At 39.4% G+C, this 72,089-nt stretch overlaps 1 protein-coding gene and 1 pseudogene across 2 annotated transcripts; both read left to right on the top strand.

The window, feature by feature from the left end:
- The first annotated feature begins 27,454 nt into the window (after positions 1-27,454).
- On the top strand, positions 27,455-60,820 carry LOC143655740 (dehydrogenase/reductase SDR family member 2, mitochondrial-like). Of its 2 annotated transcripts, XM_077127146.1 has the most exons (9): positions 27,456-27,624; positions 38,598-38,788; positions 39,528-39,705; positions 40,397-40,498; positions 41,187-41,257; positions 58,554-58,605; positions 59,769-59,903; positions 60,185-60,240; positions 60,533-60,820. In XM_077127146.1, exons 2-9 carry the CDS (start codon positions 38,649-38,651, stop codon positions 60,642-60,644), a joined length of 846 nt encoding a protein of 281 aa, XP_076983261.1. In that variant the 5' UTR covers positions 27,456-27,624; positions 38,598-38,648; the 3' UTR covers positions 60,645-60,820. The 2 variants fall into 2 exon arrangements, with proteins under 2 accessions (XP_076983262.1, XP_076983261.1); XM_077127147.1 differs by lacking the exon at positions 60,185-60,240 and having other exon boundaries at positions 27,455-27,624.
- A 10,471-nt stretch (positions 60,821-71,291) lies between these two features.
- LOC143654874 (large ribosomal subunit protein uL5 pseudogene) lies at positions 71,292-71,826 on the top strand (annotated as a pseudogene).
- Positions 71,827-72,089: the final 263 nt, after the last annotated feature.

Genomic DNA, 72,089 nt, shown 5'->3' with positions numbered 1-72,089 from the left:
CCAGCACTTGCCCAACCAGACAAACAGGTACCACCACTTGGCCAAGTTGACACATGAACCTGACCGTGACAAGCCGTTTCAGAATATAGGAGCCTAGAAAGAATAAATATTTTTTTTTTATTATCACAATCGACTTTGTTTTTTCTTTTTTGTGAAAAACAGCATATATACAAAAAAGCTATAAATTTCAAAGCACAGCACAACAATTTGTTGTAGAACAGATTTCAGAGTTTGGTATGGGTTACAATTCCACAATTTTAGGTTTTATGTCTAGCTTAAGCCAACACATTTTATGGTCTTTATTTAACAGCTGAGAAACTAAGACAGCTATAGATAAATAGATTATGATGATAGATAGATAAATGGATAGATTAAATAGATGGATAGATAGAGATATGGATAGATAGATAGATAAAATAGATAATCTCCCTATTTACAGGGCCTTTGTTCAGTCCCTGGGAAAGTGAAGGCTGGAATGAGGACAGGGAGATCTCATGGATGTGTCCTGGGAAGAGGAGAAAGGGAAGGTCTACCTTAAAGAGCAGAGGGGAATCGCAGCTGCCCAGACCACCTGAAGACCTGCATAATTTTTCAAGTTACTCCACTGATGGGATTCCTCTAAGGATCAGACAAAGCAACTGGAGCCCACTAAATACTTCAAAAAACCCTCTCCTGCCTAAGTCAGGCATTGCAACCTTTGGCAAGGGAGTGCTATGAACACAGTTAGTTGCAGATGTGAGTAGACTCTCCACTCCCACATCCTTTTCCATCAAAGAAAAGCAAATAGTGCTGTGGGGTGTTCTAATAGGGGATGTTTAACAAGTTCAGTGGACAGAGCTTCATTCACCATCAAGAGACCTCAAAGTCCTTGCCCTGAGAACAGCTCTAGGATATTTGTTAACTGGAGATAATTACTATCTAAGGATCAGCAATGGGAATCCAAATATTTCAAAGTACAAGATGTAAAGAACATGATCCATGCCATCAACTCCAAGCAACCATGATGAAGAAGACAAATATTATCACCTTTCTGGGCTTAAGACTGGGCAGTGGAAGATGATCCCTTAAGCCCAGGTGTGTGCAAGCTGCAACAAAAGAACAGAGACTCCCTTACATCCTCTACTACTAAGTCTTTGAGTCCTCTTCTGAGGCTATCTTCTAGAAAATCAGCACCTCTTTTCCTTTCCTTTCTCACTACATCAGCCAGACGTGTTTTTGTTGTTGTTGTTCTTTGTATGCTGTATGGTGGGGGTCACATTTCATTCTTTTTCCATGTGAGTATCCCATAATTGCAGCACCATTTGTGGAATTTTTGTTTGGTTGGTTTTTTGTTTGTTTACTTGCTTTTTTGTTTGCTTTGGGAAGTGCCTGGGCTGGGAATTGAACCCGGGTCTCCCTTATGGCAGGTGCAAATTCTCCCATTAAACTACCCTTGCTCCTCCAGCTAGATAGGTTTTATAGACCAGAACTACTGTTTCCAAAATTTGAATTTGTTGTTAGCATTTTAAAATTCAGGTAAATTTATATGAAAAATCTAAATTCCCCACTCATTTTATTCATTTAAATAAGCTGCCTGAATTCTATAAGATATTATAATTTGAAATCTCTGCCCCAGAGTCCATGCTGTGCCAATTTTGCCCCACCCAAGCAACAAAAGCTGCTTTGTTTTTTCCACTGCCAGTCAGTATCATAGACTGTTGGAACCAGAGAAGACCCAAGGATATTTGTCACTACCCTTCACTTCATTTTACAGCTAAGGAAATTGATGGACAGAGGATATAAAACACGATCAAAGTTACCCATTGGTTGGTAGCAAAATGAGGCAGAAGCCTAAACCTTTATTTCTGAGCCCATATTTCTGTCAGTGTACCCACTACAACTTGGAGGTGGGGGATTAAGGAAGCTTTTTCATTTCTTCCTTCCTTCAGTGTATGTGCTGGCTTGAAAGGAAGTATCTCCCTGGTTGATGTGATTTAGTTAAGAATGGTTGTTAAACTGGATTAGGGGATGACATGTCTCCACCCATCTGAGTGGGCCTTGATCAGTTTCTGAAGTCCTATAAAACAGGAAACATTTTGGAGAATGAGAGATTCAGAGAGAGCAATACTACAAAGCAGAGAGTCCACCAGCCAGCGACCTTTGGAGATGAAGAAGGAAGACACCTCCCGGGGAGCTTCATGAAATAGGAAGCCAGGAGAGAAAGCTAGCAGATGATGCCATGTTTGCCATGTGCCCTTCCAGCTGAGAGAGAAGCCCTGACTGTGTTCGCCATGTGCCTTCTCACTTGAGAGAGAAACCCTGAACTTCATCAGCCTTCTTGAACCAAGGTATCTTTCCCTAGATGCCTTTGATTGGACATTTCTTTAGACTTGTTTCAATTGGGACATTTTCTCAGCCTTAGAACTGTAAACTAGCAACTCATTAAATTCCCCTTTTTAAAAGCCATTCTGTTTCTGGTATATTGCATTCCAGCAGCTAGCAAACTAGAACAAGTACATTGACCCAAAGGCACCACTTATGCTAGATTTGGCAATCTATAACCTTTGGGCACGTAACCCACTATTGGGTAATAAGCAATTATTTTGCAATCTAATGCAAATATTCCTAACTCCTCTACATATCAGGGGCCATGCTTTCCTGAATCTGAGTCTACCTGAGACCAATCTTGTTTACTCAGAAAAAAATCCTGTCTTTCACTAAGATTCGTTTGGTAATCAGATATTTCTGATTATCCCTGAGAAATGCTTTCAGGTCCCACAAATCCATCCATTTGTCCCTAGTCCCCTTTGCCTCGGTCTTGACTGCTACTCATTTCCACCATTTATCTATCTATCACCTTGCCTGTTTCTCCACATGGGTAATTCTCCCCTCAAGCCATGTACCTCCAAGTCTGGACACAGAAACATTCCTATAGTCCTCGGCTGTAACATTTCACGAAACTTTGCTCAAGCCTTGTTCATAACAGGATCAAGTTACACTGAAGAAAAGCAAATATATAACTAGATTCTGACCATTCACAGGAGATCACCATGGCCAGTGTTCTCCTTTGAACCCAACTTGCACCAAAGTTGCAGAGGCCAGCAATAAGACTTTGGCTATTTCCCTACCTGGGAATTCAGTTCTCTCAGCTCTTAAGTCCAGTGGAAAAAGGAAAATCTGCTTGAGGCAAATTTCCCCTAAATATAATGTTTACAGAGAAGGCAATTCTACCTGCAACAAAGACAAACTGTTGCATTATTTACAGGGTGGTTTAGTTCTTTGCCATCTTGCACCAGTCCACTCCAGAATAGCATTTTGGCTTGGCTTTGCATACCCAAGAGCCCATTTGAAATGTCTTCCCAATGACAAAAAAGCCAGACTTCTACTCCCCAGAGACAAATTCTAACTAGCACCTTTAGCAAAACAGGAAAATGACGAGCATTTTAAAATATTTTTCTTCATACTTTTAATCTTTGAGTTTTCAAAAATATATAGAGATTCAACTTCAACTGAAAGAATCAATAGAAATGTTTTATGGAGTTTTATAAGGTGAAAGTTATATTTTTAAGATTTCAAGGTTGCCATAGTTGGTAAGGAGTTAGTGAGCAGTGGGGCTACATAGGTGAAAGGCTAAAGAAAAGGAAGGGCTATCTATTTGAGATTGGAAGGAAAGAGGCTCACATGAGGAAAAGTGGACCACCAAGTTCAAAGCTCATCAAACCTACTCTTTGTTTAATAATTTAAGAACTGCAACCCTGAGAAGTAGGTGATTTAAAGGAGACAGGTAATTAGTGGCAGGTACAAATACATAGATCAGACCTCTTGATTCACTAACCATTTTTCTTTCCACCACATCAGGCTGCCTTCAGTAGAGGACAAGTAGGCAAGGCAATAACAGAGATGTTTCTTAAACAGAGGTTTTAAACCCTGCCCTAGAAAGACATGAAATCAGGTTCATATTTTAACCTGAACCCTTTGGTGGGAAGGGAAGGGATGTTAATGAGTGAAGGGGAGGATAGAGGGAGTCAGGACACCTGGCACTTTTACAGATTGACTAAATATGAGCAAAGCCAAATAATATGCTAAGTACTAAAATGGAAAGTTTATTTCTAATTAAATTGTGGTAAATATTTTTTTGTATTATAATATTCAAATACTTTATAAAATGCTTTTTTTAAAAAAAATAAAATTAAAAGCTCTTGGGGTGGGCCACGGTGGCTCAGCAGGCAGAGTAGTTGCCTGCCATGTTGGAGACCCAGGTTCAATTCCCGGTGTCCACCCGTGAAAAAAAAAAAAAAAAAGCACTCAGAAGGGCTGGCTTCCCCAGATACCATGGCAGAAGTGACCTGTCAAAGGAGTTGCAGTGTTGGAAATAGTCAGGCAGCTGAAGGGTCAGGAAGCTGCCGCTACATCCAGCTCCAGAAGTCACCCTGGGCCACCATCCATGCCTCACTACATGCACAAATGTCCATACATGGATATTCATGCATATTTTACAATCAGTAATGACAGACATTACATTTCTATGGCTTAAACCACATTACTATGTTTTAAGAGAGTTGTATAGCAGTTTTTTTGAAAGTAAGAAATTTAATATATGCCGGAAATTATTCTCTTTACAGTAATTTAAATATAGACATTAACTCAAGAATGTATAAGAATGAACTAGCCTTTCAGAATTCTTCCAGAAGATGCATGAGCAAAAGTTTGGTCAAATGCTTTTCAACAAGGGTGCCAAGTATGTTAAAAAAGGGAAAAGACAGTCTATTCAACAATTGGTGCTGGGAAAACTGGATGCCTTCATGCAAAAGAATGAAGTTGGACCTCTATCTCAGATCATATACAAAAATAAACTCAAAATGGGTAAACATAAGAGCTAAACCCACAAAACTCTCAGGCAAAAACACAGGGGAAAATCTTCATAACCTTGGATTTGGCAATGCTTTCTTAGCTCTGACACTCAGAGCATGAGAAAAAAGAAAAGAGGTAAACTGGACTTTGTCAAAATTAAAATTTCTTGTGCATCAAAGGACATTATCAAGAAAGTGAAAAGACAACCCACAGAATGGAGAAAATAATTGCAAATCATATCAGATAAGTGTTTCATATACAGAATATATAAAGAACTCCTACAACTAAAAACAAAAAGACAAACAACCCAATTTAAAAATAAGCAAAGATTCATCTGTATTGTTGGGGGGATTGCAAAATGGTGTAATCCCTTTGGAAGAAAGGAAATATGGTAGAATCTAACAAAGTTACTCTTATTTCTAGCAACTTAACCCATGGACACACTGGCAAAGAATATGAAAAGATATATAAGCAAGCCTATCCACTGCAGTATATTTGTAATAGTAAAATCCTGGAAACCACTCAAATGGGTTAAATTTAAGAATAAGTTTTTCTAGGGTATATATAGCTTCAAACCACCACACACCACCTTCTGGGCCCCCCAAAACATGTTCTTTCTACATGGAAAATATATTCGTTCATCACAATATTCCAAAAAATTTTAAGTCATTTCAGAAACAATGCTTTGTACTAAGTCTCAGCACCATGAGTTATAGGAGTGGTCTGTCATTGGTCCGTCCCCTGTCTATGAATCTGTGAAGTCCAGAGAACAAGCGATCTGTTTCTGATATACAAAGGAAAGAGAGGAATAGGATCAACATTCCTCTGCTCATAGGGAGACATTGGAAGGAAAACAGGGGTCACGGGTCCCAAATAATTCCAAACCCCAGGATAGCACATTCCATTAGATTTAAAGGTCTAAGAGTCATCTATGGAATTCTGTTTTGTCCTCCAACACAAAGGTATTGGCAGCCCAACATCATCCAAGTGCTTACACAGTAACCATGTTCTCCCTGAACACTGGGGTGAAGGCTCTACCCTCTCTAAGCATCAGGAGGCAGCCAATCTCTCCATAACCCCTGGAACACAGGATCCACCCTCTCTGAGGACTGGGATTGCAGCACTCCTCCTGAAAAATGAGGCAGACAGGTACATTCACCCTTTACACACATGAGCAGGCCCACTCTCTTGGCACAAGATGTCTTCGGTCCAGACATCAGCTTCCATGGTTCTGCCCTTGAAGTGGCTTTTCCTCCCATTTGTCCCTTTTCTGTCTCTTTTAGTCCAGGCTGTCAGTGGTTCCATTCATATAAATTATGCAAAAAACCTGTTGGTTTTGCATGTAGTTCACAAGGTTCAAATCATTAGACAACATTAACTTTCCACGTGTTCTTCTTGGATAACTGTATTTCTAATACTGACTTCCAACCCTGAAGTGGCTGACTGTTTGCCATGTTCAACTAAACCCTCACCTGGAGCAATATTCTCTGGGCACTCACTTTCCAGAAACTCATAATTTTCCAAGCCATAAATTTCTGATTTCTTTGTGCCCAGGAGTTCAGTTCTCAGCGCATCCCTTTCTTCTCACATTTTACTATAAGCTGCAAGGAGAAACTAGGGGCTTCACTTTCCACACTCAACTTGGAAATCTGCTCAGCTAAATATTCAAGTTCATCACTGCCAAATTCTGCCTTCCATTTGATAACCAAAAATTCAATTTTGCCAAGTTCTCTGCCACTTTAGTACAAGGATCATCTTTCCTCCAGTTTCCAATAACATTCAGCATTTCCATCCAAGGCCTCATTGGAAGTACATTTAGCATCCATATTTCTGCCAACTGTCTCCTCAAAGTAATTTAGGTCTTTTCTACCAAGTACCTCACAATTCTTCCAGTCTCAATCCATTATCCAATTCTAAAGCCACTTCTTTTGGTATTTGCAATAGCAGTACCCCGTTCCTGGTCCAAAAATCCATCTTAGTCAGGGTTCTCTAAGGAAACAACATATAGATAAATAGTAAATATTTTGAGAATTTTTGGCTCACATGACTGTGGGGCTGGGCAAGTCAAAATTCTGTTGGACAGGTCATAAACTGGGAGCTCCAATGAAGGTTTTTGATGAATTCTCTAGAAGAAGCTGGCTGGAAGAAGTAGATGGAAATTTTCTCTTCTAACCATTGAAATCACCACTTTTCCTTTTAAAGCCTTCAACTGATTAGATGAGACATTGTTATTGTTGAAGGCAGTCTCCTCAATTGATTGTAGATGTAATCAGCCATAAATGCAATCAACTAACTGATGATTTAAGTCCATGGAATATCTTCACTGCAACAATCAGGCCAATGCTTGCTTGACCAAACAACAGGACACCATAACCAGGCCAAGTTGACACATGAACTTAACATCACAGATACTACAATATGAATGAACTTTGGATACATTATGCTGAGTGAAAGAAAAGAATAGATATGGTATGATTCCACTTATATGAAATATCAAGAATAAGCAAATTCACAGAGATGGAAAGCTGATTACAGATTACCAGGGCCCAGAGGGTGAGGGTTATGGGATGTTAATGTTTAATAAGTTTAGAGTTTCTATTTGGGGTGATGAAATGGTTTTGGTAGTGAATGTTGGAGATGGTAGCACAATATTGTGAATGTAATTAATACCACTGAAGTGTGCACTTAAAATGGTTAAAATGGGAAATTTCATGTTATATATGTTTCCACAATAAAAATTATATTTTTAAAAGTTTGAGGACCATTGCTCTCTCTGACATTATATTATTTTGTACTTGTGACAGCAGACTAGAAAAGAGATCACTCAACTTCACACCAACCAGGGCTTGAGATTCCAGTGCTCCCAAGGCTTTCTCCTCCTTTTATATCATTCAGTTCTCTGCTCAGAAGTCATTTCAAAAAGCCTTCTCTGACCCCCTTTGTAAATCAGCATGCTCTTATCTTCTCTCCCCCTAATCTGCCTTACTTTTCTTCCCAGAACTTATCTCTGTCTGTCAATATACAGTGTTTTTCTTTGTTCATTGTCTACCTCCCCATTAGATGATGAACTCCTTGAGGTAGGGCCTGGGTCTCTCTTGTTGGCAGCAGCATCTCTCAAATGCACCTGGCAGTGAGTAGGTTGGGTCACCCAGCAGCATTCCAGCCCAGGATGTCGCTCTAACTCTTGTAGCATGGGTTCCATGGGAGACTACACTTTGGCTGAATAAACACACTCAGGTAAGATGTGGAAGGCAGAAGTCAGGTGCAATCACTGCTACAAATAACCAAGCAACTCCACAGTCAGGCTTAACTACAGAAGAGCAGAAGCAGTACAGCCCCAGCCCCCACCTCACTTCTGCTTTCCTCTTTATTAAAACGTCTTCAGATACCAAGTACAGTTTGGGAACTATTGAGATAAAGTGTTTTGAGAACTATATATTTAAAGCACAAACAATAAGTTTTAAAGAATAGGCATTTTAAAGAACAAAAATAATTTGCAGTTACTTAGAAAACGTTGCCTCTTGTTGGTTGTGCTCCAGGCTCAGAGCTAGGAGCTGGGGCTCAGGGTGGAGTCTGAAAGGGCAGGGTGGAGCACCCTGGCAGAGGCAAGATGTGAAGAGGTCTAGGCAGTTGCAGAAAGATGTAGCTCTACTCAGTCAGCAGAGAGGGTGAACTACCAGAAAACAGTACAAATAAGATAATGTAATTAATATAATGGACCAATGTGACTCTGTGGAATGTCCAGAAAATTAAGTCTTTTTAAGATTATCTTGTGACAGAGAACAGGAGAGTTAACCCAGAACAGACATCAGTATTCTTTCGTGTATTTGCCCCAGTACCTAGTGAATTTGAACTTATGATATTCTTCTTGCTGAGAATTTAAAGGAATGCACTTTCAAGATTAGAGCCACATTTTTAAGTACCAACGTTTGTATTGGTCTATTCTAGTAAAGATACCATACCCACCACAGCAACTGCAATCAATACTAACACTTGGTTAAGTTTTTAGTGTTCCACTGTCAATCACCATGATTCATCTGTTTTGGCAGGGGCCAGTTTGGTGAATTAAATGGTAACCTGTTCCCGTGGTTCATTTAAGTCTTGAAAGTGTCACTAATCTCTGCTTCTTTTCCTAGAAGGCTGCATTGCTTCTGATTTCTATATTGGCTAAGATAGGATGATATTCAGGTGCTTCCACTTGACTTTCCTATAATTATGCCTCTTACTCCAGAGCACAGGGAACCAATGTGAACATCCTGCCAACTACTTAGGACACCCTTTGCAATTATGCACTCCTGGACTGGAAAATGGTCAGAGAGTAGGTCTGCAGATCCACTGAACCCACCATGAGCTGGACTTGAGCCAAGAGTGCATTTGCCACCTGGCCTTGACAGCTCTCATTTCCATAAGGAGGCCAGAATGGTATTTTGGATCTCCCGATATATAGCACCCAAACTATCTATATATTTCCCTTTTCCAGGTAAATAATTATTAGTAGAGAAAAGACTGACTGACTCTTTACTATATATACTCCCTGTGGGTTTTCAGGATCTTTACTTATGAAGACCCTAATTCACCTTCAATGGGCTCTATGTTTAAGAATTGCTCGATTCTGGAAACTGGATAAGGGGTCATTATTTCCTATTGTGGCAAGTGACGTCAGCCTCCAGTTCATTCACTTTGATTATTTTTCCAGTTATATGGGTCAAGTAATAGTTTCCCCCTTGGTTGCGTATGTAGGCACACCATGGTCTATTAGCCATTGCCACAGATACTTCTAGTTAGGTCCCTGGTTATAATTCTAATTTTACTACACATTATGACAATTATATCTACCTCTTACAATTAAATGCTGCCAAATGGACTCTGCTATCCTGGAATCGCATCATGCAGATTAACACTAGGGAGCCAAGTTCCATAGTAGTTTCCTCTACATCAACCCTGGCCTGCAAAAGACACAAAAGACATCTCAATGATGCCAATACCCTTAGCATTAGTATGTTCCTCATTGCTTTTGCATAGCAAGAGCCTGTGTCTTCTAGGCCTTCCAGGGGGATATAATCAGTCAGTAGGTTCTCAATTTTATGTAATAAGCCCATTGTAAAATATCCATTTCTGTGAGTGTTTTGACCACTTAAATACTCTGCTAAGGCATTTTTAGCAATGCCACTTTACTATAGGCCATCATTGTTCCCAAGCTCTGTGGAGCCATCTAAGCAACATATTAGAACTGGTACCAGGGGTCTGTACCTGGATATTAAATCCTGAGTCACCATATCAATAGAGTCTCCCTTATTCAGCCTTATATTCCAAACCCCATCCCATTAGAACCCTCAAACTCCACTCCAAGAATATTCTCTAGTTCCTGTCAGTATTATTTATGATTATCCAAGTACTGCAACTTTTATAGGTTTAATGTTTATTACTCCTGAAGCATGACCAGAACCTCCCCAATTGGATCATGTTGACACACAGCCCCAGTTATCGGCCTAGAAACCACGGAGAGGTACAAGCCTTAAGGAACGCATCATCTTGCAAGGCATACACCTTGTGAAGCCTCTGCATGTTCACTAGTCAGGAGAAACCTGCTGTCCTCTATCAAAGGGCAGGGAGCAGGGCATGGGCTACTTTCTCAGGCCAGAGAATTCAGAGGAAACCTGGGAGTTCAAGAGATGAGAAGCATGCTCCTTCCCGGTCAGGCCGTGATTCTGATGCAGAAGACTTTCTGAGATTGCAAATTCATCCCTCCCATAAGGTCTGCTATTTCTACAATGAAGCCTTGTCTCTGATCTTTAGCATGACCTGCCTTCTTACCACAGGAGATGGGATTCTCTGTAAGTATGCTAAGGAGGTCTTCTGACTTTCTCACCATGGCTTCAGTTGGTAATTGTGGGCCTGAACCTATCATTTTCTCTCTTTAATGCATGAGTGGCAACCAGTGATAATCAAGTAATTCCATAGTCATTTTAATTTGCATTTCCCCTATGACTCTCAAATACCAAAGAGGCATTTCTATTTTCTTCTTCCACGTTTTGTTTTGACTGTTATGGTATTTGTTTACCAATGACATTTATACTTTCCAGTCCTCAAGCACTATGTGGTAACTTGCAGTCTCTTGACAAATATTTGTTAGATTAAATTAATAAGGGTGTTTAAATTAAACGTAAACCCTTAGCTGCTTCCAGATCCTGTTTGAACAGAAGCCGGTCAGGGATTAGCTGAACCAGAGGCAGGAAGAGACCAGCTTAGTCAATACCAGTTCTTGGGTTTATAACCCTGTGTTACCATGAACCCCATTCCCCTGGGGTCCTGTGATGAAGAATCTGGTAACATGAGGATACTGAAATAAGCTAAAGAGTCATGGAGCTCTAGTATTCCCTGTCTCTGTGGCAAAATAGAATTATCTCAGCCCAAACTTCCCCTTTAATTTGGTTGCTATATGTGACCTGTGTGTGCTGTTGTGGGTCTGATTCCCTAGGCATAACTGTGATAGAACATTCTTGCTGGTCCCTAGAGCTGCAGAAAGAGGGCAGGTCATGGGACCCAGAGGTGCAGAACCACTTACCTTCCTGCGAATACAGCCTCTGGAGAACAGCCGTTAGTTATTAAAGCTAAAGATCTGCATACTCTGTGAGCTAGAAATTCCATTCCTAGATATAAACCTAATAGAATTGCAAGCATATGTGCACTAGGAGAAATGCCAAGAATGTTTCATAGCAGCACAATTTAGTAAAAAACTGGAAACAACTCAAATATCCTGCAACAATAGAATGGAATCCATTGTGATATAGACATTCAATGAAATATATGTCAGTTATTTACTGCTACATAACAAACTACCCCAAAACTTAATGACTTAAAACCTCAAGCTATTATTTAGTCCACAATTCTGTGGGTTCAACCTAAAACCTTAAGCCTTTATGTGGCTCACAGTTCTATGGGCCAGCAATTTAGGTTGAACCCAGCAGAGTAATTGTTTTTGGTCTCAGCCAAACTCCTTCACACATCAGTGGTCAATGGTAGGTCAGACGATCTGGAGATCTAAGCTCACTTTCACATTCAGTCAGCCAAAACAAATCACAAGGCCACCCTAGATTGAAAATTATGGAAAATAGATTCCTTCTCTTGATTGGAGGAGCAGTAAAGTCACATAGCAAAAGGCATGAATACAGAGAGGAGTGAAGGATTGTGGGCATTTCTTTAGTAGACCACGAAAAACTATATAGAAATAACAAATAATAACTATTATTACACAATCAACATGGATGACTCTCACAAACATAATGTTGAGTGAATGAGACAGGCATATGGTATGATTCTGTTTATGTAAAATTCAAAAACTAGGTAAACTTAAATATAGGGCTTATAGATACGTATGTAATAAAGTATTTTTTAAGGCAGGGGATTGAATATCATAAATGTTGGTAAGGTGGTTAATTGAAAAGGCATCACTGTTGAGAAGCAACACACAGAGGGCTTCTGGGTTGTTGACTGTTTTTTATTTCTCAACTTAAGTGGTGGTTACCTGGGTGCTCATTTTAAATAAGTAAGTGGTGGATTCATGTTTTATTTATTTTTTCTTGGGTGATATATCATGGTTTAAAAAGTAAATACTATATGATATAGCACAAGAACAAAAAATGGGCCAATGGAACAGAATAAGGAACTGAGAAATAGTCTATTACCATAGATGGTGATTAGAACATTAGTACATGTTGATGTTGCAACACAATTTAATTACATGTTGTTTAGAAGATGGTGTTGGAAAAACTGACTCACCAGAGGAAGAAAAATGAAACTGGGTCCCTATCTACCAGACTATACCAGAAGAACTCCAGAAGGATTAAAGACCTCAAGGCAAAAAAAAAATTATAACTTAATGGTAAATAAATTGGGTCCATAATTTTTTTGACACAGGAGGCAGGGAAAGACTTCTAAAGAACAAAACATAAGGACAAAGCTGATTATATTAATTGCATCAAATTAAGGAAATCTGTTCAACAAATTTCATAGTCAAAGATAACCAACAGATGACAAATTGGGAGGTGTTGTTATATATAAAACTAAGAAACTAATATCCAGCATATACAAGGAACTTTTACAAATCAAGAAAGTGAGTTAAGAACAGTCTTCAGTTTCTGAAACTCACCATCACTGATTTATTTGGGTAGGACCCTTTAATTCCATTCCCTAATTTCAAGATTAAAAAGCAGGAATCCCAAAAGAAAAAAGGACAATCAGCAATTTGCAGGAGAGGAAATCAAATAGGCTGACAAGTATGTGAAGATAAGCCAAAATGTATTAGCTATCAGAGAAATGAAAATTTTTAAAGTAATGAGATATTTCCTTGTATTTATTAAGATGGCAAAAATTATAATGCCTAAGAATGCCAAGTGTTGGCAGGAATGTGGGATAGAAGAACCCTCTTATACTATTGGCAAAAGCGTAGACTGGTACAGTCACCCTGGAGAGCAATCAGATAATTTCTACTTATATATATTATACTCCATGATCAACAAGCTCCACTCCTGGATACATTTTCCAAAAAACTTCTTATTCAAGGTCACAGAAGGACATCTATGAGGATTTTTGTTTAGACTGTGGGTGAGGAACTGAAGGCAATGCAAACAAATGTTATCAAAGTAGAAGGGAAACTGTTGAGTATTCTGCAGTTAGAAGCAATAATTACATGTGTCCAGGACAACTTCCATTATACCGAATGAAAAAAAGTAGAAAAATAATGAGATCTACAGCACATATCACTTATGTAAATTAAAATGACCAACCAACAGTACGCATGTTACAAGAATACATACAACTGAAGGCACATGCATTACTCAGAATGGTTGTCCATAGGAAAAAGGAGGCAAATGAAAGAGAATAGGGTTAAAGGGCCCTGCCCAAACTAGTGATGGTGGGAGTGCAATGAACTGAAGACATTATTTAACTTGACCCTCTATGTTGAAAGTTCCCTCTAAAAAAAGAAATAGAAAACTTAAAGAGAACAGGAAACTTTTAATTGAATCATAAAATTTTTCTTTCATAGTTTGCCTCACCAAGGTAACAGCTATTAACTTGTATGTTGCATATTTTCTAGATAAATGTTATGTGTTTACTAACACAAGTTTGTATGAACATGTAATTTATATCCCTCTCTATGTATATCAGTGATGTTAATTATCTTCACAATGTTGTGCTACCATCACCACCACATATCTGCAAACCTTTATCATCGACCTAAATCAAAGTTCTGTACAAATTAAACACCAACTTCCCATTCTTTACCCCCACTCTATCTCCTGGTAACCTATACTGAGATTCTAATTCTGTGAGTTTGGTTATAATAATTAGTTCGTATCAGTGAGCTCATTCAATATTTGTCCTTTTGTGTTTGAATTATCACACTTAACATTGTCTTCAAGGTTGATCCATATTATAGCATGTGTCAGAACTTCATTCCTTTTTATGGCTGAATAATATTCCATTGTGTGTACATATCACATTTCATATGTCCATCCATCTGTCCATTCATCTATGGACACTTGATGCATTAGAGTTCTCCAGGAAACAGGACCGACAGGATATATATATATATATGTATATATATTGTGTGTATATATATATGCATATAATGTAAATATTATGAGATTTATTACAGGAATTGCCTCATATGACTGTAGGGATTGCAAGTCCAAATTCTGTAGGGTAAACTGTAAGGTAGGAACTCTGATAAAGGCTTCAAGCATTCCCCTGGAGATAATTGACTGGCTGAAGTACAGATAGAAATTCTTCTTTCTGTTACTGAAATCATAATTTCTCCCTTTAAGGCCTCTTACTGATTTGATGAGACTTCTCTCAGAAAACAATCTCCTTTGTTGACTGTAGATGTAATCATCCACAGATGTAATCAGCTGACTGATTATTTAAATCCATGAAATATACCCACAGTAACCACAGGACCACTGCTCACTTGACCAAACAACTGGGTACCATAACCTAGCCAAGTTGACACATAAACTTAACCAACACAATCCACCCCTTGTCAACTTGGCACCCATAAAACTCTCTTTTAACCATCGTTAACTGCTTAAAAAACAAACAAAACAGCGGTAGAATTCAAATTCAGTAGTAGAATGTTTGCCTGCCTGACATAAATCAACTGTCCTGCATACAGCCCCAAACACACTAACTTTTCCCCAGAAGAGGATGCAAGTCCTTGGGTAATTTACTCTTAACTTGATATCCTTTAACTTAAATACTGTAACATAAAGTTATAACAACTTATGTTATATGATAAGGCAATAATATAGGAAAGAAAATAAAGATACTTATTTTGTGTATTTATACAAACATAATCAAACAAGGAAGAAATAGTCATAACCATTACAGTCCTCATTTCTGTAACTGGTCACATTGTTATAGCTCATATTATGACTATCTTCTTTCACTACCCAGTCCATATTCCCTTTACCCTCAGCAAGCACCTCAGCTGGTCATCCTTCTTTGCCTAGTAGTGTGATTCAAGTCATGCACAACGTCCAACCCTACCAACGCCCACTCTGTTCATGAGCCCTGTGGGCAATGGCAGGTGTACCTAAGGAAAGAGGATGTATTTTTGCCCACTCAGAAAGGGCTATCCACAAACCTCATCCCCACACTTCTTTATCACCAAAATTCCAATCATATTCCTTTCACCTGGTCGCTCTCAGATGGCACCTGTATACAGTATAGAACCTTCTATAAACAAGGCATGAGTTTTCCAAAGTAATTGCTCATGGGGAATGCCTTACAAAGCCATAGCGACAGGCTTGGAGAGAGAAAGTAGTTTGGCAGGAGTAGGGGTCATGGATGTATGGGCCATGTCCTCATGAAACTTACTTGTGCTTTCAGGGCCTGCTCAAGCCCAACTTGATGTATACCATTCAACCTCATGATGGAGTACTTCTGTGTATATCCAACTTTATGGCTTAGTTAGTCAGACAAAACCCAGTTCATGGAAGCAACTCAGTTCTCATAGTAACTTGGTAGCCCATGTTAACTGTTCTGTCTCTACCAAAGCCTAGCAGCAGGCCAAAAGCTATTTCTCAATAGGGGGGTCGTTACCTGCAGAGGACGGCAGGGTTTGCTTGAAAATCCTAAGGGTCTGTGCAGTGATTCTCCTATAGGGGCCTGGCAGAGGCTTCATAGAGCACCTCTATTTTCCACTGAAACTTCCAGCACTGAGTGGATCTATTGAGTCATATGGCCCAAGTGGCAAAGCAGCTTGCAAAACAGCCTGGATCTGCTTCAAAGCCTCCTCTTCTTGTTCCAGTCCCCACATAAAACTAGCAAGTTTTCAGGTTATTCAGTAAAAAGACTGTAGTAGTACACCCAAATGAGAAATACGTTGCCTCCAAAATCCAAAGAGGCCAACTAGGCATTTTGCTTCTTTTTTGGTTTTATGACGGGCCAGATGCAACAGCTTATCCTCCACCTTAGAAGAATTATCTCAAAATTTCTACACCATAGTATGCCTAGAAATTTCACTGAGGTGGAAGGACATTGAATTTTTGTTGAATTTATCTCCCACTATCTAATACACAATTGCCTTACCAATAAGTCTAGAGTAGTTACTACTTGAAGGGTTGAGGAATCAAGAGGACAAACTTGACCTGAGGATGACCTGCAAGCAGGTTGCCTCAGGTGAAGGAACTGCAAACAGTTCCTTGAACTGCTTGAGAATAGGGAGTTCTGCATACTTGGCTGTAAATAAAACTGGCTATCACAGGCTGGCTACCTTACTTAAAGAATGTAGCAAAACTAGTCTCAAGGTACACTTGTTTTTGTACATGTATTCAAAGTTGTTGTTTGTGTAAGAAACTAAAATAAAAGGTCATGGAATTAACAGTGAGGCTGCTATTTGCCTGAGCGAGCAGTAGTCCTCTGGTCTCCTTTTATGCATCCATCTCGCTGGTCTCATCCTTGCTATGCGACGAACATTGAAACACAACACTACTTCTTACTCACTGAGTCCAATCAGCATGATGTCATCAATATAATGGATAAGTGTGATGTCTTGTGGGAGGAAAAACAATTAAGTTCCCTGTGGACTAGATTATGACATAGAGAGTTGGTATACTAGGTAGGACAATGAAGGTGTGTTGCTGGCCTTGCCAGCTAAAAGAAAACTATTACTGGTAGTTTTTACTAACAGGAATTTAGTTACTTGACTGCTAAAATAACAAAAATACCATGCAATTGGTTGGCTTAACAACGGGAATTTATTGACTCACAGTTTTGAGATGAGAAGTCCAAAATACAGGCATTATCAAGGTGATGTTTTTTCCCAGAAGACTATGGGGCTGGCTGCTAGTGATCCTTGGTTCTTGGCTCTTCTGTCACATGGCAATGCACATGGCAATCTCTCGTGGATTCTTGGTTCCCTTGATTTCCAGTTTCTGGTTGCTCCTTCAGGCTTCTCTCTCTGCGGCATTTGTATAAAGCCTTCAGTAATAGGATTAGGGCCCATCTTTATTCAGTTAGCCACACTTTAACTAAAGTTAACATCAATATGTCCTATTTGCAATGGGTTCACACCCACAGTAATGGATTAAGTTTAAGAACATGTTTTCCTGAGATACATACCTCCAAGCCACCATAGGTACTGAAAAAAAGCATTTGCCAGATCAATAGTGCTTACCAGGTACAAGGGGATGTGTTAATTTGCTTAAGCATGATATCACATCTGGACGAGCAGCTGCGATTAGAGTCACCACTTCGTTAAGCTTATGATAACCCACCATCATCCTCTAAGATCCTTCTGTTTAATGGACAGGCAAATAGGAGAATTGAATGGGGAGGTAATGGAAATTGCCACCACTGCATCCTTCAAGTCCTTCATGGTGGCACTAATCTCTGAAATCCCTCCAGGAATGTAACATTGCTTTTGATTTCCTATTTTGCTAAGTAGAGACAGTTCTAGTGATTTCCACTTGACCTTTCCTACCATAATAACCCTAACTGCACATGTCAGGGAACCAATATGGGGATTCTGCCAGTTGCTGAATATGTCTATTCCAATTATGCATTCCAGAACTGAGAAAATAACCACAAAATGGGTCTGGAGACCCATTGGACCGCTGTGAGCTAAAATTCCATTACCTGACCTCCATAAGCCCCTACACTGACTGGTGGACTACAGTGACATTTTGGGAATCCTGGAATTAATGACAGTTCAAAGCCACTGTCCAAGAATCTCCCAAATGTCTGATCATTTCCCCAATGCACAGTCACCCTGGTAAAAAGCCACAGGTCCCTTCATGGAAGGCTGGGAGGAAGATTAACAGTATAAATTTTGGGTAGTGTAGATGGATCCTTCCCTAAGGGGACCCAGCCTTCCCTTCATTCAAAGGTTCTGGATCTATAAACTGTCTCAAGTCTGGAAATTGATTGAGGGGCCATGACTTTTTATTTTTGTGATTCAAGTTAGACTTTTGTTCACTTGATCTAGAACTCTACTACTTTACACATAAATTAAGAATTTAGTAGACTGTCCATCTATTTCAGTTCGAGATATTTCATGATCAACTAGCCAATGCCTTAGGTCTCTGCAAGTCAGACTATTCTGATTTCTGCTTTGACTCTGCTGTCCGTTATAGTAGCCACATCCACATCATCTTTGGTAAATAAATGCTGCCACTTGGCTTCAACCAGAGATCCTATCATCCTCCTTATATTTACAGATCCAAGCTCAGTGGCAACAGTTCCCATAGTAATATCTGACTTATTGAGAAGAGCAACCACAGAGCTCTTCAAGAATAATGGAGCTTCTTTCAAAAATGTATTTCTCATAGTGTTGGTGAAAGGCTTGTCCTCTGGACATTTTTGGGGTGGATAAGTAGTTGATACATGATAAATCCAGCTCTAATCCCAATCTCTCTAAACCCTTGGGTGCCTTCATCTACATTATACCAGGGTAGTTTTGGCATTTTGATCTTAAGCAATATAGGCTACCTTCTGGTCCATGCTCCAACCAACCACCTGAATAAGCTGTTAGAGCCTTTTCTAACCCCTCAAGCTACAATACTGAATCCAAGAATTTCTGCTTATTGAGCCCGTATCAATAAATTCAGCCTGATCCAATTTTATGTTCCTTCCACCATTGTCCCATACCCTTAATATCCATTACTCACATACTCCCTTGATTTCTGCCCATGTAAATTGGAAAAATCCTGCCATTCTTTTGGAATTTAATATACTTCCTCATGGGTCACACTTTGTATCTCACCTTTTGGTGCCCTATTGGGACTTCAGTCTAGTTATGGCTCTTGAAGAAAAGGGGTATAGGTCATCAGGGGGATTAGCAATGCCTTGCAAGCCAATTACCTCAGGCATTCTATTGCAGCTTTAGCTGGTGAAACAGGGTTAATCTCTTCAAACAGAAGTGTGAGGGCTCTTTTCTCAGGGAAGGTAGCTACAGATTTATCAGACACAATAGGGTTAAATATTATTTAACCCTATTAAATAATAGGGTTAATCTCTTCAGATGGAGAATGGATGGCTGATTCTTCAGGGCTGACTGGAGATTGGGGAGGCTGGTTTCTCAGGGCAACCTGGCATCTCATTACCTGGCAAGGATGACTCATCAGAATTCAGGGTTTCAGTGTCTCCACCATTGTCATTATCAGCCCATATGTCCCCAATCCAATTTTCGTGATCCCATCTCTTTCCAATCAATGCCCTCACTTTAACAACAGACACCCTGAAAAGTTGGGAATTCAGTATTTATTGTAATTCAGTCACTCACATAATGAGTCTTGGGTCTTGTTTTCAGAAATCTCAAGTCTCTGGCTACAAGAAATGAGTTTCTTTCAGGACACACATAGAATCTTTTACGTACTTTATGCAGCACTTGACCTGGGAATTTGAAGTCTTGGGCTCATCCCTTTCTTTAACAACTGTATAATGCATATTTAGGAAAAACAACCCAACATCCTTGTATTTTTTAACTCCACAAAATTAAGATATCAAATATACTCTCATTCAGAGACTTGCCACTTGTAAGCATTTGAGTAGCAGTATCCAGTGGTGGTTTTTCATATCTTTATCTCCAGTTCACATCGTGGACTATCAATGGTCATTGGAAATAGAGTCATTAGTGGCTTTGAATCTAATCAGATTAGAGAACCAATTTCCAACCCAGAATCAACTCGGGAATCTCATCCTTAAGATTCTGCTTCTCAGGAACAACTCATAGTACCAAATCTGTACTAGTCAGGGTTCACCAGGGAGACAGAACCAACATATTATAAAAATTATGAGATTTCTTATATGAATTACCTCAAATGACTGTAGGGATGGGCAAGTCCAAATTCTGTAGGGTAGGCTGTAAGGTGGGAACTGCAATGAAGGTTTTGATGAATTCACCAGAAGAAGCAGGCTGGCTGAAGTACAAATAGAAATTCTTCTTTTTGACTGCTGAAATAATAATCTTCCCCTTTAAGGCTTTCAATTGATTGGATGAGGAGACTTCTCTCATTGCTGAAGGCAATTCCTTTGTTGATTGTAGATGTGATCAGAGGCAATCAACTGACTGATGATCTAAATCCATCAAATATCCTCATAATATCAATCAGTTCAGTGCTTGCTTAATCAAACAACTGGACACCATAACCACGATAACCTAGCGAAGTTAACACATAAGCTTAACCATGGCACTTGTTTTGCTTCTACCTTTTAGCAATAGTGAATAATGCTGCTATGAACATTGGTGTACTAATATCTATTCAAGTCCGTGTTTTCAATTCTTTTGGATATATACCTGGATGTGGGGTTGCCAGGTCATATGGTAATTCTAGATTTAACCTTCTGAGGATCTGCCAAACTGTTTCCCATAGTGGCTACATTGTTTAACATCCCCACTAACAATTTACTAGGATTCCTCTATCTGCGCATCCCTCCCAACATTTGCTATTTTCTGTTGCTTTCGTAAATAATAGTCATTCAAGGGGTTGTCAAGTCATATGTCATTATGCTTTCCATTTGTGTTGCCCCAATGAGTAATGATGTTGAGCATCTTTTCCTGTGCTTATTGGGCATTTTTATAACTTCTTTGAAGAAATATTCATTCTGGTTCTTTGCTCATTTTTAAATCAGGTTTTGTCTTTTTTGTTGTTGAATTTATACCTCATTTTTAAACAACTGCATATTTGATTTCCTTATCAATAGAAATTTAAGTAGTTTCTAGTTTTTGCTACTAAACAATATCTCTGTAAAAGTCTTGCATATATGTTTTTGAGACATTTTGGCAAGTATATTTACAATTCCAAATAGTGAAATTTCTCAGTCAAAATATACATGAACTTAAATATTTGAAAGATAATGCCAAATTGTCTCTTCAATGGTGGCAACAATGTAAAACCCACCAAAAACATATGAAAGTACATATTTCCTCTATACATTCACCAACTCTGGATATTTTTAAGCTTTTTAATTTTTTTTACAAATCTAAAAGCTGAAAGATTGTATGTTAATGTTTTGATCCCTATGTTTATGAGTGAGATTGAGTTATGAAACTATTTCTATAATTTCACAGACCATTTAAATTTTTCCTGTGAACTGTCTGGTCTTATAATTTGCTCATTTCTTCTGAGTTGTTTTACGGTACTTTATTCATTTGTACGAAGGTTATTTTGCAAATTAAGGCAATTAGCCATTTTACCATATGTTCTGCAATTATATTTTCACAGTCTGCTTTGTCTTTTGCGAACCAGAAGTTTTAAATTTTTACACAGCCAGATTTATCAATCTGTTCCTTTATGGCTTCTGGAGAATAGATATTTTAAATTTTATTTGGGGCTTAGAAGTTTAAGTATCTTCCTGAGAGGATTGATTAGAAAGTGTGAAGGGAAGAGGGTGGAGAGGGGATTCTGAGACAGTTACAACCTAAAAGAAGAACAAAGAATTTAAATAAAAGTTAGTGGCAGATACGGTGGTGGCAGGAGCAGCAGCAACCCAGCCGAGGCCAATTTCAGGGACAGCAGCATCCTAGCAGGACCATCGGATGCTTCCACCTCAAGGAGCCTTCCCTGAGTTCCAGACATACTGGTCAACAAGCAGGACTAGTCCTGAGACACAAGGAGACACCCCAGGGGCTTCCTGGACATAGGAGAAAGGAATTCCCCAGTGTTAGTGGACACTATGGTTATCCAGGCCCTTGGGAACATTTCAAAAGATTGTCAGTTGCCTATTAAGCTTGTGAAAATGGGTATACTTGTAATATAACCCCCTCAGGTTTTGTTTCTCAACCAGGTTCCAGAGGATCGTACAGTTCCAAGAGAAGTTATAATTGAAAAAAGGTAATAGCAAGCTTTGAACTTCACAAGTTGGGTGATACTGGAGCTCGCCAATGATGGACCGCGATAGGGCATCCTCTTTAGCAATTTCATTTCAGGTCTTTCAGTGGTCACTTGATTGAGTCCCTTCTCAGTTTTTGATGCAAAATAGGGCAGGACATTGATATTTGGTGAGCAGTGTATTGTATAGAGGGAGAAAGGTAGGGAATATCAGATAATGTTAGCCTCTCCCTCAGGAATTATCTCCTCCAATCTCTGTTTATACACCACTGGCAGGAGTGAACAAGCTCTGCAGGAATTACAGAATTTCAGAAGGAAATTGGCATGCAGTATGGTTGTCCCACAAGAGCTTTGCTATTGTTGTTAGTGTTACAAAATCTGAATTGTGTAAGTTAGAAATGAATTGTACTGTGAAATTTTTCATTTGCTTGCATTTTTCTTATTGAGTTATTGTGCCTTCCTGTTTTAAATTGTATTAGCATGTGTATTTCACACATGAATCTCATGGTCCATTGGGGTAGTTTTTGAAGGTGAGATGTGAAATGAAAGAGGACTATTCTAGAGCTAGGCTGACAGACAATTCTGATAAGGTTAGTGATGAAGAATTACAACCTTCAGAGTCAATTCATTGTACTAGTGTAAAAAAGGGGACATAAAAAAATCCTCTTTACATTAAAAGCTACTTATCAATAGATTTTACTTGCACTGGTAACCCAAGTTGTCTTACTGTGCTGTACTTTGTTCATATGAGACAAACAACTTAACAAATGCAGCAAAATAGAAAAGGTAGTTAACTATAAATTACAGTCATTTGATAAGTAAAGGTGCTGATTATTTTAAATGGCTACTGGAATTGTAAACAAGCTGAGAAAAATTTTTGTTTTAAAAAGTCAGTGAAGAGATTCAGGAAGCAAATGAAGGAGTAGCAGAGCTTCTTGCCAAGAAAAGGAAGTCACAGAGTTGATGGGAAACTACTAATGTCAGCATGAAAAATGATAATGAAGAAAAGACTAAGACAAAGCAGTACAAGCAACTGAGAAGGTCCCACACTCAATTAGCATGATAGGTGATGCATTTATGACATGTCACACAATGCTAAAAACTTTTTGAGTAATAAGATGAAAAACAACTTTTCTAATTCCAGATTGAAACATATTTCATCAGTAAATATCATGCTGTAGTATTTGTAAGATTTCTGAATAATTGTGAATTTTAAGAAAACATTTTCTGCCACAAAATGGTACCCAAAACAAGCAAAGACTAAAATATAGTTACTGTTTTGTTTAATATCTGGAAATAAAAGGTCTGTCTTGGAGAAGATGTGTTGGCATCTAAACTGATGGTTCCCAATAAAAAAAAGTTCTGGATGATACTACAAATGTGGTTAACTTCATTAGCAAAGACTGCCTCACCCAACAAATAAAGCTTGTTTGAAAACCTGGTTAAAGAGCATATGTAAATCTCTGTTACATAGTGAAATCTCCTGGTTTAGAAGAAAAAAGTGTTTGAGCTGAAAGATAAATTGCAGGAGTATGGTCAAGAAAGGAGTAAACTAGATTTTGCTGAGCACTTTAAAGATGAAGAGAGTTGCAGAAACAAGCCTACTTAGCTGACACTTTATCACATGAATTGGTTGAACAAGTCAATGCAAGACCCTAGAGAAAACATGTTGATTTCAAGTGACTAGACTTAAAAGGAAGCTGAATCTTGGAAAACTCAGGTTGTAAAGGGAAATCTTGAAAGTTTGGATTTGAGAATAAGGTTTGGAGTTTGGACTTGAGAATAAGGAAAAAAGTAGGCAACTCTCAAATCTTACTAAAAATCACCAGGAAGAATTACAGAGCAAATTTGAGTTGCATTTTCCCTCTTTTCCTCAAGACTGGGTGAAAGACCCTGTTGCTGAATCCGGACATTCTCCTCAGCTTGAGAACTTGATTTTGAGAGAAGAGGAAGAACTTTGTGAAATAAAACAATTTATTTCATGAGAATAATGAAATTATTCATTATTCATGAATGAATAAACATGAAATGAAACATGAGATTCACTGATTTGGATTTCTGTGAAAGTAGAGTATCCTTTGATTCATAGGAAAGCAATGAACATTCTGCTTAAGGTTTCAACTTCTTAAACAAGCTTTTTCTTATATAACAAGCATTAAGAACAAGGACCAATATCATCTCTTTTCAGGTGTAAATGATATCTGTGTGTACTTATCACAAATTTGGCCTGTAATTGAGTATTTGTGCACCAAAAAAAAGCAAGCACAGGTTTCAAGTGTGAGACATGAATTTCATTCTTTGTTTCGAGCTTCAAAAAAACAATTTGTATGCATGTATGGGCCCATAAAAGAGATCAATAAACTAATACCTATGCATAATAATTTTATAACTGCTATAACTTTGTTTAAGCCTGATCATGTCACTTAGAGAGAAGCTATTTCTACAAAGTCTTAATAAAGCAGTGTCCTAAGTTATATCTTTATTCATATTGCTTTGGCTTGTGGCTAATTGCTTTACTAGTCAAGATTGTCAAAAGTTTTAATTAATTAAAACAAATTTACCATTTTTATTTCAAATAAATCTATCAAGATGACCATTCAAAAACTGAATTCCATTTTGGCTTCAGGCAGTTATGTAAAAGAAATGTATTGCATTTGCCTTAAGAATTTTTAAAATTTACAAAAAAGAGAGATTAATTTCAAGAAAGTTTACCTAATCCTTAACTCCCTGATTTTATTTAGAAAGATTGGCTAAAAAATTTTTTTTAATTTTAAACAGGAGAAATAACACTCCTGCATACATCATACAACATGTACACACTTCCTTAATATCTCACACAGTATACATTTGTGACAAGGCTTGTAGACTACTTGAACGAGATTTTTAAAAGTCAAGTAGGATTTTTTAGAAGAAAAAATGAAGTCTCCTTGCCTATGCTACCAACTTGCAATAGAGTGGTTATCCTTTGTGGGAGGGGAAACCACACAAAAAGAGTAAGCTTACAAGTTGACCACAATAAACAGATGCACAGAAAAAAATATTCTCTACTCAAAAGAACACTCATAACTAGTATTGGGTTATAATATCTACAAATTACTTTCATGTTAATGAACAATAAACTTTAAATCTGAGTCTTACAGTGATTCCCTGAGACCTGAAAATTATTTCAAGGATTCCTCCAAGGTAAAAAGATTGAGAATGCCCTCCCTAAGGACATACTGCTGCTGTTTCTCTGTAGCTTAGGTTTCTGTGTCCTCCTGTTTCTCACGTAATCGTCCCTGACAACTGGGAGGAGCAAAGCTCTGCTGACATCCAAACCCAGGCCATCAGAGAGCAGGACATATTGTTTATCACTTTTGTACAACTTAACTCCAATTTCTACTTGGACATCTGCTTTACTGCAGGACTGATGTGGTTATTGGTCTTGTGAGCTCCTTTGGTCATAAAGCACAAAACTCTAATTAAATAAGGTAAATACTCTATGTACTGACATGAAAGGATCTCCCAAGACATAATATACGCACAAAAAAATAAGTTACAAAATGATGTATAACACGCAATCCCATTTATGTAAACACACCAAGTTATACAGCTATATGAGTTCCTAGCTGATTATACACTCAGAGACAGAGATAAAGGTAAAGTTAAAGCTGAACTTGGGGGCAGGGAGAAAATAGAAGGGAAAAACTGCCCCACTAAAAGCCAAGGAAAGGGAATCAATTTTAAGAAAAATGAAACTGATACATATAGAAAATGGGATAAAAGTTGCTAAATAGATGAAAAAATTGCCAAAGTAATACGCAACATCAGTATGACAATTTAAAGTTAGCAAAACATTTTTACATGTTTAGTATGTGAAAATGTATGTATTTATGTGCTTATTTAAAGTTCTCTGCCCAGAGGTGAGACATAGTGGTTCTTTCCTCGGGCAGGAACATCAAGTTATACAGTCAAGACCTGAATCATATTTCTGTTTACTCTGAATAAATGATCAAACAGATAAACAGATACCTGCAAAACTAGGTTCTAATGCCAGTTACCTTATCGAGAATGCAATCCACTTTTACTCTCAAAGGCATATATGGGCATATAGCCATGAAAACCAGCTAATACTAGGCACACTTTGGAAAAACAAATGCTTGGAGTAGGATTGTTTCCATATACTCGGGCTTGGCTCCAAAACTGGCAATGGAAGCCTGCATCTTTCTAACAAGTTTTAGACATGTAGTAAAAAACAACAGGTATGTCTTACACTAAGGACTTTGGAGTGGAGACTGGGAAAAAGGTAACCAAGTAAGTAGGCCCTTACAGAGCAGTCCAGGCTGAGACTAGAGAGAAGTCCGCCAAGAGGTATGACCCAGTAAGAGGCTATGCAGTTAGCTTGGTTTTGACTCTAGAGAAATGTAAAACATTGACTGTGCCCTTCAGATACTACTGATTTGGTTGAGAAAGGGGAGAAAAGGGACAGAACTTAAAGTTTGCTTGGAAGTGAAATCAAATAAGTACGGAAATCACCCTGCAGGGGTGATTATTTCAGAAAACTTGATGTTTGCACTGAGTCTTGAGGAAATAATTGGAACAAACCAGGTGATAAGAATGAAGCAAATAGGGAAATGCAAGAAAATGGTTATGTTCATAGTAAAAGGAGCTTGTGAAGGCAAGAGGAAATGAAGTTAAGGAGTTGGATCAGGAATAAATCAATGAAATCTTAGGGTAGGAAGCCAAGGAATTTAAACTTTATCCTAAAAGAATATGGAAAACCATTATTCAATTTTAAGAATGAAATGGGCTGAGTAGATTTTTCCCCTTGGAAATATCACTCCAGCTCAGTTTGAGAATGAATTTGAAAAGGTCAACCTGAAGGTAAGAGCAGGAAAGAAGCTATAGCTCAAGCCAGGCAAGAAACATGATGGTCTCCAACAAAATGCAGCTGCAGTGAAATGGGGAGAAGATCAACTAAAAGACAGTAGATATAATATTGGCAGGACGTGGTGACAATTAATGTGGAATAAATAGAGGAAGGATCTTGGCTGACTCTAAAGTTTCTAACTTGGACACCTGAATGAATACTGGTCCCAAGTGCCAACATAGAAAATATAAGAAAGGAACAGGGATCGTGGGAGCTGATGAGTATAATGCTATAAAAATTCAGAGATCAATGGACCCTGTGTTGATAAAGCTGTTGAAGAGGCCCTAAGGGAATATCAGAGTACGAACTGGTGTCCCTCAGTAGGAACCTCAGTCTTGATTTGGGGCTTTGACGACTCAACCAAGTGAAGGCTGGAGTTAAGGGCAGGGAGATCTCATGGGTGTGTGCTGGAGGAGGAGCAAGGGAGGCCCTGCCTTAAAGATCAGAGGGAAGAGGCAGCTGACCAGACACTGGAGGACCTGCACAATCCTGTGAGCCACTCCTGCCCTTAGGGATCAGACAGAGCCACTGAGGCCCCACCTCCCAACCCAGGTAAGAAGAGAATGTGTATATAATACAATTTTTCCAAAGCTCCATGTGCTCATGGGCTACAGAACCCTATATATGCAAAGACTTTCTAAGAGGTAATAACCGTATACACTTTTAAGAAATCAATTTCCTTATCTATATGAAAGGTCCAGAAAAGGCAAATTTGTAAAATTTATAGAAGTAGACTAAGTGATTGCCTGTGGCTGGGAGTAGGAACAGGGATTCAGGGTAAAGGGGCATGAGAGATATTATTGGAGGGATGAAAATGTCCTAAGACTGACTTAAGATGATGGCTGCACCAGTTGGTAAAGTTACTAAAAATCATTCAATTGTTTGATATGTAAAATATATCTCAATAAAATTTATTTAGAGGCTGTTTACATAAAGAAATCAATTACTGGATCTTTACCTTCCATATATTGTAAGGTCTTTGCTAAACATGATCTGCCAGGAAATAGCATAAGGTTAGAGAATGCAGAACTGATGCTTAGATTGGTGCAGAATTTTTAATAGGATTCACTATAAAAGTTTAGAAATGGATAGAGGTGATGGTAGAACATTATTGTGAATGTAATTAACAGTGCTGAATTATCGGGGTGATTGTAGTTGAAAGGAGATAGTTAGGGGCATGTATATCACTAGAAGGAAAACTAGAGGATGAAGCATGGGACTATATAACACAGGGAATCCTGCTCTGGATGACGACTGTGGTCATTAACCACGTACTATTGTACTATTAGTACAAATAAAAGAATGTTCTTCCATGAACTAGAACAAATGTATGTCACTACCACAAGATGTTAATAATAAGGTGGTGGTATATGGGGAAAATACAACTATTGCAGACTATGGACTATAGTTAACAGTAATATTGTAATTTTTTTTCATCAATTGCAACAAAGATACCACATCAATGTTAAGTGGAAATAATTAGGAGGATAGAAGGGATGTGGGATTTTTCTTTTTGGAGCAATGAAAATGTTCTCAAATTGACTGTGGTGATGAATGAACAACTCTATGATTATACCAAGAGCCACTGATGGTGAACTTTGGATGGATTTGTATGGTGTGTGAATGAAAAAAAAAAAAAAACGATCTGCCTGAGAAAGAACCTGTGTTCAGGGTTGTGTAAGTTTCCCTTTCTTATCTCCCGTTTCAATTAGCCAAGCTCAAAAATAAAGTCATACTATTCTCCCATCCTCATTTTTACTGTGGTGTATTGACTCAGTGAAAAATCTCCCAGTTGCCAAAGAAAGACTAGTCTAAATATTGATTTCTGAAATGCCTTCTTTAATAATTAGTGAGTCAGAGCTTCATATCTTTCCCTATCTTATACATAAATGGTTTAGGGTGAAACCTGGTATTGGAAACTAAGTATTTTAGCCTGTGTTAGGATGTTTTAAATTCAGATATATTGTGAAATGGGGCCACTGATAATTTTCATTTAAGTATCTCACCTTTCCACACCCCTACCTCTTACATAAGAGGAAGAGTCCTATAAGAGCAAAGCAAAGAGAGCATTGATATAAAATATTAAATGCCATAGCTACTTTTTCAGGAATTTAAATGTAAGCAATTCTTTCCAGCTTTTCTCAACATTCAACCATAGGTTGTATTATTAGCTATAGAAAATAACCACCTTTGAACAGGTGAATTGTTTTGACACAGGTTTTCTTAGAATGTTTTCTGGGTCTACCAAATTTCTCAAGATATATTGCATGCAAATCATGAAAAAATTTCACATAAGTTCTTCAGATTCTGCATTAGTTCACCAAAAATGTAGTTAAGGTTTATTGTATCAAATTGCATCATGAAATATGCAATCCAGTTCCATGATCATTAATCTAAAATAGGCCCTTGATGTAGCACAGTAATCACACTGAATTTCCATTTACTGTGTTAGTCTCTTGATGACTATTTCATTCTCCTCTCTCCTTAATCCTCCAGCACCTCCTCTCCCATTCTCACTTTCAGCTGAATGACCTCTATTTTGGTTTGCTAATACCGCTAGAATGCAATATACCAGATATGGATTGGCTCTTCCAAAGAGGATTTATTAAGTCACAAGTTACAGTTCTATGGCCATGAAAATGTCCAAATTAAGGCATCAACAAGAGGATAACTTCACTCAGGAAAGGCCAATCATATCCGGGGTATCTCTCTCTCAGCTCCTGGGGTCTCCTGGGACATTTGCTCCTGCATCTCCAGATGTCTGTGTTCTCTCCAAAATGTCCTTCACTTAAAGGACTCCAGTAAATGGGTTAAGGCCCACCTTGAATGGGCAGGGTGACATCACCATGGAAACAATTGAATCAAAAGGTCCCACCCAACAGTAGGTCTGCCCCCACAAGATTGGATTAAAAGAACATGCCTTTTATGGGATGAATAACAATTTAAAACCAACACAACCTCACTTCCTATTTCCCTGAGAAAATTAAGCTCCCATCACACAAATCTCCACCCAACCACATCTCTTCCCATTTACTCTTACCTTCTCTCCTGTTACCCAGGATGAATTATAGGTGCTCTTAGGTAACAATCCTCCCGTTGTGTTCTGGGTCTCATCTCTTTCTGATTACTCAGGGATATTCATCCAATGAGCCACCTTTTTTCTCACATTAACAATCTTGCCCTCTATCCTGGGTCACCTGAATCATTCACATCAGCTGATAGACATGTTGATTTTTCTTTCCACTTAATCACCTTCTGTATCTGACAATTACCTGACTTCTCTCTCGTTTTTTTTTTAATAAAAAAATTCTTTTAAAGGGTTGCCTATATCCATTGTCTCTTATTTCTTTCCTCCCCATCTCCCTTGAACCTACTCTAATCTGGTTGTTTTACAGCCACCACTCTACTGATACCTCTTTTGTCAAAGTCACTGCCTTAGTTTCCAGGCTGCTTTGATAAACGCCACACGATGGGGTTGGCTTAATGGAAATTTATTGGCTCAAGGCTTCACAGGCTAAAAGGTCTATTTCCTAAAGGCTAAAAGGTTTGTTTCCTGAAGGGTCGGCCAGCAATCAATCCCTGGGTTTCCTGGCTTTCTCATCTCAAGGCAATGTCTTTTCCTTTCTTTCTGGGTTTCCACTGACTTCTAGCTCCTCCCTATGGCTTTCTTTCCCACGGTGTCTGAACTCCTACTGCTTATAAAGGACTCCGGTAATCCAGATTAAGGCCTAACCTCCTTCAGTTAGGCCACACTTTAACTAAAATAACATTTTCAAGAGATCCCATTTACAATGGGTTCCCATCTTGAGGAATTCAGATCAAGACCAAGAACATGCATATATTGGGGTACATAATTCAATCTGCCACAGTCATCAATAAACTCCACATTGAAAAATACAATGGTCAATACTCAGTTCTCATTTTACTTCAACTATCAGCAGTACTTGATGCAGCTATTAATTCTTCTTCTTGGAAACTATCTTCACTTGACTTTCAGGATGCCAAATGCCTTCTATTCTTCCTACCCCTCATCTCTGCAAAAGAGACTGAAAGTCCATATCCTTTAAACAGTAGTGTGACCTAGAGTACAGTCCTTCTCTTTTTCATCTATACTCACCCACTAGCTAGGTTCATCCACTCTATACATAATGATGACTCCTAAATATATAACTCTGATCTGTACCTCTCCCCTAAACTCCAGATTTGTATTACCAATTGTCTATTCTATATCCCCACTTTGGTGTCTAATAGGTACCTAAAATTTAACATAAGAAGGTTTTCTTACCTGATGACGTGCCTTATAATTTCATTAAATGGGTCTGGGCCCCTGCTTACCTTAGGTCACCATCACTACAATTGCCTGCTCATGGTTCCAAGGTATGGAACCATCAATAGTTGCTCCGGTGGATGCCCTACATATATGGATTCCAGACACATTCCTTCATGATCCCATCTACCCTACCTCTTCAAGATCTGTCAATTAGATCTTCCAATAAGTTAACTCCTTCCTTTGCCTGCTGCTTTATCAGTATGAGGATTCCAAAATGACAGTGTCAATCATAACTTTAGGTTCAGTAGAACCTTTATTGTGTTCTTTGGTGGAAGAATTTTCTCCTTCACAGAGAACCTGAATCTCCAGACTCAGTGAACATGACTTTTCAGGGCATGAAGTACAAATTCTGCAGGTGGATTACCCTTTAGTTCCCAGACCCATGCATTTTACCCATCAGGGATCCAACACCATATAAAGGTCACACTAATGCTCCATAGGTCACCAGGTGAAGGTTCCTAGGTTGCAAACTCTTACAGCAGTCACATTTATTCCAGAGAGGTAACTGTTATTTCTAAGTTCTGAGATGCTGAGATCTTGGTGTACAGCCTGGTTATTCCCTGGAACTTCAGGTATCTGTGTGGCAGTTGAGACTCAGAGCTAGAGTTCTGCAGCTATGAAAGTGAGCATTACCCCATACAGTAACTGTTAAAAACACTGAAAAAGTGATCAGACTTCAATTAGAGGTATGAATGAAGCTGATCTGGTTAGGACTGGTTAAGATAAATCAGACTAAAGAGCAAAGAATGAAACAGGCTTTACAATTACTTAAATAAATTTTCTAATAACCCTATGGATAAGATAACCAAGATATTCCTTTTAGATGGTTAAGCTGTCCATATGCTAATTGTAAAAATATTTGTATCTTCATATTTTCCTGAAATCAGGAAAATATTTAATGACATAGGTCATAACTATAGCAACGCAGATATTTGTAAGAACTTTCTACTTGATTTTGAGAACATTCACAGTTTTGAAAGCTGATCAAACAGTGTCTAACTTGGTGTCTAATACTTAGAATTTAAGAACTTTGTTATCTGAATTTGTAGATTTTTCTTGTTGCCTTAATTTTAAATTGGTCTATGAAACTTACTGTGCAAACACAGGTTTTACAATGATTATGTGGATACTTTATCTAAACATGCTTATGGTTAAGCTAACTAAGATATCCATTTTTGGTGGTTCTAAGTGTATTGTTTATTTCCTTAAATAAAAATATTTTTTTTAAAAAGAGAAGGAGGGGATATAAAAGAGAAAATAGGATTTAGCAAACTAATATGGCTGCTGAATCACTATATTAATATTCCTTTTAACCTCCAGTGTTCTGGAGCAGCTGGAAGGAAAAATTGAGATGGTGGAATGGTAGCCCATGACTGACTCTGGGATCTGTTCTGTAACTACTTGTTGAAGTGTGCTTTGAAAATTATTGCTTTTTTCTTTCTTTGCTTTGTATATATGTTATATTATACAACAAAAAAATGTTTTAAAGAAAAGGTCCCATGTCGGTAAATTAAACTCTGTGAACTTTCTTATAGTGGTACTGGTCAAGGCACTGTGGGCAGGAAAAGCAAATTCATAGTCAGAATTTGAATTGATTCCAGTAAGGGCAAAGCTCTCTCCCTTCCTAAGTGGAAAGAGTAATATAATCAAACTGCCACCAAATAATGGTTGGTACCATATTGATAGACCAAATCAGTCACAGCCCAGCACTATACATTTAGGAACAGCAGTAGATAGAGAAACCTTAGTGAAAGGGAGCTTATACTTTTAAGTCCATGTAATGCCACCACCCCTACCTCCATGATTTCTCTATTCATGAGTCCATCATGCAAACACCAAGGAGGCCTAGGACAGAGCCCAGTCATCCTGTCCACTTGGTTGCTTAGTGTTTTCTCTGCAGTGAATATTCTCTGTTGGGTATTCACGTGCAATACAATGATCCATATACTTTGCGGTCTCTCCCATATATCCATTCCTATTTCTCTTTTCCAAACATCCTTGTCCTTGATCTCTCAATTTCACACTCCTTCTATACCCCTGGCCAACCATTCAAGCTGCTTCTTATTTCCCAGAAGCCCATGTATAGCTTGACACAGGTTATATTTTTCTCTGCAGTGGTTGACCAGGTATACTTCTCAAAGCTCTGCCCCTAGGAAGAAATTCCTCTTAATGCTGTCTTTCAGGGTCATCCCTGAGCACCAACACATTTTGTCTGCTTACCCATTTATCCATAAACCAGGACCAAATTGCTCCCTTGTTGTTGTGATTTGGTCATAGGAAACAATCTCATGAGGCCACAGGCATAAACTTAGAGAGAGTCATCAATGCACAGGAGTGGATGACATGGGAGTCTGGACTACCTCTTTGTATAACTTACTTATGCCTTCTGGACCAGCATAGGCCTGGTCCCTGAAGTACCTGTTCCTTCAAATGATGGATTGCTGTTGTGCTCTCTTAACTTTATGACTGACTGAATTCGAGTTATTGTAAGTAGCTCTGTCCGTATTATACTTGATATTTCATAGTCAGATACCTACTTTACAGGCAACAGGTGCTGCTCTTTGAACATTGTATTGTTCTCTGCTACGTTTAGCATGGCCTTGCTCCAGAACCCCAGGGGTCTGCATTGAGACTCTCTTATCAAGGGTTATCAAAGATTCCTCATAGCATCTTTATCAACACAGATAACTCTGTGTTATATATATATATGTTGCAGGGCTGTTGATACTACTGCTTAATCTGCTGCAGAACCTTCTCTACTCTGAGCCCTCCTCAAAACAGACAACTGTTGTAATCATGCAATAATGAGTCCCCCAAATCCTTTAGATTTGTCTTTCACCTTGGAGTGAATATTTCAACATGCTTCAGACCACTGGAATACTAAAAGCCACCCAAGTGGCAGGCCTTTGAATCTTTGTAGGATTTATCTTCCAACAGTGAGGTCTCTATGTTTTATCAGGCATCCAATGTTCTCACCACTTCTTGCTTAGCATGTCCAATTAACATGATATAATCAAAATAGTAGGCCAACATAAGTTCATTTCTCAAGTACCACCATCCTCTCAGGTGCCCATTTATGACTCTACCTGCTCCCAGGATGACCCATCTCTCACTAAGACTTGATCTTTTTTTTTTTTTATGGCATAGGCAGGCTCCAGGAATTAAACCCAGGTCTCTGGCATGGCAGGTGAGAATTCTGCCACTAAGCCACCATTGCACCTCCCAAGCCTGATCATTTTAACTAATAAATATTTCTAAAATTTAATTTCTCCTCTGTATCTGTACTACCTCTGCCTAGTTCAGGCCCTAGGGGGCTGGATATTTTCCACTTGCTCTTCCGAGTCCATGCTCTGCACTGGAGGCTGTCCAGTATAGATTATATCTGGCTTCTTAGTGGCTTTGTCGATAGGGAGCACCAATAGGAAATCAGAGGAAGGTAGAGGAATGAGATATTTATTTCCTTGGCTCTGTCGAAGAAGAAAAACTGTACCGGACAACGTTAAACAGATAAGAATGACTATTCAGGGGCTGTGAGAGCAGGAAAGAAAGAAAGTAGAATCAACTCTGTCTAAACAAAGGGCAGCAAGGTTTGTAAGGGCTGGAGCAGGTTGGGGGAAAAGCACAGGAAGATCACAAATGGTATTGATGAACGGGATGGGTGAGTGATTTCCTGAGGTTGCAGTCAGGACAGTTTGGTTCCACTGAAATGAACAAAGGACTTGCTGAGGTTGTGACTAGTACCACTTGGTTTGGAATGTTTTGCAGTAACTAGGCCACCCGGAGCCTGTAAATACCAGGAGAAGAGAGGAGGGAGATAAGTAACTGCACAATTACGGAACTCTCAAGCCCCTGGGTAGTGTGAGGGCCGGGGTGAGAGGGAGAAAGGAGGGTGAAGTCGGGGGCTGGATTGATATTTAGAATAATTAGGATCTAAAGTGGCTCTTTTCTTTTATTTCTCTCCCTTGTGTTCGAGTTGTTTTTCTCTTCAGTTCTGCAGCTGCAAGATTAGTTTTAAGGTAATCAGGACAGAGGAGGGAGCAGGTAGGGGCACCAGAGGAGTAAGGGCAGCAGATTGGTCAAAAGAAAGAAAAACAGTCTTGATCAGCTCCTGCTGGTAGGGGTATCTCTTCACCAGCACTTACCCAGAGGTTACAGCTCCTGGCAGAGAGCCCTCTACCTCTTTCGGCTACAGTAACCACTTCCTCTTCTTGCCCCTTCAGGCTTGGATAGAGGAACCCCATTGTTGCCAGCACCAGCATAGGGTACTAGCCCTTGTGGTTTCCTGACCCCTTACCTTTGTAAACAGTTCCTCTATTAGACTCTTTTTAATTTACCTAATTTGAGTATGTCACCTATTTCCTAATGGTATCTGATCAGGACTTTAACGTCTCTTGCTATAATAATCTTCTAGCTGTTAAATAGATCCATTATTACCAAATATACATATGCACACACATACACACACACACACCACTTGCTAAGTAGTTTCACTAATTGCAAAACTCTGATCAGGTCAATACCCGGTCTCATCTATTTTCTTATTAAATTTCGATGACAAAAAAAAATTTCAATGGTGCCTCTTTGCCTTCTAGGTAAAATCTAACTTCTTTGCCTTGGCATGTAATAACCTCTACCTTCTGGCCCTTGACCAATTCTCTAGCCTCATCTCTAGGCCACTTCTCACCTCCTACTTGATGTTCCAGGGACACCAGACCACTTGCTCCTCCCATTCTGTGCTGTTTCTTGCCTCCTTTCTTCTCCTCATGCTATCTTCCTTGCCTGGTGCTCTTCCATATTCCCAAACTCCTCACTCCATTTTTCCTTAATATAAGAATCAGTTAAAAGCTATAGGCTGAGCCCCTAATCTTGGGGTTTGTTCATATGAAACTTAACCCCACAAAGGATAGGTCAAACCTACTTAAAATTGGGCCTGGAAGTCACCCCCAAGAGAACCTCTTTTGTTGCTCAGATGTGGCCTCTCTCTCAGCCAACACAACAAGCAAACTCACCACCCTCCCCTTGTCTACATGGTACATGACTCCCAGGGGTTGTGGACTTTCCTGGCAATGTGGGACAGAAATCCTAGAATGAGCTGAGACTCAGCATCAAGGGATTGAGAAAACTTTCTCAACCAAAAGGGGGAAGAGTGAAATGAAACAAATAAAGTGTCAATGGCTGAGAGATTCCAAACAGAGTTGAGAGGTTATCCTGGAGGTTATTCTTATGCATTAAATAGATATCACCTTGTTAGTCAAGATGTAGTGGAAAGGCTGAAGGGAACTGCCTGAAAATGTAGAGCTGTGTTCCAGTAGCCATGTTTCTTGAAGATGATTGTCTAAAGATATAGCTTTCACAATGTGACTGTGTGATTGTGAAAACCTTGTGTCTGATGCTTCTTTTATCTATCTTGTCAACGGATGAGTAAAACATATAATAATAATATGTTATTATGAATAAAACATGAATAATAGGGGGAACAAATGTTAAAATAAATTTAGAGTGAAATGCCGGTGATCAGTGAGGGGGTGGGGTGGGGGATATGGTATGTGTGAATTTTTTTCTGTTGTTTTTTTATTTCTTTTTCTGAATAGATGCAAATGTTCCAAGAAATGATCATGATGATGACTATGCAACTATATGATGATATTGTGAATTACTGATTATATATGTATAATGATCAAAAATTATGAATGTTTGCTTTTGTTTGATGTTTTTGGGTATTTAAAAAAATTAATAAAAAATAAAAATAAATTTTAAAAAGAATCAGGAAATTTAGAAATAAATTTTGTATACTGTGGTTCCCATTTACACAATATTGAATACATGTATATTATATGAGATATAGTATATGGGAATGTGGAGAGTTGACTCGGAGATTGATTAGGATTACAGCAGTAACTAATTTAGTGAGACTTTTTTTTAAATTTTTGTTTGTTAAAGGATAACTTTTTAAAAAAACATAAAATCATGGCTCTCGTGCAAACATAAAATTAAAAGTACCAAAAATTTTATTTAACTCACTGATTAATGAGGGAACCAGTAAGATATTAGAACCAATTCAAAGGTGAATCCAAAGAACATATAAATAGGCCGTAAGGAAGGTCAAAATAAATTTGCTTCATAGATGCAAGGTTGACTTCTTCCACAGGGCAGAGGGAAATCATTTGACACTCCTCAAGATAAAATTCATTTTCATGTCAATGAATAGACATCTTTTGGACAGCTATCAATTATCTGCCAATTCACGGAGTTGTTTATTAAAAAAACAACAATAATAAAAGTTCTTCTTCCTAAGTCAACTCAGGTTATCACCTTCCCCAGGATATTTTATCTAACCACTTTTTTCCCACACCTAAGTTAGGTGCTTCTCCTACCCCTATCCTCCCATAAAACTGTGTTAATCATATTTGTCTCGTACCACAATATATTATAATAATTTATTATGCTGCAATCCCCACCCAGACTATGGGTTGTTTCAATGATTCATTTACTTATTCATTAATTCAACAAAAATCTATTAAGCATTTATTAGGTGCTGGACACTCTGCTAGAAGTGATCAATATAATGTGATCACTTCAAATTAGTGAGATAAATGCTAGAAGGGGTGTAAGCACAGACGACCACTAGGTCACATGGAAGAAACCACAAAATGAGGGTGGGGGTGGGGAGCAGAGAAGACTCACCTAATAGGCTGGGGAAAAAAGAGAAGTCTTGAAAAAGAAGCTAAAGAAAGAAAAGCAGCCAGCGTGAGGCATTGCAAGCAGGGGTAAGGTGTATCCAAAGGCTTGAGGCAAGAGACTCACAAGGGATAAAATAATGATAACATCAACCCCTAAGGAGACATGGAACTGCTTGTATTTTAGGCACTTTACAGTTTACAAAGCCCTTCCACATCCTTAATTTATTTGGTCCCTCACCACAATCCTGCAAAGTAGATGTTCATTATCCCAGGAGTCTCAGTGGTAAACATTTACTGAAACTATGCATGCCTATGTTGGGATATAATTCCAGATGACAGAAGCCACTCCAATTAGTTTAAACAGAAAAGACTTAATATAGAAAATTCTGCATTCATAAAACTATTGGAAGAGCTGGAGAAGGAGGCTCTGGGCTGAGCTTTCAGAAGTGATTCCCAGACCACCCCAGTTCTAACCCAGTAGAACCACTTACTGGAACTGTGATTACATTTCTCAGAAAACCTCCCTGGATCAAGTTCACCAAAAGGAAGTTCAGACAGAAACTAATATGTTTAAATCCTTGACCCGGACTTGGAAGAGTCTCCTGCCCCCGGTGGCCCCACTCTCCATGAGGAGCACCAGCAGTGAGGCCATTAGGAAGGGCACCCTGGCCAACAAAGTGGCCGTGGTCACAGGATCCACAAATGGGTGAGAGAACTTCTGGGGGATGGGGAGATCATGGGTGTTTCTGGATGCTTTTTATCTCATTTTCTTAGCCTGGATCCCCGCAGAGCAAAGCCTCAGACAAAAGCTTAAGTGCAGGTAATTTATTTGGGAATGGGATCCTAAGGAGACACAATGAGGGCTAGGAGAGTGAGCTAGGAAAGGACAAGAAAGCAAACACAAGGACAAGTTATCTCGGTGGCAACCACAAGATACTGGGTGCTGGGCTCCACAAGGCCTCAAAGAAACATGAAATGCATCTCAGAAGCATCTGTTACGGGAAGACAGGAGAATTCATCCATTGGCTCCTTCTTCCATTGGTCAAGGGTTGCCCCATATGGGCTTAATGCCCCACACTTCCAGGTTCCATGTATGTGAGGGTCCAGGGATTCCACCCCATTGAGGCAAGGAACACTCAGGTTGCAGTTGCAAAGCAAACAAAAAACTGGAAGAGCTGAGAACTGGTTGCCACAATAGTAGGTAGAGTAAGAGGTGAGGTTCAGAAGATATTAAGGGGCACAGAGGAGAAGATATATACCCATGGGCTGATGAATACTCTTTTTATCCTCTCTGGTCGTCTGCTCATCCATAAGTAAGCCACAAGGTTAGTGGCTCTGGATTAGTGGAGAGAATTCATTTGGGACCTCAGAGATAGAAATGCATCAAGAAAAGGAGGGTTCAATCCAAAACTGAATCCTCACTTTCTGTCCTTCTCTGCTTCCAGCATCGGCTTCGCCATCGCCCGACGTCTGGCCCAGGATGGGGCCCACGTGGTCATCAGCAGCCGGAAGCAGTCAAACGTGGACAAGGCAGTGGAAGCCCTGCAGGGGGAGCAGCTGAGTGTGACCGGCACCGTGTGCCATGTGGGGAAGGAGGAGGACCGGAAACGGCTGGTGGCCACAGTGAGTGGGCATAGAAGGAGGTATACTCATGACCCATACAAAGGGAGAGCGTTAAAGGCATTCTAATAGGAATCAAGCCAACTAGGCATCACTGAGCCCCTACCCAAGGGGCCCACCCACAGACATCACTAAACAAGCTCACAGACCCGGGCAGAGAGAACAGATGCTCGGGAAGGGAGAGATAGCATGTGGACAGGATTCAGGGAGAGGTTGGACTGGGTGCATACTGGCAGGAGAGGAAGAGTGTTTGCAAACATGTTACAGCTTTGAGTTGTCAGTCTGGCCTTCCGGGAACTGTTGGAGGCTAAGGAGGGATCTGAAGGGGTAGAGAGGTGTTTTAGAAGGGAGTCCCGATTTTACAGTCTGACCTAGAATGTTCTGGGAGAAGTGGAAAGGTAAAAATGGAGTTTCAGAAAATAGTACAGATAAGAGTTATGTTTTGGGACTGGTAACCAACAGTGTCTAGGACTAGAAAAAGGACATGAAAGGGTAACTGGGGTAAAACTCCATCCTTGTTGTCCAGAAGCTCAATGCCTAGTTCCTAAAGTAGAAGTGAGTTTCTCCATCCTCACTTGGTGCTGTTCCTCTCCAAGGCACAGCCTTAGGGACTTCAAGCAGGAATCACATAACACTATATCAGAAACCTTTTGATCCCTAATCCTGGTCCTCTATGTCCCTATCTCCCCCACAGACCCTCGAACACTATGGAGGTGTCGACTTTCTGGTGTGTGTGGCAGCAGTCAACCCCTGGGTGGGAAGTACCATAGAGTGCAGTGAGCAGATCTGGGACAAGGTGAGGTCTGGGAAAGCTGGCTTTGGGCGGGTCAGACTTCATCTTCACCTTTGGTGCAACCCTTTCTCCATCGTGGCTAACACACCCACAGTGATCCATCAACTCCCATACATCCACCTGTCCAATACAGACTTATTGGCACAGAGCAAGGATAGGTGCTTCATCTCTCTGAACCTTGATTTTCCTGTTGTAAGATGATGATAAGAGTGTTTAAGCTGCCATTCTGGTCCCCACCAGCCAGGAGCTCCCAGCCTGCAGGGATCATCCAACATGGAAACAAATAATCATAATAAATATGGGGCACAGAGAAGGAAATGATTCCCTTCGTTTCCTTTCCCAGAGATGTTAATCCAGAGACTGGCACCTCCAGGCTAATGATCCTGGAATCCACCCTTCCCCAGACCAAGCTGCCCAATGTCTCCATTGTCCCAGATGGAACATTCTCTTTGGGCTTGTGCCCCAGGAGACAGAGGGGAGATATACTGCAGATTCTGGGGCCTTATGCCTGCAGAGTCCTCAGCCTGATCCCCACATCCCTGCACCTTCAAGACCCCTGCCTTATGTATGCCAAGGAAAGCCAACTCTCCGCCCCTTTCCCATGGTCAGAGGTCATCATGTTCACATCTAAAGTGGTATACACTGCACTGATTCTCCCCTTTCTCCCATTCCTCATTTGCTCTGGTTTCAGATACTGAATGTCAATCTGAAGTCCCCAGCCATGCTGCTGAGCCAACTGCTGCCCCACATGGAGAAAAGGGGGTATGAAAGGGAAGGAGAATGGGGAGGGAGTCATTGGTATCAAATAGGGAGCAGGGGACCTAGAATGAAAGGTGACCAGACATTGAATTAGACACTTAGCCCAGTCACAAAGATAAGAATAATGATAGCTTGACTTTCAGACTCCTGGGTCCGCTAAATAAACAGAAGGATTCTATCCACTGGTTTCATATTCTCATTTCTAGAGTGCCTAGGCGATCTGGCAGGAAGTCTGGCAGGAAGTCTGCTGGAAGCAGGACAAGGTACACCCAGATACATTTCCCTGGATCCAGGGAAATGGAAGTGGCCATTCTTGGTCTGCAGCAGCTCAAAGCACAGGAGTCCACGTTCATAACCCTGAGACTCCCTGGAGCCCACCTATAACAAGACGAGTCATGTTTACCAGCCACACTTAAATCTTTTTCCAGGAGAAAGAAGTGAAACCATAAGGTCCCAGAGACCATAAAATTTAAAACTATAGACAATTTTTTAAATTTTCATCTTAAACACAGAAAAGTAAGAAATATTTTTTTGCCCTGTAAGAATCTTCCAAATCCTCTTTGACCAATGGCAAACCTTTTAGCTTCTCTGTTCATGAGATCTCAAGAAGTAGGAGACAAAAGAAAAAGACTGCCCAAGCAAAACTGAAACATACATAAATAGAAATATGTATATATATTAAATGTGATAACTAACGTTCACGCAACAGATAGGCTTAAGAACAAATATGACATGGTGGAAGAGATAAGTAGTGAACTGAAATGTGGAACTGAGGAAGTTATTCTAGAATGTAAAACAGAGATACAAAAAGATGGAAAAATTATAAAGAAGTTAAGAGACATGGAAGATAAAGCAAGAAAGTATTCTCCATGTTTAATTAATGTTTGCAATGATAAGAGGCAGAAAAAAGTGGCAAAGGCAATAACTGAACAGAGGATACCTGGAAATTCCTTATCTAATGAAAGATACCAACTCACATCAACAAGAAGCCCAACAAGATCAAGAAGGATACATCATTTTTTTAATTCCACATCTATTCACAATATAACGAATCTGCAGACACCACAGAAAAGGAGACCTTAAAAGAAATAGAGGGAATAGAGATTATCTTTAAAGGAGCAGTAGTAGTTAGACTGACTTATTGATAAAAAAAGGAGGTCGTGAAAGAGTGAAACGAGATCTTTAATATGCTGAAAGAAAGTTACTATCAATCTATAATTCTATACCTAACAAATCTATCTTTCAAAAATGAGGGCAAAGTAACAACATATTCAGATAAATAAAACCCAGATTTTGCTACCAGAAGACCCTCACTGAAAGAAATTCTAAATTATATACTTAAGACAGAAAAAAAAGAAATCTAATATGGAAAATTTAAGGTTCAAGAAAGAATGAAGAACACAGAAATAATAACATAAGCAACTAAGAAATAATAACATAAAATAACATAAGAACAAATTTAACCTCTTGTCGTAAGAAGAAATAATAATGTCTTGTGGGTTAAAATTAAAATATGCAAAGAAAATAATATTCTCATCAAGAAGATGAAAATGAAATTAAGGTTTTGCAATATTTTCGTGTTGTTTGAGAGAAGTTAGAGATAGTAACTTTAAACTCTGATGGTGAAACATACGTATTTTAATTTCTAGAGTAATTGCTACAAGAATGTAAACAGTGTATGCAGTATTTTTTTAAGCTAGTAGAGGGGAAAATGGAAAGAGAAAAAAATATCCAAAAGAAAGCAAGAAGGGAGGACAAAGGAAACAATTGGAGGATCAATAAGAAACACAGAATTGGATGCTAAACATTAATCCAGGGTGCACAGGTGGTTCAGTGGCAGAACCCAAGTAGACCTGGGTTCAATTCCTGGGCCATGTGCCCAAAAAAAAAAAAATTTAATCCAAATATATTTGTAATTGCAGTGATAGTACTGAGATTGTCAAACTGATTTTAATTGACCTAAATGTTCTATTCAAGTGAAATACATTACTGAAAAGTTGAAAAAAGATGTAGAAGGTAAATTCCTTTTTTTTTTTTTTTTTACATGGGCAGGCACCAGGAATTGAACCCGGGTCCTCTGGCATGGCAGGCAAGCATTCTTGCCTGCTGAGCCACCGTGGCCCGCCCTAGAAGGTAAATTCTAAACAAAATAAAGTTGGTGTCACTATAACAATATGAGGCAAGAGACATTAGGTCAAGCACTGTTAGAGATTAAAAAAAAATGTCATTTCATAATATTAAAAAGACCAATTCCTTAAGTAGATATAAAATTTTAATTGATGTACATACACTGAAAGCTTCCAAATATATAAAGCAAAATTTGATGAAAGTACGAGTAAAACTAAACAAATTCACACTTAAAGTGGAATATCACTTCTTTCATTAGTTAAATAAAACAATGTTCCTCCCCCACTTCCCCAAAAAAGTATAATGAACAGAATTTTTAAATAACATTATTAGTAGACTCGAGCGAATGAATATACATGGAAAATGTACCAACAAGTGCAGAATATATGTTCTCATATTCTTTTCAAACACAGAGATATTTATAAAAATTGATAAGCCAGGTCATAAATCAAGTCTCAACAAATTTCAAGGGATTGAAATAGAAAAGACCAGTTTCTCTGACCACAATGCAATTATGTTAAAACAGCAACAAAACAATGACTAAAGGGCAGGCCGTGGTGGCTCGGCTGCCATGCTGGAGACCCAGGTTCAATTCCTGGTGCCTGCCCATGCAAAAAAAAAAAAAAAATGACTAAAAAAACTTCATAAGCTTGTAATTATAATTGAAATTAGAGAATACCTACAACTGAATTATAATGAAAATGTTACATATATAAACTATACAAGTAATATAATATCTATAGAAAGATTCATGGCCTTAAATGTTTACCTCATAAAAGAAAATTAATGCATTAAGCATCCACCTTAAACAATTACAATAATAACAAGAAAGTAAACCCAAAGTGGCCAAATTTTGAACAGGACTGCCAGAGCCTCAGGGATTTAAGCACTACAGGAAAATTAAGAGATCCTGTATGTTCACAGCATGTGAAGCTTTTTTTTTTTCATGTTGGCATGCATTGTTTTAAATAGAAGAAGGTATTTCAAACTGTGCTGAATCAAAGTAAGCTATTACTTTACATTGAGTGAATTAGTCGACCTAAAGAATACTGACAAGGTGAGATGGCTTGAAGTTATTTACCCCAGAGAAACATGTTCTTAGTACTTAATCCATTCTCTTGGGCATGAAACCATTGTAAATAAGCCATTTTGATAAGATTACTTCAGTTAAAGTGTAACCCACCCGAATCAAAATGGGTCTTAATCTTATTATTGGAGGCTTTAACAGAGAAGGCCACAGAGAAAGAAGCCATGGGGGCAGCAGGAAGCTGGAAGTCAGTGGAACTCAGAGCAGAAAGGAGATATACTGCTATGTGCACTGCCATATGACATAAAAGTCAAGGAGCAAAGATCATGGGCAGCAAGTGCAGAACTCCAGTCTTGGGGAAAAAGCATTGCCTTGAAGAGAACTTGATTTTGGACTTCTCCTAGACTCAAAACTGTGAGCAAGTAAATTCCTCTTGTTAAACCTACCCATTGCATGATATTTATTTTAGCAGAGAAACTAAAACAGAGGATATCATCTGATTAGTTTAGACAACAAAAACGCAGTTTATCAAGTTTTTAATTTTTGTTGACTGATATCTAATTGAGCTTGTGGTTCAAAGGTTAGGAATCAAGAAGGTGGTTGAAGTAGGATAGATAGACCTCAGCACATTTGTTTTAGTTTTTTAGCAGCTGAAATAAGTACTATGGGTTAACTTTACAACAGGAATTTGTTGGTCCACAGTTTCAGAGGCTAGGATGCTTGCTTGCTCCCAGGATCAGTATCTTGTGACTAGTTGGCAATCTTTGGGGTTCTTTGGCCTTCCAATCAAATGACAATGCACATGGTGACTTCTTCTCCTTTCTCTTCCAGATTCTGTTGACTTCTAGTGTCTGTCTCCTCCCTGTGCCTTATCTCTCTCTGTCCAATTTCCTTTGCTTATAAGGACGTCAGCCATATTAAAGTACAGCCCATTTTCATCCAGTCTGGGCACATCTTAACTAATGATATCTTCAAAGTTCCTATTTACCCACAGGATCAGGGGTTGGGACCTGAACATGCCTTTTGTGAGGGATATGACTTAGTCCCCAACATTATGCAAAATACACTCAGAACAACTGTTGTGCTTAAGATACACACTCTAAGTCCTTCTTTACAGACATGAAATTAAAGTATAGCTTTCTGGATTGGAAACAATAGCACTTATCAGAGTATTGTAAAGCCACTGCTATATAAACATGAAAAACAGAATGCACTGGGGTAATAATAAATGCAAAGAAAGTATAAGAAAGGGAAAAATAAAGAGAGGAGTAGAAATTAATGTAAAATAAAACAAAATAAAATATAGAGGGTGAAGAAAACAAAAGTTAACTAAAAAATTAAAGCTCTTGATAATTTTCTGATCTGATTGATCAAGAAGAAAGATGGAAGGTATAAATAAAAATGAAAAGACATCTCTAGAAATTCTGAAGACAAAACAGGCAGAAAGACGGAGAGACTTCCAGGAAGATTGTGGACTAGGAAGTTGCAAGTGTCACTTCTCTTCCAAAAAAAACTATTGGACAGGCAGAAACTGTTCAAAACAACTGTTCTGGGGTTCCTGAGGCCAGGGATGTACTGCACAGCATCCAGGAAAGAGCAGAATGAAGAGAATGAGAAACTGCATTGAAAATCTGTGAATAACTCCCTCAGCTGAAGCTCATGGCACCCATCCCTCACCCTCTAGACAAGCAACTCCAGATTGGCCTAGTCCCTGCCTGGCAGGCTGATGCAGACTGGGACAGAGGGGAGCATGGCTCAGTACTGATACACCCATTGGCTGGAAAATTTAGAGCACTGGGTCCTGCTCCTTTAGCCTATACTTCCACATCACTGTTTTGTTCCCCTTCAAAGGTGGAGCCACCAGAGGGTTAAAAAAAAATATCCTGCCTTCTTATGGCTGTAGGAAATAGGTTACAGAAGAAGACTATCTTCTGGAAAGGTCTGGAAAGCACAACATTCTCTTTTTTTTTTTTGGCATCTTTCCTGATACTCTCTCTCCTAAGAGCCATTTGGAACTAGTATGTGCCCCCAGCATGGGTCTATAACCCTGTTTTCACTGGAAAATACTGATGAACCAAGGGCAAAAGAAGAGCTTTAACACAAATCCAATCAATAAAAAAAATCTTAGGCAAGAGAAAGAAACCAGCCTTCAGAATAATTTCAAGATAACCAGATGCTCAGATATCAGAAAAAAAATTACAAGCCATACTAAGAAAGAGGAAGATTTAGCCCAGTCAAAGGACTAAAACTAAACAGTCAGAGGAGATTCATAATTTGAAACAACTAATCAAGGATGTTCAAACAAATCTCCTAAATTAAGTCAAAGAGATGAAGGAAAATATGGCTAAAGAGATAAAGGATATTAAAAAGACACCAGGTGGTCATACAGAAAGATTTGAAAACATTCAAAGAAAAATAAAATAACTTATGGGAATGAAAGGCACATGAGATGAGATTACAAATATGCAAGAAGCATAGAACAGCAGATCTGAATAGGCAGAAGAAAGGATCAGCAACCTAGAAGACAAAGCATCCTAAATTGAACAGACAAAAGAACAGATAGAGAAAAGAATGGAAAAAATTGAGCAAGCTCTCAAAGAATTGAATGACAACATGAAGTGCACAAGCATACATGTCAAGGTGTCTCCCAGAAGGAGAAGAGAAGGGAAAAGGGAAGAAAGAATATTTGAGGAAATAATGACTGATAACTTCCCAACTCTTAAAAAAGACATAAATATACATATCCAAGAAAGGCAACTTACTCCAAACAGAATAAATCCAAATAGACAATTCCAAGGAACATACTAATCAGACTGTCAACCACCAAAGATAAAGAGAGAATTCTGGGAGCGTCAGAGAAAGGCAATCCATTGCATACAAAGGATGCTTATTAAAACTATTTGCCAATTTCTCATCAGGAACCATGGAGATGAGAAGGTAGAGGTATGATATATTTAAGGTACTGTTCTAGTTTGCTAGCTACCAGAGATGGATTGGCTTCAATAAAAGGGGATTTATTTTTGTTAACATATATTTCTTCAGAGGAAAGGCAGCTAACTTTTGACTGAGGTTCTTTCTTATGTGAGAAGGCACAAGGTGATCTCTACTAGCCTTCTCTCCAGGCCTCTGGGTTCCAACATATTTCCACAGGGTGATTCCTTTCTGCATCTCCAGAGGCCTGGACTGAGCTATGAGTGCTGAGATGAGGTATGCTGAGTTGCTTGGGCTGTGATACATTGAGTTCTCTCATTTAAGCACAAGCCAATTAAATCAAACATCATTCATTCATTACAGCAGGCACACCTCTTAACCGACTGCAGATGAAAAAGAACAGCCAACTAACCCTAAAGCAAGCAGAAGCATAGAAAGAGCAAAGATAACAACAGAAATAAATGAAATTGAGAGCAATAAAAACAATAGAATCAACAAAACCAAAACTCGATTCTTTGAGAAGATCAATAAGCTGATCTTTGTTAGCTAAACTGACAAAGAAAACCAAGAGAGAAGATTCCCATAAATAAAATTAAAAAAAAAAAGAGAGAGGTGGGCCATTACTACTAACCTCACAGAAATAAAAAAGATCATAAGAGATTACTATGAACGACTGTATGCCAATACATTAGTCAACTTAGATGAAATGGGCAGTTTCCTAGAAACATAGAAACATCCTACATTGACTCCAGAAGAAATAGGACACCTCAGCAAACAAATCATAAGTAAAGATATTTAACAAGTCATCAGAAATCTCCCAACAAAGAAAAGTCCAGTGACAGATGGCTTCACAGGTGAATTCTATCAATCATTCCAGGAATAACACCAATCCTGCTCAAATTCTTCCAAAAAATTGAAAAAAAGGGAATGCTGCCTGACTCATTCTTGAAACCAACATCACCCTGCTACTAAAGCCAGATAAAGATACTACAAGGAAAGAAAATTACAAGGCCAATCTCTTTAATGAATATAGATGAAAAATCCCCCAACAAAATACTTACACAAATCCAATCCACAGCACATTAAAAGAATTATATACCACGGCTGTCATGGTTAGGGACAGGTGTCAACTTGGCCAAGTTGTGGTACCTGTTCATCTGATTGGGCAAGCACTGGCCTGTCTGTTGCAATGAGGACATTTCATAGGATTAGGTCATGATCACGTCAGCTACATCCACAGCTGATTCCATTTGTAATCAGCCAAAGGGGAGTGTCTTCTGCAATTAGTGATGCTAAATCCAATCATGGGAAGCCTTTTAAGGAGGACTCAGAGGAGACAGGTCCCATTCCTGCTTTGGCTGATGAGCCTCTCCTGTGGAGTTCGTCCAGGCCATCCATTGGAGTCATCAGCTTCGCAGCCTGCCCTGTGGATTTTGGACTCTGCGTTCCTACGGTCACGTGAGACACTTTCATAAATTTTATATTTGCAAGTGTTCCCTGTTGGTTCTGTTTCTCTAGAGAACCCTAACTAATACATCTTGGTACCGGGAGTGGTTCTTAAGGAACAGAATCTTAAAAATGGGTTTTTATGAATGGTTTTCTACTCTGACTGGGCTCAGAGACACTAAGGACTCTGATTCCCGTAATCAGAATGACACTCCCAATCCATGGACTGAGTTGGCAAAGGAGATAGTCAAAATATCATCATTCGATTCTCCTAATGCTTCGCTTGTACGAAGCCAGACTCTGGGGGATAATGTTTTTGACACCTTTACAGAGTTTTGTAGGAATAAGAGTTATAGAGATGTTGGTTGGTTGTTGTTAGATACACTGTCTACATTAAAGGGTGAAAGGGATGGGCTTAAGGTTTCAAACAAGAAGCTTAAGTGCCGTCTGAAAGATGTAGAGGTTTCTATGAGTATCCTGAAGGAAAATTTTATTTCCTGTACCCGTAGACTTGAGATCTCTGAAAATCAGACTCAGAATCTTATTGTTAGAGTAGCAACTTTACAACGTAAACTGAAATCTCAGTCTTGCATGGTGTCTGCCGTTAAAGTGAGGGCATTGATTGGAAAGGAGTGGGACCCTGAAAAATGGGATGGTGACATATGGATTGATAATGATGTTGGGGGTGAGGTTGAAACCCTAGACCATGCTGAGCCTTCTTTAGATAACCCTGTAATAGTCTGCCCTGAGGACATAGCCGCCCCACCTCCAGCCTGCCTTGAGGAATTGGCCACCCAACCTCCTCCTGAAGGGATTAGCCCTAGAGTTATTAATCCTGTTTCACCAGATGAAACTGCAAATGAAAGCCCTGAAGCAAATGGCTTGGAAGATATTTCTAATTCTTTTCATGACCCACCCCCACAACCCCTCATTTCTTCTAGACCTATAACTAGACTAAAGTCCCAACAGGCCCCTAAAGGTGAGGTACAAAGTATCACACATGAGGAGGTACGTTATACTCCAAAAGAACTGCGTGAGTTTTCCAATTTATATAGACAGAAATCAGGGGGATATGTGTGACAATGGATTTTAAGAGTGTGGGATAATGGTGGGAGGAATATAAGGCTGGATCAGGCTGCTTAGTGGGCCCACTAAGCAGAGATTCTGCATTCAATGTTATAGCTAGAGCAGTTAGAAAAGGTGTTAACAGCTTTTTTGGGTGGTTGGTTGAAACATGGATCAAAAGGTGGCCAACATTACCTGAGGTTGAAATGCCAGAACTGCCCTGGTATAATGTAGATGAGGGGATCCAGAGGCTTAGAGAGATTGGGATGTTAGAGTGGATTTATCATGCAAAGCCTGCTCTTACACCCCAGGAATGTCCAGAGGATGCACCTTTTACCAGAACAGTGAGAAATAAATTTGTGAGACTACCACCATCATCCCTCAAGAGCTCTGTGGTTGCACTTCTCTGTAGGTCAGATATTACTATAGGAACTGCTGTCACTGAGCTGGAATCCTTAAACACCATGGGGATGACAGGATCCCGAGTTGGCAGAAGCCAGGTGGCAGCACTTAATCACCAAAGACAGGGTAGACGTGGGTATTATAATAGACAACAAACTCAAAGGAGGCATCAAAATTATATGACACGCAGAGATTTGTGGCATTGGCTAGTAAATCATGGGGTGCCTAGAAATACAATAGAAGGGCAGCCTACTAAATTCTTGTTGGAGCTGTATAAACAAAAGAGTTCTAGGTCAAGGGAACAGAAGTCTAACCTGAATTACAAAAACACAGAGTCACGGCCCCTTAACCAATTTCCAGACTTGAAACAGTTTACAGACCCTGAGCCCCTTGAATGAAGGGGAGGCCAGGTCCCTATGGGGAAGAAACCTGTTACACTGCCACAAATTTATACTGTTAACCTTCCTCTAAGTCTTCCCTAAGGAGACCGACGGCCTTTTACCAGGGTAACTGTGCATTGGGGAAAAGGAAATGATCAGATATTTCGGGGATTATTAGACACTGGTTCAGAAGTGACATTAATTCCAGGGGACCCAAAACGTCACTCTGGACCACCAGTCAGAGTGGGGGCTTATGGAGGCCAGGTGATCAATGAAGTTTTAGCTCAGATCCGTATCACAGTGGGTCCAGTGGGCCCCCGGACCCATCCTGTAGTTATTTCCCCAGTTCTGGAATGTATAATTGGCATAGACATACTGAGCAACTGGTAGAATCCCCACGTTGGTTCTCTAACTCGTGCAGTGAGGGCTATTATGGTGGGAAAGGCCAAGTGGAAGCCACTAGTACTGCCCCTACCAAGCAAAATAGTAAATCAAAAGCAATACCGTATTCCTGGAGGGATTGCAGAGATTACTGCCACTCTTAAGGACTTGAAAGATGCAGGGGTGGTGATTCCCACCACATCCCCATTCAACTCTCCTATTTGGCCTGTGCAGAAAACAGATGGGTCTTGGAGAATGACAGTGGATTATAGTAAACTCAACCAGGTGGTAACTCCAATTGCAGCTGCTGTTCCAGATGTAGTATCATTGCTTGAGCAAATCAATACATCCCCTGGTACCTGGTATGCAGCTATTGATCTGGCAAATGCTTTTTTCTCAATAGCTATTAGTAAGGACCACCAGAAACAGTTTGCTTTCAGCTGGCAAGGTCAGCAATATACTTTCACTGTCCTACCTCAGGGGTATATCAACTCTCCAGCCCTATGTCATAATCTTGTTCGCAGAGACCTTGATCATTTCTCCCTCCCACAAGACATCACACTGGTCCATTATATTGATGATATCATGTTGATTGGACCTAGTGAGCAAGAAGTAGCAACTACTCTAGATTTACTGGTAAGGCATTTGCGTGTCAGAGGATGGGAGATAAATCCAACAAAAATACAGGGGCCTTCCACCTCAGTAAAATTTCTAGGTGTCCAGTGGTGTGGGGCATGTCGAGATATCCCTTCTAAGGTGAAGGATAAATTGCTGCATCTGGCCCCTCCCACAACCAAAAAAGAGGCACAATGCCTAGTGGGTCTTTTTGGATTTTGGCGACAACATATTCCTCATTTGGGTGTGCTACTCCGGCCCATTTATCGAGTGACCAGAAAAGCTGCTAATTTTGAGTGGGGACCTGAACAAGAGGAGGCTCTGCGACAGGTCCAGGCTGCTGTGCAAGCTGCTCTGCCACTTGGGCCATATGATCCAGCAGATCCAATGGTGCTGGAAGTGTCAGTGGCAAATAGAGATGCTGTCTGGAGCCTTTGGCAGGCCCCTATAGGAGAATCACAACGCAGACCCTTAGGATTTTGGAGCAAAGCCTTACCATCTGCTGCAGATAACTACTCTCCTTTTGAGAAACAGCTTTTGGCCTGCTACTGGGCCTTAGTAGAGACTGAACGCTTAACCATGGGCCACCAAGTTACCATGAGACCTGAGTTGCCTATCATGAGTTGGGTGTTGTCTGACCCATCAAGCCATAAAGTTGGGCGTGCACAGCAGCACTCTATTGTAAAGTGGAAATGGTATATACGAGATAGAGCCAGAGCAGGTCCTGAAGGCACAAGTAAGTTACATGAAGAAGTGGCACAAATGCCCATGGTTTCCACTCCTGCTGCCACATTACCTTCTCTTTCCCAGACCAGAGCTATGGCCTCTTGGGGAGTTCCTTACAGTGAATTGACTGAGGAAGAGAAAACTCGGGCCTGGTTTACAGATGGTTCAGCACGATATGCAGGTACCACCCGAAAGTGGACAGCTGCAGCATTACAACCCCTTTCTGGGGTGTCCTTGAAGGACAGTGGTGAGGGGAAATCCTCCCAGTGGGCAGAACTTCGAGCAGTGCACCTGGTTGTTCATTTTGCTTGGAAGGAAAACTGGCCAGAGGTGCGTTTGTATACTGACTCATGGGCTGTTGCTAATGGTTTGGCTGGATGGTCAGGGACTTGGAAAGACCATAATTGGAAAATTGGTGACAAAGAGGTCTGGGGAAGAAGTATGTGGATAGACCTTTCTGAGTGGGCTAAAAACATGAAGATATTTGTGTCCCATGTGAATGCACACCAGAGGGTGACTTCAGCAGAGGAAGATTTTAATAATCAAGTGGATAAGATGACCCGTTCTGTGGATACCAGTCAGCCTCTTTCCCCAGCAACTCCTGTTATTGCCCAATGGGCTCATGAACAAAGTGGTCATGATGGTAGGGATGGAGGTTATGCATGGGCTCAGCAACATGGACTTCCACTCACCAAGGCTGACCTGGCTACAGCCACTGCTGAGTGCCCAATATGCCAGCAGCAGAGACCCACACTCAGCCCCCGATATGGCACCATTCCCCGAGGTGACCAGCCAGCTACATGGTGGCAGGTTGATTACATTGGACCACTCCCTTCATGGAAGGGGCAGCGATTTGTTCTAACTGGAATAGACACATACTCTGGATATGGGTTTGCTTTCCCTGCACGCAATGCTTCTGCCAAAACTACTATTCGTGGGCTTACAGAATACCTTATCCATCGTCATGGTATTCCACATAGCATTGCTTCGGATCAAGGAACACACTTCACAGCAAAGGAAGTGCGGGAATGGGCACATGCTCATGGAATTCTCTGGTCTTACCATGTTCCCCATCATCCAGAAGCTGCTGGGTTGATAGAATGGTGGAATGGCCTTTTGAAAACTCAATTACGGTGCCAACTAGGTGGCAAAAACTTGAAAGGCTGGGGTAATGTTCTCCAGGAAGCTGTGTATGCTCTGAATCAGCGTCCACTGTATGGTGCTGTTTCTCCCATAGCCAGGATCCATGGGTCCAGGAACCAAGGGGTGGAAATGGGTGTGGTGCCACTCACTATTACTCCTAGTGATCCACTAGGAAAATTTTTGCTTCCTGTCCCTGCTACCCTGAGTTCTGCTGGTCTACAGGTTTTAGTTCCAAAATGGGGTGTGCTTTCTCCAGGAGAAACAACAGTGATACCACTGAACTGGAAGTTAAGATTGCCACCTGGCCACTTTGGGCTACTTATGCCTCTGGATCAACACACCAAGAAGGGGATTACATTATTGTCTGGGGTAATTGACCCTGACTATCAAAAGGAAGTAGGACTGCAACTACATAATGGAGGTAAGGAAGCGTTTTCTTGGAATATAGGAGATCCCCTGGGACGTCTATTAGTACTACCATGCCCTGTGATTAAAATCAATGGAAAACTGCAACAACACAATCCAGGCAGGACCACTAATGGCTCTGAGACTTCAGGAATGAAGGTTTGGGTCACCCCACCAGGCAAAGAACCACGGCCAGCTGAAGTGCTTGCTGAGGGGAAAGGGAACATGGAATGGGTAGTGGAAGAAGGTAGTGATAAATATGAACTTCGACCACGTGATCAGTTACAGAAACGAGGACTGTAATGCTGTTTTGTTTGTGTTATACTATTTAAGTTGTAAGATATCAAGTTTAAGAATGAATGTTGCCCAAGGATTTGCACGCTATTCTGGAGAGATTTAATGTGTTTCCAGTTATATGCAGGACAGTTGAGTATTGTCAGGTAAAAAAAAAAAAATGTGTGCTTATTTGTTTTCATTTGGAAATTAAGTATGGTCTAAGGTGATATATATATATATATATGTGCCAAGTTGACAAGGGGTGGACTGTCATGGTTAGGGACAGGTGTCAACTTGGCCAAGTTGTGGTACCTGTTCATCTGATTGGGCAAGCGCTGGCCTGTCTGTTGCAATGAGGACATTTCATAGGATTAGGTCATGATCACGTCAGCTACATCCACCGCTGATTCCATTTGTAATCAGCCAAAGGGGAGTGTCTTCTGCAATTAGTGATGCTAAATCCAATCATGGGAAGCCTTTTAAGGAGGACTCAGAGGAGACAGGTCCCATTCCTGCTTTGGCTGGTGAGCCTCTCCTGTGGAGTTCGTCCAGGCCATCCATTGGAGTCATCGGCTTCGCAGCCTGCCCTGTGGATTTTGGACTCTGTGTTCCTATGGTCACGTGAGACACTTTCATAAATTTTATATTTGCAAGTGTTCCCTGTTGGTTCTGTTTCTCTAGAGAACCCTAACTAATACAACGGCCAAATAGGTTTTAGTCAGGTATGCAAGGATAGTTCAACAAGAAAATCAATTAATGTAATTACACCACATTAACAAACCAACATGGGAAAAAATACATGATCATATCGATTGATGCAGAAAATGCATTTAACAAAGTCCAGCACCTTTTTTTTTTTAATAAAATCACTTCAAAAGATACGAATAGAAGGAAGCTTCCTCAACATGATAAAAAGCATATATGAAAAACCCACAGCTAGCATCATACTTAATAGTGAAAGACTTAAAGCTTTCCCACTAAAATCAAAATGCAGCAAGGATGCCCACTGACACCACCATTATTCAACATTGTGCTAGAAGTGCTAGTTAGAACAATTAGACAAGAAAAAGAAATGTTATCCAAATTATAAAAGAAGTAAAACCTCCACTATTTACAGATGATAGCCTACAGTTAGAAAGTCATGAAAAATCTACAACAAATATACAAAAAAATCCTCAAAAATCTGCTTGAGTTAATAAACGAGTTCAGCAAAGTGGCAGGACAAAAACAAAATGCAAAAATCTCTAGTGTTTCTATACACTAGGACTGAGCAATATGAAGAGGAAATTAAAAATGCCACTTACAACAGCAACTAAAAAATCAAATATCAAAGAAAAATTTAACCAAGGATGTAAAGGACCTGTATTCAACAAACAGCAAAACTTTGCTAAAAGAAATCAAGAAAGACCTAAATAAATGGAAGGACATTCCATGTTCATAGATTGGAAGACTAAATATTGTTAAGATGTCAATTCTAACCAAATGGATTTACAGAAACAACGTAATCCCAATCAAAATAGAAAAGCCAATTATCAAATTTATTTGGAAGGGTAAGGGGCCTTGAATAGCCAAAAACATCTTGAAAAATAAGAACAAATTTGGAGTACTCACACTTCTTGACCTTAACGCATAGTACAAAGCTAGTCAAAAAGTGTGATAATGGCATAGATAGATATATTGATCAATGAACCAATTTTAGAGTTCAGAAATAGGCCCACACATTTATGGTCAATTGCTTTTTTAATTTTATTCCCCCCCTTTTTTAGCTTCTTTATTGTGAAATATAATGTATATACAAAAAAAAAAGCAATAATTATCAAAGTATACTCCAACAAGCAGCTACAGAACAGATTTCATAATTTGATGTGTGTTACCATTTCACAGTTTCAGTATTTTCCTTCTACCTGCTCCAAAACACTGGAGGCTAAAAGAAATATCAATATAGTGATTCAGAAGTCATGCTCATTTGTTAAATCCTATCTTCTCTGTTATAACTCCTCCTTCTCCTTTGAGCCTTCTCCACTCTATAAGGATCTTTGGGCTATGCCTTTTCTAACTTTTTCATGTTGAAAAGGCATGTTGATAATGTAGGATAGGGGAATAATTCTAATAGTATAGGATGGGGGAACAGAATTAGGTGATATTCTTGGAAAGACTGGCCCCTCTAGATCTCAGGGCTTATCTAGTCTAGGAATCCTCTGGAGGAAAGTAAACTTAGTGCATGAAACTTTTATAGAGTCTCAGTTAGAGCCCTAGATGTACTTTAAGGTTGATAGACATGATGTTGGTTGGGGTTGATCAATTGATTTTTTACAAGGCTTCCAAGTCCACTCAAATGAGACAGAACAGTGTTTTTAACAAATTGTGCTGGGAGAACTGGATATCCATATCCAAAAGAAAGAAAGAGGACCACTATCTTACACCTTATATAAAAAAGTAACTCTAGATGGATCAAAGACCTGAATACAAAAGTAAGGAACATAAAACTACTAGAAGAATATGTAGGAAATCATCTTCAAATTTTTTTGATAGGTGGTGGCTTCTTAGACTTTATACCCAAAGCACAAGCAATGAAAGAAAAAATAGATAAACAGAACCTTTTCAAAACAGAAAACTTTTGTGTTTCAAAGGATTTTGTCAAAAAAGGTAAAAAGGCAGCCTATCCAATAAGAGAAAATATTTTCAAACCACATATCTGATAAGGGTTTAATATCCAGAATATATAAAGATGTCCTACAACTCAACAATAAAAAGACAAACAACCCAAATAAATAATAGGCAAAATACATGAATATATACCATGGCTAAAAAGTACGTGAAAAGATACTCAACATCACTAGCTATTAGAGAAATACAAATCAAAACAAGATATCATTTCACACCTATTAGAATGGCTACTATTAAACAAACAAAAAATAAGCATTGGAGAGGATGTGGAGAAATAGGAATACTTGCTGATAATGGGAATGTAAAATGATATAACCACTGTAGAAAACAGTTTAGCAGTTCCTCAGGAAGCTAAATCTAGAGCTGCCATACGATCTGGAAATTTCACTACTGGGTATACACTCAAAAGACCTGAAAGTGGGAATGTGAACAGACATTTTCACACTGATGTTCATAGCAGTATTATGATGGCTGCCAAAAGATGGAAACAACCCAAGTGTCCATCAAAGGATGAAAGGATTTTTTTAATTGTGATATATACGTATGATGGAATATTGTCCAGCTGTAAGAAGAAATAAAGTCCTCATGCATGCAACAACATGGATGAACCTTAAAGACATGTTGCATGAAATAAACCAGATACAAAAAGACAAATATTGTACAACATCACTGATCTGAACTAAATATAATAAGCAAACTCATAAAGTTAATATTTAGAATATAGGTTGCCAGAAGATAGAATAAGGGTAGAGAATGGGGAACTAATGCTTAATTTGTGCAGAATTTTTAATAAGGTTGATTGTAAATCTTTGTAAATTGATAGAAGTGATGGTAACATATTATTGTGAGTGTAACAGCACTGAATTGTGTGTGTGATTGTGATTGAAAGGGAAAGTTTAGGGTTATGGATTTCACTAGAAGGAAAACTAGAGGATGAAACATAGAACTGTATAACATAGTTAACCCTGTTTTGGGCAATGAAGATGGTTAATAAAATAAATATAAAGATGCTCTTCCATGAACTAGAAAAAAATGTACATCACTATTACAAGATGTAAATAATAGGGTGATATATGGGAAAAATACACCTAATGTAAACTATGGACTACAGTTAACAGTAATATTATAATATTCTTCCATTAATTGTAACAAAGGTACCACACCTTTGTTATTAATAAATGGGTAAAAGGGCTATGGGTTTTTTCTTTTTGGAGCAATGAAAATGTTCTCAAATTGATTGTGGTGATGGATGCACAACTGTATGATTATACTGAGAGCCACTGATTATACACATCAGATGGATTCTATGGTATGTGAATAAAACTGCTTTATTTTTTTTTAAAAAAAAGGCAGCAAGAGATTAAAGCATAAAAAATTGATGTCAAACATAAACTGAGATTGTAATAAAATGGAAAAATTCTTTAAACTATATATCTTACCAAAATTGACTTAAGAAGAAATAGAAAATCTAATCAACCCTATAACCATTAATCTGTAATAAAAATTTTCCCACAAAAACAAAATCCAATCACAAATAGTTTTACTGGCAATAAATTTGAGAAACAAAATTGAAGACCTAGAAAAAATGGAAACATATAACTCCACCAGCTCTCACAGTTCTCTTCTCCTCTTCCATGTAGCTTCCATTCTCAGTAACACCCAAGACAACTGCCTTCAGCTCAAGTATCACCCCATCTTTCTTTTCCAGGCAAAGTTCAGTGGTCCTGGTCTCCTCAGTTGCAGCCTATAATCCAATTGCTGTAAGTATGACCTTCTGTGTCTTCAGGTTAGGTAAGAGATATGAAGACTACAAAAAAAAAAAAAAACCCTCTATCAATTCTTCTACACAGTTTCTGCCACCAACTGCAAAAAATTCAATCAATCAACAGTAATTCAATCAATTCAATTCTGGCTGTACCTGGAATTAGGTCAGACCTCACAGGTTAGGGGGAATCCTCTACAAAACTACCTTCATGAATCAGTCAAAAGTTTTTGGGGGGGGAGGGGAAGTTCAGGGGCCTAGGCCACCCACACTTCTGACCAAGTGGCTACAAATTCAGGTGTTCCTACCAGCTTCAATAATTCATTAAAATGACTCACAAAACTCACCGAAAGTACTATACTTACCATTATAGTTTTATTGTAGTAAAAGGACAAAATAAGAAGCCAAAGTAGGAGACACATAAGGCAAGGCTGGAGAGGATCTCAAACACAAGTGTCCATGTCCTCTCCATATGGGTCAGAAAGCATCACCCTCCAGGCACAGCAGTAATGTATTTTCTGTCATGGAAGCCCAAAGACCTTCAAGTGTCCCAGGTTTATATGGTGTCTCATTATGTAGACATGATTGAGAGCCCACATGGCTAAAGTCAATCTGCAGCCCCCACTTCCCTCCCAAAGGTTGGGGAGGTTAGCTGATATGATGTGTCTCAAAGCCCAAATCCCCTTATCACCTGTTTGATCTTTCTGGTAGGGCTGCAGGTATGGCTTGCCCCTCCCTGTCATCTCATTAGCACATAAACTACCAGATGTAGTTCTGGGTTCAACCAGAAGAGCAAAAGATATTCCTAGCACAAGAAATTCCAGATATTCACGGGTTGCTTCCCCAGAAACTGAGGACAAAGACCAGTCAAGTTTTTCATGTTACTGCGGAGGAAACTCTCCCACTTTGGGAGCATGGCAATATGCAAGGCTTGATGATTTCTCCCTTAGGACCACTCAATGGCATGTGTGATTATTGTGTGTCACAAATCTTTCCTTCTATATAAATGCATTTAATGGGCACCTCTTGCCCTATCTTTTGGGCCTTGTCTTCTGATTGTTCTTATTTGGAATGGATTTCTAGACAGAGGTTATGAAATACAAGTGATTTCCCCTTGTTCCCAATTCTAGTGCATTTATTTATTTTCCTTTCCATCTATAGAAGCTGGGGGCCTACAATGTCAGTAAAACTGCCTTGCTGGGCCTCACAAAGACACTGGCTGTGGAACTGGCACCAAAGAACATCCGGGTGAACTGCCTGGTGCCAGGAGCCATTCAAACAGATTTCAGCAAAGTGGTGAGAACCAAGGACAGCCCCTGGACCATCCTACTAACACTGGGATGCCTTCCCTTACCAGGTCATACCCCGACAGAGGCCTGAACTCTCAGACCCATCATTCTAAGGCTCTAGTCTAACCTTTGGGATCAGCAGCAGATTCAAGACTTCATTCTTCTGTCGGGGTAGTCCTGAGTCTCCCTCAGCAACCCTTCCACAAAAATATGAGCCTGCTAGTTGTGGAACCTGCATGGCTCCTTCTATGTAAGCAGTACTAACATTTTGGCCTTTCTTTATTTTAGCTCATCAATGACTCAATAGAATGGCAACAGCTAAAGGGATTCAATAACATACAGCGGTAGGTTGTATGTGATACAGGGTTCCTTGCAGAACTTGATAAAGTGACCTCAGAACCCCTATGGTGGATAAAAATATAATGTCATCCCACTGCAGGCTACTTACCCATTCTTTCTGGACTGTCATGATCCACCCAGCTCTGGGATCAGCAAAATTCCCTGCAGAGCAGCATATCTCCACTTTGCAGCCCTTCACTCATATCCATGGGAGTCTTAACTTCCCAACATCATGCATGAGCCCACGGTTCCTAGACAGCCATCACCAGTCTTAACCCTACCTATTTTTCCATGCAGAGTAGGGCAGCCTGTGGACTGTGCAGGAATTGTGTCCTTCCTGTGTTCTCCAGATGCCAGCTACATCACTGGGGAGAATATTGTGGTGGCCGGCTATTCCCCCCACCTCTGAGAGGCATGAGCTCGGAGCTAGGACTTGTCTCTCCATGTGGGAGCACTGTGTGACCATGGAGCTACTGTGCCACAACCCCCTCTACATTAATGATGAACCCATGCTCCAAATACACACTTTAGTTTCAAATCTTCACTACCTGAGTATAAAATAATAAAAGATATATTTAAAAATAATGCTTACAGCTTAAAAAATGCCTACAGATTAATACTATCATTGTTTTCACTTTTATTCATGCCTTTCTTACCTTTTAAAAATTATTTTTGTTTACCCCTTTCCTACCTTGAAAACTAGCAGCTCTGGCCTAACAAGAGCATGGTAACCAGGAGCACAGATCCCTCAGGGATGAGGGTCTGGGCCATCTCTCTGGGCAAGCACCCTAGAACAGAAGATGTGCTGACCAGGAATGAGGGGAATCTACAAAGGGTATAAACAGCTTTTTTGTGGCTGTGGGCAGTTCCTAGAACCTGACAATTTCTCCTAACTCAAGCTACTGCACCTCTACAGCAACTTGGGAGATTGCTTGGCTGTATATGCAGGTGTAACCCAGAAGAAATACAGTGGAGTTAACACCACCAGAGGTAAACCTCAACCAATAGAGGATAGAAGTTGATGGATCACATGGTTTTCAAGAGGGTCCTGGGCAGGAATGAGCCTCTATTGGCCATAGCAATAACCTTTTCATTAATACATGCTTTGTTGATATTTTTCCCTTCCCTGTGTTACTTCTCACACTTTTATTTCTCGATCTGGGTAGTGATTGCATAGACATCAGTTTTATAATACTTAGCCAAATTGTACATTTCTTTTGCATACTTTTAATGTATATTTCTCATTTAAAACATAACTAGGTAAGGGGAATTTTGGCTTTGTTGCATTATAATACAAATAAAACATTTCATAATTTAAAAAATAAATCAATAAAATAGCACATTTTGGTTTTCCAGCTTTTATGACAAATACCATACCATGGTGCTCTAGTTTGCTAGCTGCCATAACACGATACACCAGAAACAGAACAGCTTTTAAAAAGGGGAATTAATTAAGTTGCAAGTTTATAGTTCTAAAGCCCTGAAAATGTCCAAATTAAAGCAAGTCTATAAAAATGTACAAAGTAAGGCACCAACAAGAGGTTACCTTCACTCAAGAAAAGCCGATGGTGTTCAAGGTTTCTCTCTCAACTGGAAAAGCACGTGGCAAACAAGGCGACATCTGCTGGCTTTCTCTCCAGGCTTCTTCTTCATCCTTCCTCATCCCCAGAGGTCTCTGGCTGCGTGGGCTGTCACAGTTCTCATGGCTGTCTCATGGCTCTGCTCCTTTTTCCAAAAAGTGTTCTCTCTTTTAAAAGATTCCAGCAAACTAATCCAGACCCACCTGGAATGGATGGGGTCACATCTCCCTCTAATCCAAAGTTAATATCCACAATTGGGTAAGTCACATCTCCATGGAGATAATCTAATCAAGTTTCCAACCTACAATGCTAATAGGGATTAAAAGAAATGGCTGCCTCCATGAGATGGAATCAGGATTAAAACATGGCTTTTCTAGGGCACATACTCCTTTCAAACTAGGGTTGGCTGAAACAATGGGAATTTATTGGGTCATAGTTTCAGAGGCCAGAAATCCAAATCAAAGTGTTGGCTAAAACATTGCTTCCTCCTGGAGCACATAGTGTTCTGGCTGGCCAGCAATACTTGGAGTTCCTTGGCTTTCCTACCACAGGGCCATATATTCTTTCTCTTCAGGGTTCCACTGACTTCTTATAGCTTTTTCTCCAGTAATCTGAATGATGACCCAACCTCACTCGGCTGGGACACATATTAGTTAAAATAATATCTTCAAGAGATCCTATTTACAATGTGTTCACACACGCAGAAATGTGGATCAAGAATTCACCAGGACTTTTCTGGAATACATGATTCAAAAATCAAAGCACATAAGTCGAAAGAGAGTAGAGCTAAATTGTCTATGTTCTTGAATTGTTGATATGTCAGTTGGAATCCTGGTAAGAAAGATGCACACAAAGACAGTAATTTGAGAAAAGTTTTATTTACAAAAGTATATCAGGATTTAAGGAAACCAATAAGGAGTAGTCAGTTCTAGGGCCAAATGAAAAGGAGAGGGAGCAGATATACAAGAAACAGAAAGGGTAGCTGTGAAGAGCAGACCAAGGGAAACCCTGGCCTTAGGTAGATGGTCACAGTTCAACCATCATGATCTGGCAGGGAGGGGGCTGGGGAAATATATGCTCAACCAGGGCCCAGAGGGAAAGGTAGCCTATTATAGTAAACCATATAGATCAGCCCCCTGGGACAGAATAGAGGGAGAAAGGGTGGAAGTTGTTATGGATGAGGTAAACAGAAGATATCCAGTCAGCCCAGGAAGATAGTAAAGTTATTAATTTAAGATTTTGGCAGTTAAGCTTACATGTTATAATTTCTAGAGTAACCACTAAACAAAACGTGAAATATATAACTACACAATTATCAGACTTATATAAATAAAATAATAAAAAGTAATCAACTTTTGGGTAGTGCAACAGTGACTCAGTGGCAGGAATTCTTTTCTGCCAAGCTAGAGACCCAGGTTTGATTCCCAGAGCCTGCTATGCCAAAAAATAATAATAATAATAATCAATTTTTAAAAAGTAAGAAAGGAGAGAAAAAGAAATACCAAACTTGTAGGACATGTGGAAAATACAAAATAAGAGGGTAGATAGAAATGTGAATTAATACATTAGGTATAAATGGACTAAATACTCCTGTTAAAAGAAAAAGATTGTCAAACTGAATAAGGAAATATTAGGAGGGGAGGGAGGAAAGAAAGAAGGCAAGGAGGAAGGGAAAGTGAAAGGGAAGAAAGCTATCCAACCATATGCTGTCAACAATAAATGCATATGAAACTTTAAGGATATATCTTTAATTATACAAGGAGGTTGAAGTAAAAGCATGAATGAAGATATATTTTACTGATGTAAAACTTCAAAACTTTTAGAAAACAGGTACAGGTGAATTTGGTGGGTTAAAGGAAATGCTCTAGATCTTGACTGTGGTGGTACTTATATGATTATATGCATTTGTCAAAACTTACAGAACTGAATACTAGAAAGGGTGAATTTTAATATATGTAAATTATACATTACTGTAAATTTTTTAATTGAAAAAGTATATTATACTGTGCCAAGGGTCCCCAAACCACCCTCAGGCTCTATAATTTGCTATAAAAAAAAAAACTAACAAGACTCAGAAAAGCTACATCCTCATGGTTATGGTTTATTACAGTGAAAGGATACAGATAAAATCAACAATGGGAAAAAGCACATGTATCAAAGTATAGAGAAAAAATGCACTAGTTTCCAGGTGTTCTTACCCTGCAGAGTGACATGGGGAAGCACTTAATTCTCCTAGAAACAACCTGTGACAATATGTGTAAAGTATTTTCAACCAGGGAAGCTCACCTAAGCCTTGGTATCCAGAGTTTTTGTTGGCATTCAGTCATATAAGTACGTAACACCCTGTGTATGACTTACCTTAGCAACCTAGTTTCCAGCCCCTCAAAGGTAAAGCATGTAAAAACACTCTTGTGGAGCACATAGAACCTTGAGTAGGGCATGAAATTTTTTGGTTTGTCCAGAGTGGTGCTCTGATAAATCCCAGAGTGATTTGAACAGCGAATAAAAAAGTATTTGCAAAGTCCCCTTTGGGGAATGGTGAGAAAGGGGGAAAATTCAACTTCCACAAGTTGAATTCTTAAAATTCTCACAAGCAGTGTGGACAACCAAAGCTATAGGCTGACCCCCAATCTTGGGGTTTGTTCATATGAAACTTAACCCCACAAAGGATAGGTTAAGCCTATTTAAAATTAGGCCTAAGAGTCACCCCCTAGAGAACCTCTTTTGTTGCTTAGATGGGGCCTCTCTCTCCAGCCAACGCAACAAGCAAACTCACTGCCCTCCCCAAGTCTACATGGGACATGACTCCCAGGGATGTGGGCCTTCCTAGCAACAGGTGTGGGACAGAAATCCTAGAATGAGCTGAGACTCAGCATCAAGGGATGGAGAAAAACCCTAGAATGAGCTGAAACTCAGCATCAAGGGATTGAGAAAACCTTCTCCACCAAAAGGGGGAAGAGTGAAATGAGACAAAGTGTCAATGGCTGAGAGATTCCAAACAGAGTCAAGAGGTTATCCTGGAGGTTATTCTTATGCATTAAGTAGATATCACCTTGTTACTCAAGATGTATTGGAGAAGCTGGAGGGAACTGCCTGAAAATGTAGAGCTGTTTTCCAGTAGCCATGTTTCTTGAAGATGATTGTCTAATGATATAGCTTTCACAATGTGACTGTGTGATTGTGAAAACCTTGTGTCTGATGCTCCTTTTATCTACCTTGTCAACAGATGAGTAGAACATACGGAATAAAAATAAATGATAGGGGGAACGAATGTTAAAATAAACTTAGTTTGAAATGCTAGTGATCAATGAAAGGGAGGGGTAAGGGGTATGATATGTATGATTTTTTTTCTGTTGTCTTTTTATTTCTTTTTCTGAATTGATGCAAATGTTCTAAGTAATGATCATGATGATGAATATGCAACTATGTGATGATATTGTGAATTACTGATTATATATGTAGAACAGAATGATCATATGTTAAGAATGTTTGTGTTTCTTTGTCATATTTTTTAATTTAAAAATAATTTAAAAACAAAACAAAAAAATGCTCTTATGGGGTACAATATTCTAAGAGCTCAGAAGTTATCTCACAGGAGGCAGTCAAGGGCCAGTACTGAAGAACGATAAGCCTTTCTTTGGAATGTGCAGTGTTTGAGTAACCCAGACATGTGACATTAACCCTTTCCTGTACACATCAAGCACTAAACACAAGAAAGATTTTTCAGCAAAAAAAAAAAAAAGTATAACTATATATAAACTTTTTATTTTAAAAGGTTGAATTCAACAGGGAGATAGATGTATTTTTAATGCATGCATTCCTAATAATACAACCCCAAAATATACAAAGGAAACTTTGACAGAAATACAAAGAGAATCCAGTTTCATAGTAAGAGATTTTTATATACTTCTCTTGATAACTGATAGAACTAGCAAATCAAAAAATCAGAATGAATATAGATGATTTAACATGACAAAAAAATTCATTTAATGGTCATATATAAGACCATACTCAACAATGCAACATGCATATCTATGCCAGTTTGAATCTCTTGTGGACTCCAGAAAAGCCAGGTCCCTTAATCCTCATTCAATATTGCTGAGTGGGAGCTTCTTGATTGTTCCATGGAGACATGATATGACCCACTCAATTGTGGGTGGTAACTTTTGATTAGATGGTTTCCATGGAGATGCTTTCCCACCCATTCAAGAAGGGGTTGATTACTGGAACCCTTTAAGAAGGAAACATTTTGGGAAAATCTTTAGAGCCCACACAGCCAGAGACCTTTGGAGATGATGAAGGAAAACACCCCTGGGGGAGCTTCATAAAACAAGAAGCCTGGAGAGAAGGATAGCAGAGGTCACCATGTTTGCCATGTGCCTTTCCAGTTGAGAGAGAAAGCCTGAACTTCATCGGCCTTTCTTGAGTGAAGGTAACCTCTTTTTGGTGCCTTAATTTGAACATTTTCATAACCTTGCTTTAATTTGGACATTTCATAGTCTTAGAACTATAAACTTGAAGCTTAATAAACTCCCCTTTTTAAAAGCTGTTCCACTTCTGGTATATTGCATTCTGATAGCTTGCAAACTAGAACAATATCCTTTAAAAAAATTGACTATGTTCTGAGCCAAAATCAAGTCTCAAGCTTTTTTCAAGTAATTATGAATATATAGATTGGATTTTTTTTCAACCGCAATGAAAATCAGCCATAAATCATTAAAAAAAAAAAACCATAACTCTAAGCTTGGAAATTAAGAATACGCTTCTAAATCACCCATAGGCTGAAGAAGAAATCATAAAAGAAATTGGAAAATATTTAGAAGCGAGTAAGTAAAAATGTCACTTATATAAACTTGTCAAATGCAGCTAGAAAAGTACTTAGAAGAAAATTATATCTTTAGCATTTATATTAGAAAAGAAGGTTAAATATTAGTGAAGGGAGCATCCATCATGGGAAGTCCAAATAAAATTGCAAAATAAATTCAAGCAAAGTAGAAGCACAAATATAAAGTAAATGTGAGCAAAAACTGATAAAATATAAAATATTAGAAAGGATAAACGAAGCCAGAAGTTGGTTCCTTATAAAAGACTTGGTAAGATTGGCAAAAATTTGGAGAGAGTGATTTAGGAAAAAATGAGTTCAGGAAAAAATAATTATATCAGGAATTCAAAAAGGAAGTGGATAATAGTTATAGAGTCTTCAGACATTAAAATATCATGAAGATTATGATAATAAATATGAAAATTTAAATGCAGTAGACAAGGTTCTAGAAACAAAGTTATTTTTCCAGGTGATTCATGAAGAAACAGAAGACTAACCAGTTCTATAATCACTAATGAAATCAAATTAGTAATTGAAATCTTCCCACATGAAAAACCCAAGATTAGATGTCTATAGAATAAATGTAAGGAAATGATAATTCCAATGGTACACCAAATATTCCAAGAAATAAAAGGATATGCTCCCTAGCTTGTGGTACCAAATGGGAGAAAGGAAATTTCAGACCAATCTCACTTCTGAGTGTAGAAGCAAAAATATTGAACAATATAATAGAAAGCAAAATCTAGCAATATAGAGTTGTCTTCCAGTCAACCCAGATGGCGGCATAAGGTGCTCCAGGGTCCTGTTCTCCCACAGAATCTTTGCACAAAAAGCAAAAACTTCCAGAGCCATCTTCCTCAGATGGAAAACAGAAGTTTGCTGTAACAAGATGTGGTGGTTTGAAACTGTATGTACCCCAGAAAATCATGTTCTTAAAGATAATCCATTCCTTTGGGTGTAAACCTATTGTTAGTAAGACCTTTTGATTAGGTTACTTCAGAGAGTCTTGGCCCAGAGTGTCTTAATCTTCTTACTGGAGCCCTTTATAAATGGGATGAATTCAGAGAGAGAGAGAAAAAGCCATGGAAGTAAGAGGCTGAAATCAGTGAAACTCAGAAGAGAAGGGAAAGACAAGCAGATGCTGCCATATGCCTTGCCACGAGACAGAGAAGTCCAGGATTACCAGCAGCTGATCTTCCGGAAAAGAGCATTATCTTGATGATGCCTCAATTTGGACATTTTCATGACCTCAGAACTATAAGATTGCAAGCTAATAAATTGCTTTTGTTAAAAGTTAACCCCTAGCTGCTTCCCAGCAGCCTAGCAAACTAAAACACAAGGCAAGTGCCAAATCAAGAAAAAACAGCTTGAAGCAGTAGGAGAGGCTCATGGCACACTTGCTGGCACCCCCCACCAGCCCTTCCTGGCATGGTGTGGAGTCAGCCTGTGCTCCCACTGTGGGTTTCTAGCCTGTTTCAGAGGGTGCAGATCAACCCTATTCACATACTTGGATGCCTGTATCCAGGACCAATATAGCCAATGGAAGCCTAAAGACTAAATCAAGTTCTTCCTCCTAGAATTTGTCCTGAAAGCAGATAAGCAGCTTGCAGATATCTAAAGAAGTATAAAAACAATTAAGCTGGTACAACCTTAGACAAAGACCTACCTGTAATAACTCATACAACAGAGCACCCAGATGGAGGTGAAAGTGTGTTTCAAAGGGTTTAGAAAGTACATTCTAATTCCCATAACCTGTAAAATGGAAGAATTCTGAAAGCCACAAGTATAGGAAAAGAAGCAGACTCCACAGGTCCGTGAAGGTTCAAATAAGACAGAAAGGATCCCACACTTCATATTCACTTTGGGTTGCTCTTCTTGATAGGAAGGCTAAGCTGCGAAGGCAACCATCAGCCAAAGCAGAGCCAACTTGCAAAGTCTATGAATGATGCTCTTTGCTTTGGTTAGTTTGTTTTAATTAAATCCTAGCACTATAGGAAAACTCTTTCATATCACTAGCTGGATACCAACAAAAGGAACAGATAGGACAGGTACTAAATCTCAGAGCTAACACTTTAAATTATTAATATGTACAGAGCGCAAAAAAAATTATGAAACAAAAAAAATGATAGTGTATTTAAAGGAGCAAGATAAAAATCCAGAAACCATCAATGAAAAGGACCAAACTCTCAACATACAAAATGAAGACTTTTTAAAAGTGATCCTTGGTGGAATAAGATAGGCTGAGTTCACCCCTGCTCCAAGGAACAAATAGAGAAGTAACAGAAAAAACTATCAGGACAGCAGTCCCGGGGTGCGAGTAGCTTGAGAGGGTCTTCTACACTACAGTGTAGAGGACTTGAATGAAAAATCTGAGGGCATGAGATGCAGAGAACAAGGTGAGTGGGTTCCACTGGGACTCCACTGGGGACAAATGGCCACACTTATCTGCCCCCGCAGTTAGCTTGGGATATCAGCCCCCTCAACTCTGCAGCCCAGAGCTCCCTTAGGGAACCTGGAAGCCAGTAAACTTGCTTTCCCTGCTCATAGCGCCATCCGATTAGTGCACAAAGCCTACTGCTCCCCTTTTTGTATGGAGGCCCAGTGCCCTCAGGAGTACAGAGACAGAGAGGCAGGGACAAGGAAATAAGCCACACGGCACCACTAGCCCCCATGTCTTGTGCAGACCCCTCCCCACATGCACCGCACCCCACACCCTACACTGCATCCTGCACTGCACCCCACCCCTGTGCCCCCATGCCCTGCCCTGCCCATGTCCCCCACCACACTGTGCCCTGCCTAGAGTCCCTGCACCTCCATGCCATGCCCAACACCATGCCTGACCCCTGCGCACACTTTAGTGAGCCCTGCACTGCCCCTCACCCCATACCCCACCCACACATGCCCTGTACCATGTCCCACCCTCACACTGCAAACTGTGCTTGCCCTGCTCCATGCTGCACCCCATCCCTGGCACCTGTGTCCAGTGCCACACCCCACACCACACCCCATACTCCCAGTCACCACAGGCATTTCCAGATAGGCTGTGGACAGGGGCACCAGACATACCCAGTCCTACAACCCGAGGTCATTTCAAGTGGGAGTCTGGGAGCTACCAGTCCCACTGGGCTCACAAGAAGAATCTCTGCTAAAGTGCACACTGATCAGTCCCAGGGTTGGTGGCTTTCAATGTGCACTGGGACCAGTGGACCTAGTCAGAATTGCACAGGGCCTCCATCCAGCTCACCTAGCTGCTGTAGACAGGAAGTGAGGAAGAGGAGGCCCAAGAGCACCATCTGCTGGGAAGAAATAGAAAATTCAGTCTGGCAAACTGCCTATCTGTCTAGCTTCAAACAGATCCTCAAGTAGCATTGTATCCACTGCATGAGGTCTGGGTCTTGGTTTGGCAGAGAATTACTGATGAACCAAGGGTAAAAAGAGACCTTCAGAAAGATACATAATAAAGACTGAGATGGTATAATCTAGGAATGCCTAGAGTGCATAATGATAGTGACTAAATGTACAAATTTAAAAATGTTTTTCCATGAGGAAGAACAAAGGAATGTCAATACTGCAGGATGTTGAAAATAAATAGTAGTTAATACATGTGAGACTAAAGCAAAAAATGTTTATTTGGTACAAAATTTATATTTTGACTGGTGCATTTCCTAATATAACCTATCTAAACAGCTTAATGGAACCTTGAATAGGGCATGAGATTTTGTAGGTGAGGCCCCATAAATTCCAGAGTGATTTGAACAGTGAATAAGAAAGTATTTGCAAAGTCTCCTTGGGAGAATGGTGAGAAAGGGGGAAATTCAACTTCCCCAAGTGGAGAATTCTTGATATTCTCACAAGCAGTGGGGACAACCAAAGCAATAGGCTGAGCCCCCAATCTTGGGGGTTGTACATATGAAACTTAACCCTGCAAAAGATAAGCTAAACCTACTTAAAATTAGGCCTAAGAGTCATCCCCAAAAGAACCTCTTTTGTTACTCAGATGAGGCCTTTCTCTCTTAGCCAACACCACAAGCAAACTCACTTACCTCTCCCTGTCTATACGGGACACGACTCCCAGGGTTGTAGACCTTCCTGGCATGGAACAGAAATCCTAGAATGAGCTGGGACTCAGCATCAAGGGATTGAGAAAACCTTCTTGACTGAAAGAGGGAAGAGAGAAATGAGACAAAACAAAGTGTCAATGTCTGAGAGATTCCAAACAGAGTTGAGAGGTTATCCTGGAGGTTATTCTTATGCATTAAGTAGATATCACCTTTTTAGTTAAGGCATAACAAAGAGGCTGGAGGGAACTGCCTGAAAATTGAGCTGTGTTCCAGTAGCCATGTTTCTTGAAGATGATTGTATAATGATACAGCTTTCTCAATGTGACTGTGTGATTGTAAAAACCTTGTTTCTGATGCTTCTTTTATCTGCCTTATGGACAGATGAGTAAAACATATGGATTGAAAATAAATAAATAATAGGCAGAACAAATGTCAAAATAAATTTAGTAGATTGAAAAAAAAAGAAACTATAAAGGAAAGAAGGCAGTGGGCAACATATTTATAGTGCTGAAAGAAAACAAGTGCCAACAAAGAATTTGCATTTGGAAAGACTTTCTTTCAAAAATGAGGGAAAACTTTTGCTGTTCTCCATCATGGCAGATTGGGGTGAAAAGGAGAACCCTGTGTGTGAAGGGGAACCTCATGTGGTAACTTCGCATCTGCAAGCTCTACCTCAACATCTGCTTGGGGACAGGTGGATACAGACCAACCCAAGCAGTGAAGGTATTGGAGCAGCTCACAAGCCAGACACCTGTGTTCTCCAAAGCTAAATGCACCATGAAATCCTTTGAAATCTGGAAAATGAAATTGAGATTACCATCCACTGCAGTCTCTGCCTTGGGACCAAGGCAGAGAAAATCTTGGAGAAAGGTTAAGTTAAGAAAAAGTAACCTCTCTCCACTGAAAACTTTGGTTTTGGGATCCAGGAATACATCGATGTGGGTAGCAAATATGACCCTCACATTGGTAGCTATGGCCTGAACTTCTATGTGGTGCTGGGTAGGTTTCAGCATCACAGATAAGAATCACAGGACAGACTGCATTGGGGCCAAACACAGAATCAGCAAAGAGAAGGCAATGCACTGGTTCCAGCAAAAGTATGATGGCATCATCCTTCCTGGCAAATAAATTCCCATTTCTATCCAAAGGCCAATAAAATGTTTTCATTGAAAAATAAATGAGTGAGAGATTGAGATACACCCAGATAAACAAAAGCTAGCAGAGTTCATCAACACTGGATCTGCCCTACAAGCAATGCTAAAGGTAATTCTGCATACTGCAAAGAAAGCATACCAGACAGTGGATCAAAGTGGCATAAATATGGGTAAATATAAATGCCAGTACTACTCTATTGTATCTTTTGGTATGTAACTATACTTTTCATTTCTTTC

Source organism: Tamandua tetradactyla, chromosome 14 (genome assembly GCF_023851605.1).
Source record: "Tamandua tetradactyla isolate mTamTet1 chromosome 14, mTamTet1.pri, whole genome shotgun sequence".
Lineage (NCBI taxonomy): Eukaryota > Metazoa > Chordata > Mammalia > Pilosa > Myrmecophagidae > Tamandua > Tamandua tetradactyla.
Note: the sequence above shows the minus strand (reverse complement) of the source record. Positions and strands in the feature narration are given on the sequence as shown.

Bases quoted from the DNA above. Each gene is read 5' to 3' on its own strand.
- LOC143655740 (XM_077127146.1), top strand. From the start codon at position 38,649: ATGTTTAAATCCTTGACCCGGACTTGGAAGAGTCTCCTGCCCCCGGTG. The intron at 38,789-39,527 runs GTGAGAGAACTT...CTCTGCTTCCAG, and splicing joins GTCACAGGATCCACAAATGG to CATCGGCTTCGCCATCGCCC. The intron at 60,241-60,532 runs GTAGGTTGTATG...TTTTCCATGCAG, and splicing joins GGATTCAATAACATACAGCG to AGTAGGGCAGCCTGTGGACT.